We start from the raw sequence: 72,089 nt of genomic DNA on the forward strand, positions 1-72,089 counted from the left end.
CTGCTCACGTATGCATTGGATGTCCAAGAAAACGTTGTTTTATTACAACGAGAAAGCCTGAGAGTTTGAAATTATCTTGTGGCAGAAGTCAGTTTCCCATTTAGCCAACTACACTTTGAATCAGACTTTTCCTGGGACAAGAGAAAGGGATGGCATTTTTCAGATTCAGCTGTTTCTGGAATATCCCTTTTAGGGCAATCCATTCTTTTTCTTGAACAGTTCTGTGTCTATGGAAGTTAGTTGCTCGTGGCCAGATTGTAAAACAGGATGGTGAAGCACCTAACATACCTACAGTGAAAGCTAGTTCAGTGAAGAGTATTTCCAATCTTTTTGGCCACTGCAGAACACGATGAATTTCATGAAAAATGAGGATAGGAAATAGGCAATTTCTCCAGGAAGCATTCAGTAGCTCGTAGACTGGGCTGGCTTGCTGCTGTACCATCAGAATTTGTCATTTATAAATTATAAATTCCCAAACTCTTCACTCATTAAATTGACCATAATCTTTATTTGACTTACAAAGATGGAATGTATTATCCAAACTTCTCAAGTATATCATTTTTATCAACTCTTTCAGGTGATTTGATTTTTACCAGATAAACAACAATAGGCCATTTTTGTCTCTAAAGGCATACTGACTCTTTTCTCCTCAGCATGACGCTGACTTTTTCAGGATAGAAGTTAATTACATTTTTGATAAACAGAATTAGTGAGATCACACTCAGACAAGCACAGAATTACCATTCTGAATATGTGGTTTACAAATGGAGATGCAACAGCCTTTGTTGTCAGGAAAGTCCTTGCTTTGCTGGCTCAGCTCACAAATGAAATCTCACATCACCAAGTAGTGTTTGGAGTGATCTCTTCTAGCATCTGCTGGGACTTTGTCAGCTACGGTGCATGCTTGTATTTCTTCTAACTTTCCACAGGAAAATGCTCAGTTTGAACAGGAGCTGTTTAGAAATGCCAGTCGCACAAGTGGAGGTAGGAAGGTAGGTGCCAATATGTCTCGCTCCAATTTCTAGGAGGGAGAGGAGGTTCTTTTGTAATCTATATACCCGGCGTGAGATGAAGAAGCAACGGTTCCAATGTTGGTCCGACCAGTTTATTACAAATCTTAATCAGGGCAATGGGGAAGGGGAGGACGGACACTATTATGATTAGGGCAATGGGGAAGGGAAGGAGGGCGATAGAAAAGATAGAAGAGAAGAAGCAAGGAGTCTTTATAGGCAGCAAGAGGGACATAGTCACCACCATGGATCCAGCGAGGTTCGTAGTTCCGTCTTTGATCCTCAGTAGAGGTGGGTCGTCGGGCAGAGTTGTTCTGTTGACCACGAGGGCGACGCACGACCATGGCGATGATGGCCCCTTTTCAATGCTTTCAAAGTGGTTGAGTCAGCTGTCTTTGCAGTGACAGCTCAAATCCAAAGTGGTTGAGCCAGCTCTCCTTGGAGTGGCAGCTTCTGGCTCTGGGATCTCAGCAGGAAACTCCTTTGCTCTTATCTTCCTGGCCTTGCCAGCAGATAAGGGAGAGCAGGGAGGCGCCAACTTGTACCTTGCCTTCGCAGGATACAATGGCATTGTCCCCCAGTCTTCCCTAGCAAACAGGAGTTATTTGGTAACCGGCCAGATCTTTTGCCAGTAAACAGTCCTGAGCACTGTCTTCCGAAGGCAAACAGCTCCAAAGATGTAAAATTGTCCACACAGCGATGTTGATTGCCACACAACATCCATCACTTGCCTCCTCAACAAAACACCTAAGGAAGCAAGCTTGGAGCCAAAAAAACAAAGAAGGATTCTCACACAATATCAATTCCATTATTTTTGCAACTTGAATGGCGTGTCACTCGTAAGTCTCTCATATTCAGAGACTGTACATGAGTTTGAATAGCTGAGTCAAGGAACACTGTTTTCACAGTTCATGCCATCAGTTGAAGAAAGCGGTGCTTCTTTTATCAGCTCTTCAAGATCGTTTTTTAATGTGTGCTGCCAACAAGAAGGGAACACTCTTCAATTTTTCTTCCAACAGCTGTCTCTTATAGCTCTCCAGAACTTGTATGGTGGAATACATTTTGTAGGTTATGCAGTCAATAGGCAAGTGAGCATCTCCACCCCTTTTAATTCTCCTTGGTCACCTAGCAGAGAACAATCTTTACAAACCAGTCTTCTGTGCTTTATTGTCAGCAGTTGTGCTGTTATTAAAAATGTACGTACGCTGTTTTTCAGATCAGTAATTTGGAAGTCTGTGCAGTGTGAAGTATTACTTATAGTGCACGACATCCTCATTTTCTAACCCTGTACACAGCCAAGTTACATTCTGTGTGTGTGGACAATAGGAAGAGAAAGAATGTTAGGTCTTAATGATCAAAATAATGCAGATTTTATTTTCCCAGTCGATAGAATTACACAAGAAATAGCCTCACCCACTGCTTCTGGTGATTCCAGTGGCTTGATCTATGAATACTGCTATGTACGTTCAGAAGCGTAGATGTGTATGGAGGACTGAAAGCATTATGTATGTGAGGGCCTAGACCTATTTCCAAGGTGGTGCTTGACAGATCCACAAGATAACAAGAAAGCTGTAGCGTGTAGCTCTTGTCTGGGGAATATATGGTAGTGGATGTATGTGGATGGTAAGTCTTAAGGCCAAAGTCATTATCTGACTGCTGCATGTCTCTGATCAACATTGGTACTGACAAAATTGGTACTTGTGCTCCTTGCACTTGTAGAGCAGAGATGTCTGATAATGAGTGAGTGGGAAAACAGAGCAAGCAGAGGGAGAGAGGTGTCTCTAATAAAGGATGAAACTTGCTGGAGGCGGTTTTGGAAACCAGCAATATATCTAATAGATTTCTGGAGGGGGTTAGGGACATCAGTGTTGGTGCCTCCTGTGGTTGATCAGGTTGGTCAGTTCCAATGCTCTCCTCCTCCGGCTCAGTTTGGAGCCTGTCTCGTTCCATTATGACGGTATCTAGCTCAGATTGGAGGGTGTGTTGTTGAGATTGAAGATTGTCGAGTTTGGACTGCAGGGAGTCTTTCTCAATTCGGAGGGCATCTCTCTCAGATCGGAGGTTTGTTCTCTGGAGCAGGAGACTCTCTCGCTCATTTTGAACTGTTTCCCTGAGACTCTCCCTTTCAATTTCACAAGCTCTCTCACTTTGGCCCCAACTGCTCAGTTGTGTTCCATCTCATGCCCACACACCTGCCCAAGATCAAGGTACACAAAACCTTGATCCCAACACCATCCCAGTAATCAGCCAACCTGATTTACCACCTCTATTCTCCTCCTTCCTCCTGGGACCCAGCCTCCAGTCAGAAGGACAGAGGAGAACACTCCTGGTGCTCCCAATCCCTTTCGTGTCTTTCCATGGGATGCAAAGTCTCTTTCTGACATTCTGCCATTTCCTCGTGGCAGCCTCCCATGACCCTGCTTGAATGGCAATAAGCAGATGGTGGTGTTCTTGTTTGATCAGATGCGGTGGAGTCTCTCTAATGTCTCTGACACGTGCCCCTAGTGGACAGCAGAGCTCTCTGGAGAGGTTGTCGGGCAGGAGGTGGGGGCCTCAGTGCCTCCCGGCATGGAGTCCCCAGTCACTAAGACAATGCCAGGCAATGGTGCCCAGCAGCTGCTCCCTGGCAGGGGCTCTCCATCACCTGCTGAGGTGATTCCCTGCGTCAGCATGGAACCGGAACCCCAGAGCCGATTGCATCACACAAACGTGCTGTGTTTGGGGGCCCGCAGGGTTGCCGGGCACGCTGTCTGGTTCCCAGCCCGGGGCGTGTCATTCATTCTCTGTGAGGTGACACTGCAGTGTGGTGTCACAGTGGCTGCCTCATACACCCTTGTGGGTGGTGGGAGCGGTGGCTCAGTCCGCTTGTGGGACCCGCAGGAAGTGGAACCAGAGAGAGCTTTGCGTCTACCTGGAGGCATCCTGCTATCATGGAGAGGCTGAGAGCCCTTCGAGGTGAGTCCCTCCACCTCTCTGGACCCCGTGACGCTGCCCGAGCGCACGTGTGCCTCCAGTGTCTGTTTAGGACATTGTGCCAGCAGCACTGTCCTTGCTCTGCCGAGTGCAGCTGCCCACCATGGTTTCCCCAGCACCCCAGCAAGGGGAAAGCTCCCTCCCCTGCCCCCGCCAACCACTCATACCCCTGCGCTGTGGGGCTGGAGGAGCGTTCCTCCCACAGCTGGCCGGCTGCTCGGCCCTGGCTCCAAGCAGCACCAGCGGCAGCTGCTCTGCTCTTTCCTTCCAGGTCTCTTTGCTTGTGTGGGCTGCGTGCCCAGGCGTACGCGTCGCAGGGAGAGAAGCAGGGTGTCAAGCCCTGTCCCTACCTGCGCCGCGACCTTACTGCTTCAGCGCCTGCAAGATCGGGAGGTGAGTTGGGGACATGCAACCACCAACCCTTGCCCTCCTGGCCCAGGGCCACGGCCCCGTGGGTGCCAGGCCCGGCAGCACATCCACCGAGCGATGGGGGGCAGCGGGCAAAGCGAGCGTGACTGATCCTTGTCCGCAGGGTGACCGAGCGCAGGCGTACTGTGAGCTGGAGAGCGCCCTGTGCCAAGACAGCAGCCGCCCGCCGTGCGGAGTGGTGAACCGGCTGCTGGCAGAGGTGTCCCGGGACCTGACGGCAGCCCAGGTGAGGGCTCACTCCCAAAGGCAAAGGGAACCGCCTGCCCACGCTGGTGTCCTGCTGGCGGATGGTGGTGGCTTAGCTCTTCCAAGGGCCTCAGGCAGTCTCCTGGGCCGCGCGTCACCAGTGACTCTCTTCCAGGGCGTGACCAGCAATGTGAGGACAGCTGCCAGCAATGTCCTGGTGGCTCTGGCAAGGACGCACTTCACCTTGGTGATGGCTGAGCTCCAGAGCCACCTGAAGGCCACGGGGGACATGTGCAAGGAGTTGGTGCTCATCACCCTGAGCAAACTCTTCAGCACCTATGGTAGAGTACCCTCAACCTCCTGACATCTGTAACTACCGGGAAAGGGGTCTCTGCCCTCCGCGTGTGACCTGCATTGAGCTGGGGGATGCAGGGCTGCAGCCCCTCCTCCCTCGCTGCCGGGACTCTGACTGTGGCCCTCTCCTTCCTCTCTGCAGCTCCACAGTGCATCCCCTTTGTGTGGCTGATGCTGGCAGGCCTGCGCAGTGTGGTGGGCCAGGTGAAGAGTGGCCAGATCCTGCGCATCGCTTGTGCTGGTGAGTGCCGGCCCCAGAGCAGGGGGCCTCAGGACAGCCCTTGCACCTCACCCTGCTGCAGACTCTCACAGGCTCCCTTTTCTCTCACTCCCTTTTTCAGAAAAATATTATTATGATTGTCTAAGTATTTTGTTATGTTTTTTCAGTTGTGAAACAGTGGCTGGATGGAGCGAAGATTCACTTGTCCGCAGGAATGCAATGCCCCTGGCCTGCCATGGAGAAAGAGCAGATCTATGAGAACCTTCGCGAGCTGCTCTTCTCCGTGATGTGGAACTGGCAAGACTGCCAGGAGGAAAAGGTGAGCACTGCTGCATTCCCAGCCCAGGATGGCAGCAGGGGCACCCGTGTCGGCAGCTCTGTCTGTGCCCAGTGGGCTGAGAGCTGAGGGGTGATTGAGGGGTGATGAGAGGGAGTGGGCTGGCTCTGCAAAGGCCCGGAAGTGGCTCTGTGCCAGGGAGCAGCTGCATGTCACAGCACTGTGGCAAAAAGAGCTGGGGATGAGGGTATGGGGAAAAGCTGCCTGCTCTCCAGAGCGAGCCCATCTCCTGCTGGGAGTGGGGGTGTGGGGAAGGGGAAGGGGAAGGGAAAGCCCTCTGTGTAGGAAGGGCAGACCTTCAGTCTTTGATACCGGGCCTCTGCCATCCTCTCCAGGACAAGCAGGCCGTCCTTGGGGCTGTGGCTGCCATGTTGGATGTTCTCCTGCAAGAGGAGCAGCACCAAGAGCACGTCTGGGAGCAGCTCCTCTGGCTCGTTCACCCGTGTCAGGAGATCCAAGACACCTGCAGGGTGGCCAAGGTGAGTTGTTGTGCAGGGCTCAGGGTGGACGTGGGGCCCGTGCAAGTGCCACGAGGGGTCAGGGGGAGGCAGGGAGGAGGTGGGGAGCCCTTGGAGAAAGAAGGGATGGGTGTTCAAGGGAGGTCTGAGGCTTCCTGAGCTCTTCAGTCAAAGAAGGAATGGCCTGGACAAGAGCCAGGAGGGAGCCAAGAGTCACAGGGGCTCATCTCCTGGGGATGGGAGGCTTCATCACCACCACCTGGGTGGTGGGGCTCTGAGTGCCTGAGGAGCTCTGTGCTAACAACTGGGGGGACCACAGCCAGTTGCATCTGATGGGGGAGAAGCGGGCTGCTGGGTGGGAAATGCCTGCAAATGATGCCCAAACACGGCTCGATTGAGAGCAGAGAGACTCTCTGTTGTGCTGCTGGGTGGTGGTGGGGGATAAACAAGAATGCCTGTGCAGGAGCTTCTCCCTGCAGAGAAACAATTGGGAAACAGTTTCTGCACTCACAAGTGGCTAGATGTGGCTTCATCCCTTTCTTCCTCTCCTGCTCTCTTGCAGAGCCTCACTATCTTCCTGGAGGCCTTAGGGGGCACTGCATCTGTCATTCCAAGGGACAAGTTTCTGGATGTGACGAGCGCTGTGTTCTACCAGGTAAGGGGAGCCTATCCTTGCGCCTACAGCAGTTTCCCTCTTGGCTGAGTCTCCGGAGGACTGCAAAGCCCCGATCCCCTGAATAAGGAGGCTCAGCCTTAGCTCCTGCATGCTCAAGGCTGCTCTAGAGCCGTGCATGTACTCCCGGGGATGCTGTGGGGTGGGCTGCATTTTTTCTGCCTGTCCTCTTCCCGAGAGTGCCCAGGGAGACGAGAGCGGGCAGCGCGGTGTCTTTTCCATCCTCAGTGCTGATGTGATTGTATCAAATGGACCTTGTTCCCACAGCTCTATGATGACAGCAAGCAGCACAGCGAGGCTGATCGTGCACAGCTGACCCACTGCATCATGCTGCAGGGTAAGGAGAGGAGCCTTGGCGATGCTTGGTCAGGATGCTTGGATGCCCTGACCAAAACCTCTCTCACAAACCTCAGGAATGGGTGTGTGTTGCCTGCTAATACAGTGTGGGATTTCCTCCCTGCAGCCCGGATCTGCCCAGAGGAAACCATCCTGTTTCTGCAGTCGCAGCTGGGCGATGACTGGGAGCCTGGATGCGTGGCAGCCCTGGGTCTGCTGGGTGCTCTGGCTCGCTCTGATGGTCAGTACCACGGGTTGGTCGGTACCACGCCTTGGGACTGCCAGGGCTCCCTTCTGCCATCTGCGCTGTGGCTCCGCTCATGCTTCTGCGCATCTCTTGCAGAGCCCATGATGACAGAGAAGCTGCCCCAGGTCGTCGAGGCTGTGCAGCGTCTGTGCAGCGACCCCAGCATCCGGGTGAGCTGGTTTGGGAAAAGAAAGTGCTGTTGGGGTGGCGATGCTGCTGCCAGCACAGGCAGGGCTGGGGTGACTGGAGAGGTGCTGGAGCATTGACCACACGGTCATGCTGGCTCCTGTGGGGAGAGCAGGCAGAGTGGAGCGGGCAGGTCCCTGTGCTGTGCATGGAAAGTGCACAGCCTGGTGCTAAGGCCTGGCCCTCATGTCAGAAGCCAAAGCTTCTCCTCTGCTCTTGTTGTCTCTGCTTGTGCCCAAAGGGCTGCCCTGATGAGCAGGTGGCTTCCCTTTGCCTTCGGACCAGAAAAATCACACCCACAATTGTTCTCTGGCAGGTGAGGACGGCTGTTCTGCATTTCATTACTGATCTGTTCAGTGCTAATGCCTGGAGCTGCTCAGCCTGGGATGTGGTGGGGCACATCTTCAGGGAGTTCAGCCGCACCGCGGCAAGAAGGGTAAGGACAGTGGGCAGCATCTTCTTTTGGAAGACCCGTGCTGCTCGGAGGGTGGCACAGAAGCACCGCTGGGGCCACACCTGAGCCTCCCGAGAGGCTCCTGCGAACTGAGCGTAACCAGTGTCTCATTACAACTGTTGTGCAGGCATCCGGACACCTTTCTGCCCAGGAAGCCCAGGAAGAAGGAGCTCTCCAGGAGCTGTGCATGGACGTCCTGGGATCACTGGACGTCTCTGTGAGAGGGATGTCCAAAGTAGGTCACGCTCTGCCCTGCTGCTTCTCCCTGCCCTTGCCCCACGTGTTCCTCGTCCCATTCCAAGACCCCAGGTCTCTCCTCCAATGTGCTCTGAAGCACACAGGACTCGGGGAAATTCGCAGAGTCCTCTTCCTCTGTGAGCAGAGGCAGGAATGCTGACCTGCTCAACTGCCTCGTTCCCTACAGCTCCTGTGGCCGCGGCTGCTGCTGTTTGTGGTGCCAGCGCAGTACACGGGTATGCTGATCCCAGTCTCCCGCTGTGTCTGTGCCCTGGCTGAGAGAGAGGAGCTGACAGGACGGCCGATAGAACACCTGGATCCCCATTTTGTCAGCTCCATGTTTCAAGGTAGGAGCAAAAACTCCCCCAGTGAGCTCTGCTGACCTGTGGTAGCACCCAGAAGGGACAGCGGAGGTGTGCATGGCTGGGCACGCAGTGTCTTGGAGTCTTACTCAGCACTTTTTTCTCTTTGCAGGCCCACTGCTGACGCCCCACATACTGCTGGCACGACTGCTGGTGAGTACATGCTCCAGAGGCCGGTGCCACGAGCACCCAGGGGGGAGCAGCATGGCCATGGGCAAAGCTGTTGGCTGCTCCTTGCCGGCCAGGGCAGAGCCAAGTTGCTTCCTTTTTGGGGGGAAGCAGCTGCTCTTGCTGCAGAAGTGACCCTGCTTCTCCTTGCTCTCGCTCAGGTGGTGGCAGGCAGCCCTGTTGCAGGCAGCCAACTCCAAGCCGCTGCCTTACTGCTGATGAAAAACCTCCACAGCAGGTTCCACAGAGCTGTGGGGGCCATGTGGGCTGCTGAGATCCCCCTGCTGCTGCAGTGCCTTGAAGGTAAAGTAGTGGTGGGGAGGAAGAGGCGGAGGCTGGGAAGGGGGCTGAGTGAAAATGCAGCTCTGCAGTGGCAGAGGGGAAGCACTGTGCCCCGCAGCCCAGTGCTGCGCTGTCTCCATTCCTGGGAGTCAGCTCTGAGGCCCAGGGACCTATGCCCCTGGGGATCTGCCCATTCCAGGACAGGGATGGACCCTTCACATCCCCTCCGACAGCAGCCTTGGAGCAGTTAGTTCCGTGTTCCTGCGGGGACAGTGTTTGTGGGGAGGGACAGGTCGCTGTGGAGGAGGTGCGGGTCCCAGCTTGGCTGTGTCAAGTGCCCAGGCCAAGCCAGGCTTGCAGCAGCTCTTCTTCTGTGCCTTGATCCCAAGTAAGGGTCTTTTTCTTCCTATTGCTGTGCAGGGAGAAACGAGAGCTTCCCGGGCACTGCCGAGTTTGAGCGCCGTCTGCTAAAGGTACAGCATTGCCGGGAGGCGCGGTGCAGAGAAGTGCTTGCCTGGCCCAAGTAGCCCCGCTCCCACATGAGCCACTGTGGGACAGGAGCAGCCTCTCAAGCGCTGCTGCGGAGCGGCCGCACGCCTTTGTGGCGCTGCCTCTTCCGCTCTGTCCCAAGCCCCGGGGGGTCTTAGGAGAAGAGGGCAGCTGGCTTTAATGGAGGGAACGCTGGGGGAGCTGGGAGAGGCACTGTTCTTCCAGGCACCTCTCCCCAGAGGGCTGCAGCAACTTGGGAGTGAGGGAAGAGGCAAAGGGCAAGGGAACATTGTCTTCTCCTGCTCTCCAACAGTTCCTGAGGGCGTCAGTGGACACCGTAGATGATGAGGCGTGGGCCGAGGCCCTGAGCAGTGAGCTGAGCCGGCGACTGAGCAGCTCTGCCAGCAGCTCTGCAGAAAAGGTGAGTTTCCCCTGGCTCTACCCAGCGGTGCAGCTGCAGGTGTCCAGCTGGGGCTGGGGCTGCAGCTGGTGCTCTGCCCACGCGGGATGCTGATGCTGCTTCCCTCCCAGTCTGTGCCCCCCAGAGGGCCTTTCCCTGCAATCTGCCCGGGGACGGCTAAAGCTCGGCCCCGCAGCTGCTCTCAGAGACTCCCAGGGAGCGTGGGTCCTCCCCACCTGGCCCTCCCCCAGCAGGTTAAGCTGCTGCCACATCTCAGCTTCTTCCTTCCCTTCCCATGCAGTCGTTCCTGTACAAGGCTCTGGGCACAGTGCTGGCATCCTGCAAGGGAGTCCTCCACGTCCAGGAGAAGCTGCTGCAGCACCTGGCGGAGGCAAATGCGGAGGAACCGTGTGAGGCCCAGGTGAGCTCTCCTCTCCTCCAGCTCCTGCGAGCATCCCTGCTCTGGCCCTGGGGCAGAGGGTTTCTCCTGGCCCTGCTGCGGGCCTTTTCAACCTCTTCACTGCTGCCATTTTGCTCAGAAGAGGACCTGTAGATTCAGGCCTGTGCCAACGGCCCCTTGTTCTTTTGTGCAGGGAATCATCGCTCTTCTCAGCCACGCTGCTGAGAGTAACTTCCACACAGTCCTGGCCACGCTCACCACGTTTGCGTCCAGGCTGTGCAAAGGCCGCAATGCCAGGATTTCCAGGAGCAAGAAGGTAAAGCGTTACGGGTTTCCATCTTGGCATTCTTCGGCCTTATTTTCCCTGCAGCTCCTGCCTTGGGAGCCCAGGTGCATCGCGGGGCCCTGGGGGCCGTTAGCGAGTGTCTCAAGGCATTTCTTCCCACACAGATGGAGCTGGACAGCACGAGAGCTCATGCCACACGCAGTGCTCTCATGCTCGCCCACGGCAGCGTGGCACTGCGTGCCTCCAAGGAACAGCTGCTCGCCCACCTGGAGGGAGACATCGTGGGCAACATCCTGATGCTCTACAGCTGCAGCTGCCGGGTGAGAGCTCAAAGCATGCCAGGGTGTCTGAGCGCCCAGCTGCAGCCCCTCCACGTGGAGGGATGCTGAGATGGGCCTTCCCTTTGCCAAGGTCCCTCGGGGAAGGGGGTGTGTCCACATGAAGATCCAAGCCGTTCCCTTAGTGTTGTCTCCACGTGTCCCCGTGGCAGCCCTTGTCCCTTCCCGCAGTTCAAAGAATGTTCTTCTCTCTTGCTCCTCAGGACTTGCAGAACAACCTCGCGCTGGTGCAGAGCATCACCGACAGCAGCTCTGCCTTCCAAGCTGTGGGTGATTCTGCAAGCTTTAACCGCTCCTTGAAGAGCAAGCTGCTGGAGATCCTGATGGTGAGTGCCTAGAGACAGGGCTGTCTGCAGAGGAGTTCTGGGCTGCGCCACAAGGCTCGCTTCCCTGGGGGCATACAGGTGTCCAGCAGCCACACGTCTCCAGCTGGTGGGGACCTTGGGTGCTGGCAGGCAGCGGCTGGGCAGCGGGCTAGGTGCACCAGCTGTCAAGCTGCTGCATCCTGCAGTGCTTCCATGGGAGAGTGATGGGGCTGGTGTGTGGCAGTTGTGCCTGTCTCGGGGCCGGGTGGAACAGCTCTTGTGTGCCCCTTGCCCACTTTGACACTGTCTCTCTGGGACTTGCAGGACCTGATGAAGAAGTACTACTCGGGCATGCCTGTCTCCCCAGTGCCTCTGAAGGTGGTTCTGGCCCTGGAGCAGTTGAGGTAAGGACTGAGGTTGCAAGTCAGGATAGTGGTCCCCATTTTGGGTAGCTCCTGAGGGCCTGGAGGGGGCAGGGAGGGAGGAGCCACATCTACAGGAGAGACGGCTGGGCTGTTGTGCCCAGCGAAGTTGAGGTTTGGGGCAGGGAGAAAGGCGCTGGTGCTTCTGTCCCCTGGCAGGGAAGAGAAGGGAGAGCTGGGGTCTCCCACCCTCCAGAGCGGGAGGTGGTTCATTGCTGCTGGGGAGGAGGTGGGCGCTGCTGGAACTGAAGACAGTGCTCAGCAGCATGAGCTGGGGATATTGGCTTTGTAGCTGTTGATTAGGAGAAATTCAGAGGTTGCCTGAACCAGCCTGGAGAGCACTGGTAGAGGCCCTTTCTGATTTCTCTTCCTTTTTTCCTCCTCTCAGCAAGCTGAAGCCCTCTTTTGAAAGCAAGGACATGCGTGAGATGCTGGTCCTGTGCTGCAAGAACGTCGTGACACATCCTTCAGCAGAGATGATGCTGAAGATCAGGAAGTCACAGCACGCAGCACAGTACCTGCAGGTAACCTGCCGTAACTTTCCCGGCCCCCTCTCGGTCGGAGCCCTACCTCAGCACACACACCCTCTGCTCTGGCAGCAGCCGTGATGCTACACGTCACTCCCCTCTTCTGCTTTCAGCTTCAGCAAACAGCACTGAAAGCTCTGGGCCGGCTCATGGTGGTCCTGCTGGAGACAGAGCCCAGCGGTGGCTTCTTTCAGAACATAGTCCACGTGAGTATGTGCTGCGGGAGCAGCAGTGCCGGTGCTCAGTGAGGCGGGAGGCCTTGAGGGAAAGTGCTGGGAAAGGAGGGACAGGGAGAGGGGTGGCAGGAAGGGAAGGAAAAGACGTCCTCAGTGAGACAGATGCTCTACCCCAGGTCCTGCAGAAATCTATGACATCAACCAATGTGTGGGAGCGCAAGAGGGCCCTGCAGACCTGCTCCCAGCTGCTGGCTGCTTGTGAAGAGCTTCAAGTGAGTAAAGAGCCCCACCGCATGCCCCCTGCTCCCTCCCCGGTGCCCCTGAGCTGGAAGGTGAGCTCCGCCCAGCTGTGCGTGCTGTGTCACGGCGTGGGGAAGGCACAGATGGGAGAAGCTGGGGAGAGCTGGGGCCGTCTACAGCTTTGTTCCTGCCTCTCACCCCTGCAGAGAGGAGATGCCTGTGAGCACTTTGGCTCCTTGGTGGGATTGCTGGCGCCTCTGACGTGTGACCCCATGCCCGCATCCCGCCAGCTGGCCGTCACCTGTCTGACCTCCCTTCTGCGAATCCAAGGTGAGTAGAGCAGGCGTGCTCCAGCCCTCTGCCCTCCTCCCTAGCACTCCCAGAGCCCCACGGGCTGGGCCCTCTTGACAGGAGGGAGAGGCACCGTGCACAGTTCTCCTCTTGTCCCCATCCTGTCCTCTGTCTCTCCACCGTGGAAAGCGGTCCTATTTCCAGAAGCATGACTTCCCTTTTCTCCCTGTGCTCTTTCCAGCCAAAGCAGTCCACACAGTCATTGAGACAGGTGACATCAAGGGCCTGTGCGAGGGGCTGCATGCCTGCAGCATCGCCTCTCAGCTCCAGATCACGTCCAAAATGGCAAGAGTAAGTGGAACCAAAAAGGGGTGGTGGGATCTCTGTCCGTGGAATTCTGCATGGCCCTATGCTGCCCCCAGCCTCTCACACCATTTCCAAGATGAGCTGTCACCCTGAGACCGCTTTTCTCAGCAAGTAGCAGGAGGCTCTGAGCTATGTCTGGCCCTCAGGCAGCCAGTGCAAGGAGCTGATGCCATGACGTGTGTTTGTGTGTGTTTGTGTGTGTTTGTGTGCATGTGTGACTGTGGCTGCTGGGAGGTAGGCTTTGCATGTAAGCAAACACCATGGGTGCAGAAGCTGAGAGAAGGCTCAACCGCCTTCCGTATCAACAGCAGGGTACAGACAGCAGGAGCGCTGTGATTGCCGCCTGAATGAGCGGCAAGCCGCTGAGCTAAGAATGCCCTCAAGACTGCTTTGTGTTTGGAAGAGCTGCAGCAGAGCAGTGATGGGATCTCTCCCGCTTCTCGTTTCTCGGCAGATTGTGTGCAGAAACTTCCCCATCGAACGCACCGTTGACTTCATGGCGGCCATCAAGGAGACCATCCGGAAAGCCAGCGGAGTGCGCGTGCGTGCGTGTGGGAAGTGGATGACCACCTTCCTGCAGATGCACGGGAAGGACATCAGTTGGAACGTAAGAGACTTTCTCCCACGTGTCTTGGACTTTTTCTGGCTGTTGCACGTGGTTAGGCCCTGCAGGATGCAGGCCAGGTCCAGGATACAGCAAGTCATTCTTTCTCCCCTTCTTCTTTCAGGTGCCACCGATCCTCTACATCCTGCGCAGCATCACATCGTTTGCGCAGCAGAGCACGTTCCTGCCCTTCCTGTGCCAGGCGGTGGTCATCCTCACCCGCTGTCACACAGAGGCCGTGATGAGCAACTTCTCCCGGCCGCTTGGGCCAACAGACAGGTACTGGCACTCCCGCCTTTGCTGTGCCTGAGGTCACAGCTGTAGCTGGCCTCTGCCAGAGGAATCCAGGGAGGAGGCAGCTTTGAGTCTGTTTGAGGTCACAAGTCACAACCGGAGACTCTCCTTTTTCTAGTGAGACGTGGAAAAGAATAAGAGAGTTTTGCCTTCAACGCTGGAGCCGGTAGAAGAACAAAGAGAAAGACAAAGAGGAAGAGGAAGAGAGGAGGAGGAGGAGGAGGAGGAGGAAGAGGAGGAGGAGGAGGAGGAGGAGGAGGAGTAGGAGGAGGAGGAGGAGGAGGAGGAGGAGGAGGAGAGCAGAGGCGAGGCGAGGCAGGGCGAGGCGAAGCGAAGCGAAGCGAAGCAAAGCAAAGAAAGAAGCGAAGTGAAGAGAGAAACGAGCGAAGCAAAGTGAGAAGAGAAGCGAAGCAAAGAGAGAAGTGAAGCGAAGCAAAGAAAGAAGCGAAGTGAAGAGAGAAGTGAAGCGAAGCGAAGAGGGAAGGGAAGGGAATGGGAAGGCAGGGGATGGGAGGGAAGGGAAGTGCTAAAAAAAATTGTATCATTTATGAAAATTCAATAAATGCCAAAATAAATGCCAGAAAGTTTTAGGCCATTACTCTCTGTGCTCTTGTTACACACCATCAAAAATAGCCTGGTCTCTCCCATTTGCCTCCCACCTTCCATTAGATAGCTATAAATATTTACCAGATCCCCTCTCAGTGTCCTTTTCCCCAGGCTGAAGGGAGTGCGGTTACTCAGCCTTTCCTCACATGGGAGGCTCCCAGTCATCCTTGTGGCCGTCCTCTGCTGGACTCCTTCTAGGAGGTCCCTGTCTTTTAACTTAACTTAATTGAGGTGCCCAGAACCGGGCACAGCCGTGTAAATGTGGCCTCACCAGTGCAGAGTAGAGGGGGAGGATCACCTCCGTCGATGTGCTGGCCAAGCTCTTTTGATGCCAACATGCAGTTGGGCGATTCCACAAGGGCCGTTTTAACTTTCTGTCAGTTTCCAAGAACATTGTTACAGAGACTGGTATTTTCAGGGACTGCTATATGCTTGCATCCTGTGCAAGAAGGTGGTATTAGTGCCTAATCCACCTAAGTGTGATTTTGCCTTTCTTGAGTATGTTGTTACTACTACTTTTAAGTTGTTTAGGACAATATTAGTGCTTGAGGAGATAATGGCTTTTTGGTTGTTAATGTTGTTTAGGAGTTTATTGTTCCCGTGCATTTTATGGCATGTATTTCTCAAAGCTTTTAATCATTATTTTACCACTTTTCCCTGCTAGCCTGCTTACGGCAGGTCAAGGAAGGCACGTGCTTGACGAGCAAGCTGCTCACGTATGCATTGGATGTCCAAGAAAACGTTGTTTTATTACAATGAGAAAGCCTGAGAGTTTGAAATTATCTTGTGGCAGAAGTCAGTTTCCCATTTAGCCAACTACACTTTGAATCAGACTTTTCCTGGGACAAGAGAAAGGGATGGCATTTTTCAGATTCAGCTGTTTCTGGAATATCCCTTTTAGGGCAATCCATTCTTTTTCTTGAACAGTTCTGTGTCTATGGAAGTTAGTTGCTCGTGGCCAGATTGTAAAACAGGATGGTGAAGCACCTAAAATACCTGCAATGAAAGCTAGTTCAGTGAAGAGTATTACCAATCTTTTTGACCACTGCAGAACACGATGAATTTCATGAAAAATGAGGATAGGAAATAGGCAATTTCTCCAGGAAGCATTCAGTAGCTCGTAGACTGGGCTGGCTTGCTGCTGTACCATCAGAATTTGTCATTTATAAATTATAAATTCCCAAACTCTTCACTCATTAAATTGACCACAATCTTTATTTGACTTACAAAGATGGAATGTATTATCCAAACTTCTCAAGTATATCATTTTTATCAACTCTTTCAGGTGATTTGATTTTTACCAGATAAACAACAATAGGCCATTTTTGTCTCCAAAGGCATACTGACTCTTTTCTCCTCAGCATGACGCTGACTTTTTCAGGATAGAAGTTAATTACATTTTTGATAAACAGAATTAGTGAAATCACACTCAGACAAGCACAGACTTACCATTCTGAATATGTGGTTTACAAATGGAGATGCAACGGCCTTTGTTGTCAGGAAAGTCCTTGCTTTGCTGGCTCAGCTCACAAATGAAATCTCACATCACCAAGTAGTGTTTGGAGTGATCTCTTCTAGCATCTGCTGGGACTTTGTCAGCTACGGTGCATGCTTGTATTTCTTCTAACTTTCCACAGGAAAATGCTCAGTTTGAACAGGAGCTGTTTAGAAATGCCAGTCGCACAAGTGGAGGTAGGAAGGTAGGTGCCAATATGTCTCGCTCCAATTTCTAGGAGGGAGAGGAGGTTCTTTTGTAATCTATATACCCGGCGTGAGATGAAGAAGCAACGGTTCCAATGTTGGTCCGACCAGTTTATTACAAATCTTAATCAGGGCAATGGGGAAGGGGAGGACGGACACTATTATGATTAGGGTAATGGCGAAGGGAAGGAAGGCGATAGAAAAGATAGAAGAGAAGAAGCAAGGAGTCTTTATAGGCAGCAAGAGGGACATAGTCACCACCATGGATCCAGCGAGGTTTGTAGTTCAGTCTTTGATCTTCAGTAGCGGTGGGTCGTCGGGCAGAGTTGTTCTGTTGACCACGACGGCGACGCACGACCATGGCGATGATGGCCCCTTTTCAATGCTTTCAAAGTGGTTGAGTCAGCTGTCTTTGCAGTGACAGCTCAAATCCAAAGTGGTTGAGCCAGCTCTCCTTGGAGTGGCAGCTTCTGGCTCTGGGATCTCAGCAGGAAACTCCTTTGCTCTTATCTTCCTGGCCTTGCCAGCAGAAAGAGGGAGCCGGGAGGCGCCAACTTGTACCTTGCCTTCGCAGGATACAATGGCATTGTCCCCCAGTCTTCCCTAGCAAACAGGAGTTATTTGGTAACCGGCCAGATCTTTTGCCAGTAAACAGTCCTGAGCACTGTCTTCCGAAGGCAAACAGCTCCAAAGATGTAAAATTGTCCACACAGCGATGTTGATTGCCACACAACATCCATCACTTGCCTCCTCAACAAAACACCTAAGGAAGCAAGCTTTGAGCCAAAATAACAAAGAAGGATTCTCACAGATGCCTTTTTCTGAGGAAAAGTTAAATCAGTTCACTCTATAAAGTCAGTTGGAGGGTACACACAAATTAAAGTTGTGTGTACGGGTTGCATGTGAAATTAAATATGAAATCAATCTGCCACTGGAATGGAAAAACAGACATGGTAGGAGCTCAGTGAGTAAAATACTGGAATTCTAACTGATACAACATACGGATGCTTCAGCTTTCCAAATAACCTGTATTTGACCTCTAGGGACGCTCTTTCTAATATCAACTTTATTTACATAATAAGAGTTTTCTAGGAAATTTATGAAAGTTATTCTTTGTACTGATTTGAAAGCTTGTATTTAGAAATCAATTTGCTCTTGTTACTGTTGTTTTTAAGTTGAGAATAAGAGAACTACCAGCTCTGACCCACCAATTCCAGTGAGGAAGCTCTAAATATCTTTGTCAATGAACTCTACTTCTGCTGCCAAAATGCTGATCTTCTTGCCAAAGGCCACTAAAATCTCACATTCTCTGAGAACTACAAGACTGAAGAATCTGTTTCTTTTCCAGAAAGGGTAACAAAGATATCTTTATATGCACGTTTCAAACAACAGAAGCTGTGGGAAGAAGAAGGGGAGTTAAAGCTGGACAAAAGCTTCTAACAGTTCAACTGAGCATTAGTTAGAGAAGAAGGAAACTGAAGTCCTTGCAAATGGGTTAAAAGCAGCGTCTGTCAGTGTCCAGGTTATGCAAATGCATGGATAATTACAGTTTGACATTTCTGATGACAGTTCTTTTTTGTACCTTACAACAAAGATAGTGGAAACAAACAAATAAAAGAAAAGATAGATTTGAAGTATTTTAAAACTTAAACAATGATTTTTGGAATGTGGTCTTTAGATGTCTACTTAGAGACTTGTTGGTGATATATGATTCTTCCTTGTTTCCAGCTGCAAAAATGCACCACTTGGCATAAAAAGTACAGGAAATGCCTCTCTAATATAACATTTTTGTGGGAAGGAAATAGGTGCATGAATGTGACTTCACATCAGTGTCTGTGTTAAGGTGCTGTTTGAAATGGAGAGTTGGGCAACCTGATGAGGTTTAACAAGAGCAAGTGTAGAGTCTTGCATCTAGGGAGGAATAATCACATGCATCAGTGCAGGTTAGTGGATGACCTGTTGGAGAGGAGCTCTGCAGAGAAGGATCTGGGTGTCCTGGTGGCCAACAAATTTGCTGTGAGCCAGCAGCATGCCCATGAGACAAAGAAAACCAATGCTATCCTGGGATGCATTAAAAAGAGTGTGGCCTGTAGTTTGAGGAAGGTGATCCTGCCCCTCTACTCTGCCCTAGTGAGGACACATTTAGAATACTGTTCCCAGTACTTGGATCCCCAGTTCAAAAATTCATGGATTTCCTAGAAGTAGTACAGAAGAAGGCCACAAAGTGGGCCTGAAGCATCTCCCTTATGAGGAAAGGTTGAATAACTGAATCATAGAATAGCAAGGTTGGAAACGTCCTGCAAGATCATCTAGTCCAACCGTCCTCCCATTACCATTGCTACCACAAGCACTAAACCATATCTTGTAGCTCCTCATCGAGATACCTTTTGAATACTGTCAGGGACGGCAACTCCACCACCTCCCCGGACAGCCATTCCAGTGCCTGACCACTCTCTGAGAGAAAAAGTTCTTCCTTATGTCTAACCTAAACCTCCTCTGGTACAACTTGCAGCCGTTTCCTTGGATCCTGTTTGTTGCTGGGAGGCCAAACCTCTCCTCATCACAACCTCCCTTCAGGAAATTGTGGACTGCAATAAGGTCTCCTCTGAGCCTCCTTTTCTCCAGACTAAACAATTCCATCTCCCTCAGCCGCTCCTCATAAGACTTGTGCTCCAGACCCCTCACCATTTCCTTGCCCTTCTCTGGACACGTTCCAGGGCCTCAATGTCTTTTTTGTAGTGAGGGGCTCAAAACTGAACACAGTATACAAGGTGTGGCCTCACCAGTGCTGAGTACCTCCCTGCTCCTGCTGGCCACACTATTTCTAATGCAGGTCGGGATGGCGTTGGCCCTCTGAGCCACCTGGGCACACTGTTGGCTCATGTTCAGCCAAGCATCAACCAACACCCCCAGGTCCCTTTCCTCTACACAGTCATTCAGCCACTCATCCCCAACCCTATAACGCTGCATGGGGTTGTTGCAGCCAAAGTGCAGGACCTGACACTTGGCATTGTTGAACCTCATCCCATTCACCTCAGCCCAGTGATTCAGCTTATCTAGATTGCTCTGAAGGGCCTCCCTACCCTCAGGCAGATCGACACTACCAACTTGATGTCATCTGTAAACTTACTGAGGACACACTCAATCCCTTCATCTAGGTTATCAATAAAGATATTAAACAAGATGGGCCCCAGTACCAACCCCTGGTGTTCACCATTTGTAACGGGTCACCAGCTGGACTTAACTCCATTAACTACTACCCATTGGGCAAGGACCTCCAGCCAGTTCCTTACCCAAAGAAGTGTATACCTGTCCAGGCCATGGCCAGCCAGTTTCTCCAGAAGAATATTGTGAGAGACCATGTCAAAGGCTTTGTTGAAGTCTAGGTAGACTACATCAACAGCCTTTCCCTTGTCTACTAGTCTTGTCACTCAGTCATAGAAAGAGATGAGGTTGATCCAGCATGACCTGCCTGGAGTCTGGAGTCTGTTCAGCCAGGAGAACAGAAGAATGAGAGGAGATCTGTTAAATGTTTATAAATATCTAAAGGGAGGTGAGAGGCAAATGGATGAGACCAGGCTTTTCTCGGTGGTGTGTAATGATAGGACAAGGAATAATAGCCTAAAACTTGAACACAGGAAGTTCTGTATTAACATGCAAAATAACTTCTTTATGATGTGTGATGGAGCTCTGGAACAGGTTACCCAGAGAGGCTGTGTAGTTTCTTTCTGTGAAGATTTCAAGACTTGTCTGGGCACCTACCTGTGCAATCTGTTGAATGGCACCTGGTTTAGCAGGGGAGTGGGTTTGATGGTCTCTTGAGATCCCTTCCAAATCCTGCAATTCTGTGATTCTGTGACTCTCTGTTTTATGATTCTGGATGATTCTAAACTTCCAGTTAAAAACTGCTTGAAGAAGAACAAGTGCAGACCATCAACCTAAAAAGGACTATATTTACTAAACACTAAGAGATTTGGAACCATAGAAAATACTGCAGTTTGGGGCAATCTTAAAAACGTGTAGATTTCTGAACTAAGGGATAACTTTGGGATAAAGTAGAAGGGAAAATTCTTACATACATACTACAAGAGAGACTTTCCAAAAAGGGACTAAAGAATGGATACTTGATGGAAAATATGAACAAAGCTGTGATTTCCATGTCATACTACTCAGATGTGTAAGTAAAAAGAAACAAAAACCAGCTAAGCATTGCTACTTGCTTACATTCAGCCATGCATATTTCAAGATCTCATATGTTAGTAAGCTTCAAATAGATTTAACATGATAACTTCATGCTAAAAATGATTAAGCGAATGAAGTGTTTGCTCTCCTTTTGCATCATGACAAAATTGTCTAACTCTTCTTTTTTTCTAAAAAATATTTGTGGTGGCTACAACTGAGGCCAGACAGAAATAAATAAAATCTTCAGAAATGTCATGAGAGACAAAATACGAAGGTGAAAAATGTCCTAATTTGATTATTTTACTGAGAAATACTATTTCAAAGGCTTTCTTGGTAGAAAGAAACACTTGAAATGAAATTGCCGAGAAAGGGGATTAGGAAATTTTAAATGTTTTGAAGTGTTTTCAGATGTAATACTGAGGCCTATCCTGAAGTATCATTTCAAGGAAAAACTATCTGTATAATATTCGCTAGGTGGGTGGGCCATGTGTTCTGGTTTTTTTTGTTTGTTTGTTTTATTCTTCTGTCTTTAAATCACATGAAACAAGCATAGCTGCAATCTTTCTGACATGGATTAATTCAGATCTCTATCCTTCTATCATCATCTCCATGCCAGACAGAGGGACAAGAGTTTTAAAATTTTATCTATGAGGTCTACTAAGACTTTACACATACAGAGAAGACCTAATACATGCCTTTAGATAGCCAGTAATCCAGTTTAAAACTAACTAAATGCATGCCCATATTTGACATAATAGGCTGTTGATCAGGAAGCTGGTCCAACTATCTCAGAATCAAAGAGCTGTTAGAAAGGCAAGAGTCATTCAACACATTGTTTCGTCTTGGTGTGGAAAAATTGGATGTACTGACTCAGAACTCACACACAATGATGTATATTTTTGAGCTTGTTTTCTACAGTCACTGAGTTAACTGAAAAGGTATTATGAGCATCTTGTCGAAATGTTTAGCTCAGAAGAAATAATGTATTCTGAAGTTGACCAGAATAGAACTTTTATAACTGATTATACCATTTCAGTAATGAGCATAAATAAATTTGTCAGAAAAATAATGATTTTTCTCCCCTCTTCAGTAATTTGAAGAAAAAATGTCAATAAACATCTTGAATGAAATTTTTGAAAGTATGCAAAGGTTTTTTTTTCAGAGGAGCAGGTGGCTTACTTTCAAAATCATATATTTTCACTTTTTTTCAGTGTGAAAACAGTGAAATAAACACCTTTAGCCATGTAAGTAAGCACAACACAGTTTGTTTCAAATTCATGTATGTTACACATTTCAACACTTTCTCCCAAATATATGCCAGTTTTTAAGGGATACAGACATCCTACAAAAGAAAATCTGAATTTTTCTAGTACTAAAGAGACCTGACATTTATAATTTGTATATCCTAAGCAATTTCATTGGCACACATTCTTGTTCTGAAATATTTGGCAATATAGAAAAGGCATCATTGTTTAACATTTCTTGCCCATCATTACATCTTTCAGCATTTTTTGTGTAGACCATATAATGTTTTGATTAGCTATCTAATATTTCTTGATATTTGGTTTTTTTTTTTCATGTTTATTTTCTTTTTGCTTTTGAACGTATAGGCTTTGTCTTTTTCATTTTGATATTTCCCCTGCATCAAGCAGAATCTTTGCAGATTATGTTATATATGGAACTGGTAAAGCATTCATGCACTGGGAACACTCAATTCCTAACCCACTAATTTAAGGATGGAATTATTTCTGAAAATGTTATGTGCCTGTGTGCTAAAGACCCTCTTATTCTCTGAGGGCAAAGGCAGTAGCATTTTGATACAAATGGTTTGTGCTTGGATGTATTCCCTACACTTAGTGAGTTGCCCTTATCAAAATGCTTCTAAAAATACATATTTCTTACTAAATTTGCATGCGGATTTTGACACCCAGTTTTCAAATGCAGTTAAGGAGAGAAACATAAAAACGTTTTATATTCTTACATCTTATTCAGGGATGGTTACTACTATATTTTTTCAAGACTGTTAGAAATGTAAATATCTCTGGAATTGCTCACTGGGAAAGAGTCTAGCATCCAGGTAGTAGCATCTGCCTTTTATTTTTCCTCTCCTCCTCCACAAGTGACACAGAAGGAGATGGTTTTACAAAGAAATAATGCTGCCTACCCCTAGAGAGCAAATACCTTAGGAGATAGTGGCAGAGTAGGCACTGTCTCCAAAACATCAAGAAGAAGGAGAAGGAAAGGAGATAGAAACTGTGGGAAGTGTTCCTACAGAAATAGATTTTGTTTGCTACTGTCATGGCTTGTAGAAAGCTTTTCATCACTTTCAGCCTACTCCAGCATGATTCAGAAGAGATGTTACAATTCAGTTAGGAAAAAAGCTGTAAGTGGTCTTTGGGCAATATTTCATCTTATTTGCACTACATTATGACTTGCAAAATTAAATTCTCAAAAAGGAATGTCAAACTTGCTTTTTTTTAAAGGTTTATGTAATACAAGGAGAGGGATAGGGATACAGTAATATTAAAATAGTAGAACAGTACAGACTTCTCTTGTCTGAAAGTGCTTGATATCTGGGCATTATCCTTTAGATCTTGGCTTTCCACATTTAAAGTGAGGATTTAATGCCTGTGAAAGGTTTGCACCTTTCAGGACTAACAAGCCAAGAAACAGAAAAACAATCTCAAATAGTGATGCGCATCACATGCTTCATAAAAATATCACAGCATAATGTAAAATTAAATTAGATTTCTTGTTTTTCCCACAGATCAAATACACCACAAGGAAGAGTAATGTGGGGGATTTTTTTCTCCACTACCCTGTAAAAGTGCTTCAACATCAACTCACAAGGCTTTCTCAAAGGCTGTGGCTAATCCTATTCCATCTCCAAACCTCTTTAATCAAGCCTGTAGAAAATTATGTGGTCATAGCTGGGACAAGTTATGCTGCTATTTTCTGTGATGTAAACACCTAATGGGAATTGGTCTGTACCAGTTTTTCCTTCCAAAGCCAAAGAACCATCTATGTGATAACACATCACATGAATGATTTAAATGTTCTTACATTTGAACCAGCAGTCTAAAAGTTGGGAAAGGCACCACAGTGGATGACCACCAGTGGATTAATCTGAAGAATCACAGTCATACTGGCTCTGAGGAATATATATAGAGGTTCAGATGTAATTGTAAGAGAAGTATAAAACAAGAAAACAAGTTAGTTGTAGTCGTTCTATTATTTCCCTACAAGAACAATTAAAGATTAAGAACAACATTGCAGTTTGCACTGAAAAACAGAAAAGCCACAGGTGGTTAGGAAATTCTGGTAGGTCTGATACAATGGAACAAGCAGATTCCAGAGGCTATCACTGAGAGGAGGGAAATCAGCTACTACCTAGTAAATGCCCAGATTAAAAGACCTACAGTCCAATTAAAACATTTACACTCCTACATTTGTTTATAGATTTTAAATATACTTTTTGTGCCCTTAAAACCACCGTAATTCCCCAATAGGATGTTAGAGAAGGTAGAAATCTTAAAATGAATGCTGTGGTCTAATCGTAACGAGGATCATAGCTTTGCACATTAATTTCCTTGCCAATTCTCCTCTAGCATCTCACTCACTTTTTCTTGGAACAAGATTTTATATCCTCAAATTCCTTGGACCCCAATCAGTCAGACCACAGACTGGAGTATAGTGTGGAGACAGCATTGCTCTCCATCTTCTACAAGCTCCCTAGGGCAAAACAAGACCAAAATGTTTTGATGATACTACTTGGCTTTGTGATGAGCTTTCATCTCAAGTGATTGGTTTTGACACATTTGTGGATTCTCCGTTGACTGAACAGGAGCTACCAGTGGGTGACTCTCCTCAATGCTCTCAGTCAAGTCCTAGCACACCTCACTAGGGACGTTCAACTTCCATGTCTGAAGCCAGCTTAGCCCCCAGTTCTCCTCACCTTCAGTTCCAGTTACACTGCATCCTTGGGGAGAGACTTTGAGGAGATGCCATGTATTAGACATCAATACACTGCTGATGGTCATTTCCACCACCTACTCCAGATATGTCAGACTGTATTTACCATTATGGCTGTCTAGATTAGTCACTGAGGTTGGCCTGTGAAGCCTCTCACCCAGTTTAAAGAAAATAGAAATGATATTCTTTAACAGACAGAAGTCTTTTACATGCCTATTTGGTTGATTATTTTCAGTTAGACAGCAGATATCACTTCAGCTATTAGCCAAATAATGTATTGCTCTCATCAATGATGTTAGAAATGAAATTCTGACCCAGAAATGAAAATTTTTGCTCATGCACTTAGTGGGACCAAAATTTTGCATATCACTGAGTAAAAGCACTTCTCATTAGATGTAAAATTTGTAGCATTTTTAATTTATAAAAGTTTGGATGTTAATTGCCTTTTTACTTGTTAAGTTAAACTGCCTCAGTGCAATCATGGCCTTAGAGTCTTCAATAATGAGCAGCACTATTACATGCTGAATTGTTTAAGTTAATGAAATACGGCATACAATGTGGAGAAAATAAAGAGGAAGACTATAATTTTCTATAAAGTAATATAAGAGATTAGATTGAAAAGTTCAGCATTCATTTTCTTTGGAATCCCTGTTAATTTCTTTTGACATTTTCACTAAAAAATGATGGGGATGGGACAAAAATATTATTTGAATCACAGTGAATACTTATTATTTTGTAGCAGAAATAGGAAAAGAAAGACAAGCACTTTACAAATGTACAGAAAACCCTTTTTCTTTTAATAAAACATTGGAAATGTTTTGATTATCTTTACATATTTTTAATGTGATTCAGGGATATAGAACAATTATCAGGAACAAATATAACTGACAGCTTCAAAAGATACTTAGGTCTCTACTTAGGAAAGCAAAATGTGCATGGAATGAGTATGTAAAAATAACTGATCCAAGAGACAACTGCATTGACAGTGCAGATAAGGACAAGATTTTGTCAATAAAACAACAACTATTCTCATGTATTTATTAAATCAGTATATGTGCATTTAATTATTAGTCCATTTGATCTAATTGACACAGAAAATAAACTTATGATTAAAAGCTATGGAATTACATTATTTCATTCATTGTAAGACGCAGAATGGTCTGTTTAATCTTGCTATTACCCAATGAACTAGATTTTTGTGCAATCCATCCAAGATGCAAATGGATTTTTCACATGAGCTCAAAATTATTTTAGTGTTGCAAGCAGGCAATTCCCAGTGAAGGGAGTGGTCTGGAAAGCAATATGGAAACAAGACTTTCCCTTCTGGGGAGCCAGTGGTCACATTCGCCTAGTAAAAAGAAACCTGTAGTTGTGGTGGAAAAGACATCTAATAAGAGAAAGCTGCTTAAGCACGAAAGTACAAGAAGTGTTGCTCTGTATGTATTTTGATCTGTGGAAATCTCAGGACAAGAACTCTCTTTATACTTCATGAAAAAATTCTTCATTTACAAGTCAGCCACATCAGCTATGCTTTTGTATATCAGCACAAAGTTTCCACTCCTACAAACAGTTCTCTGAGCTTAGGTAAGTAAATGTGAAGGTTGTTAGCAAGACAAAGTATCCAGCTGGAGATCTTTACTTTCATATGACAATCTGATAAGGACATACAGAATCTATGTCTTAAGTTGTTTAAGAAGAAGCTAAAAATACTCGCTTTCAGGTCCTTGCTTTCCTGTTTCAAACAAATCAAACAAATTTTCACCTAAAGATATCATACTTTTTTTTCTTCCCCCTTACATTTTGAAAACCTGATTCTCATTTCTTTTCTTAGGTTGTTGGAATTAATTTTAACCATATTTTAGAATATTTTTCTGTACCAGGGGTAAAACATGCTACTGCTTTTAACAAATGATTAAATGAATATTAAAAACAAGCTTCCAGGACATGTCTTGAGCAATCCCAATAAATGCGGAATATGTTGCTGGAAAGCTAAAGGTTCAACTTTTTGGAGGGCAGGAACTCATAAATGAAGATCATCAGTGTTGAGGAATTCAGTTCATTTGTGAATTAATGTTAACAATCACAAGATATACCAATATGCCACCAAGATGGTGTAATTTATCAGGTTTTGTAATTGTACTGTTCTTCTACTATCAGAAAATGCAGTTTGCCTATTAGAGTTAACATTATTTATCATAAGTTGTTGAACTATAAACCAGATAGCATAAAAGAGAACTATAACACATTTTTCAGAACTGAGTTATATTCCTCCATCTAGTCCCGTGTATTGAAACATATTTTAGCAGGTCAGGAGTTTGTATGCATACATTTAGTCAATTTTAGAACTTTTTTCTCCATCTATTACTGCAATTAAAAAGTGCTATTAAAATAAACATTATTTATTAAAGCAATGCATTGGTTGACTTCGTACAATAAAGAGGTGAAGGCACTGGGTAACTGACCATACATCTATTTTATTATAGACGAATATCAGCATGGGAACTTCACCCTCAATTTGCAACACAGGAGAAACTCACCCCACTGTATTTCTTTCAGACCTTCACAGATTATGTACCAGATCTTGAGGCAAGTGCCAGATCTGGAGATATAACTTAAACACATTAGAAAGTTGTTTTAAGATGGCCCAGAAATCTAACTGACATACTAAGTGACACATTATGAACATACTTGCAAAAGGGAGAAAGAAAAGCAAATTTTCTTTGATATTCTGAACCATTCAGATTAGTAGATTTTAGTACTGGCAATCACACATGGGTGGAATTTGATTTTATAAAATATTGGCCTATCCATTATAATGTTTATTTTCTACTATTGACTGTCTTTGTTTTCCTCATGAAACTGTCGTTTTCTTGCATATGTCTTTGCAGTTTAAGAACACTGACTGTTTACTTGACCCTTACAGTTGGTGTGAGATGTTGCTAACTCCAGCTGTGAAATGCTGAAATGAGTGGCATGCATGTGTGGATTGCTCGTGGGATCCTTTATAGTGCTTGCATATTATTACAGCTTGTAGTCACATGGGTCTGCTGACAAACTGTGGACAAGGTGCTTGCTGAGGCACAAGCCTAATACCAGGCAAGGACTTAAAAATTCACTCTTAAATACTGCTATTAGTTTCATTAGAAAAGTCAGCTATCCAAAGTTTCTATAGTTTTTCTGTATCACTCTGAGAGTAGGCAATCAGGTTATTGTTACCAAAACATTATGCTAGGTACTGGATGGGTGAGAAACTCACTTTCTTACTCACACAGACTGGTTTTTCAGAGGATATTCTTTCTGTAGCATGGAGATCTTTGCATGCACAGCAAATCTGGCTTTGAAAATATGTTGTATATATGGTTTACTTAACCTGTTATCTTTACGGCACTTAAAATGTAATGTATTGTATTTTGAACAGGAGACTTGGGTACCATCAATTATGTCTGTCAGCTCTTCCAGAAAGTGGCTGGAAGCAGTCATTGCACTTATGAGCTCAACCTCTAAGGCTTTAGGGCAGCAAATTTAAAAGCTGCCAAAAAACTTGAGTATGTTTAGTAGAGCTTTGATGTTACAACACCAAAAGCTTCTGAAATTATTTTTAACAAATTCTGGTGAAGTTTTTTCTATTTGTTAAAAGTAGAAAATACTTGTTGAAGTTTATTTGACATGAACATACTGTTCATGTCAGTCACTGGACAGTACTTGAAGATTAGACCTAGGCACAGTAGGTGATTATAGCTGAGTCCCAATTTTCCCCACCAGTTGAGCCCTTGTACTTCAAATCTGTACTCTTTACAATATAAATTGAAGATTATAGATGCGGTTGAGAAGTTTGGGACGTCTGGCTCCTGGTGTGGCAGAGGACACTAAATTTGGTCAATCTTCTACCATTCTGTCTGCTTTGAGGTAGCTCTTGGAAAGACACTTGAGTTTCAAAGAGGTTTGTGGAGGCACTCCAGGGGAGAGAAACCCCTGTGCTTTTGCAGTGGGTATGCCAATATCTGCTGTGCTGGCTGCAGAAGCTGTGCAGTGTGCAGACCTGGCTTTAGCTCTTACTCACATGGGGACTGAAAGCAAACACAACAGGTGTCCCCAACTCTTAGATTTCACACAACCACTGCAGCTCACATGTACACTGTAGATAGATTATCTACCACAGCATCCTTTCAGCCATGTCCAAAGACATGCATGAGCTTTTGCTAAACATTTAAAGACCATCAGATGTGTGTTGAGAAAGGATTTGAACCACTGGAACGTATCTCCTTGATCTGTTAAGCTCTGTGGTATGCCAGCAGAGAAAGACTTGTCTAATCATATACTCTTTTTTTTGTTGGTTTTTTAATTGACTGTAGGGAGGAGAAAATTTCTTCAATACCATTGGGACTTAATTAGCAGGGCCAAAATTACTACCTCAGTCTTTCCACTGGAAGCTTCTGAGTGGTTCCACACTCTCCCATTGCACATAACTCTATGCTGCAAACAACCTTGCCAGCAATTCATGCTTTAATTTTGGAAGTATTCTGTACTTTCTATGGGATGCAGATATTCAAAAGTGAACAAAAGCTCAGTGAGAAGATGATAAGTTAGAGCATCTAGAAACCTAATGTTTACATTGATTCTTGGGGAATTGTACTTATATGGTACTCAGTGAAAGGATTTAAAAGGATTACCTTTTTTTAGTTATTATATCAGCTTCCTTCTTGGAAGAGTTCAATGACTGACAGTATCATAATACCCTCTCTGAATGCTGTGCAGTGAAAAGGAACACTTGCTGTTTTCATAACTGATTATCTTTTCATCATAATAACTGTGTTGGATTGCCACGTAAAGAGAAGACATCTGCTAGATGCACTGTGTGTGCCTTAGTTTCTCTGAGAATACTTAAATTTGAGAGAACAGTGAAACCTTTGCAACCATCTTTAATCTCAGGTTAATTGTACCTCCCTCAAAAGATATGCAAATCTTCCTTATTTCCTTGCATTTTTCTATTCTCTTCACAGTCCAGCTGGAGTAGTTGGAGCAGCCTCAGGGCTGCTTTGAATCATCTAAGTGAGTTTCTTTGCTGAAAGTGCTCCTCAGGATTTTCCTCTAAAGCTCCATTCCAGGTAGATCGAACATTTTGGTCAGGCTTGCTATCTCCTTTGCTCCCTCTGGAATGTTTGAGAGACTGTAGGCAGGGGTTTTGCAGTGTGTAATGAAAGTTCATCAAAAAACTGTATGATGTTGCTATAGTTTCCAGACTATTGAAAAGCTGAAGAGGCTTTATGTTTTATATTTGTAGATTTATAATTAAATGTTAACGAAGTTAAAAGAAGGGAAATGCCATTGCAAGTGTGCCCCAGTGAAGCTGAGAATGCTGACATCACAGCATATGTTTTCTCTCAAAGATTGTTGATTATTGCAGGCAGAGTTTATTGTGGTCTGTAATTTTGGCTTTCTGCTTCTGACTACGCCAAATGTCATTTTTTCTTTTGTTCCAACAGCGATCAAGAATGGTATGCTATCAAGGCACAGTGCTACGACCTTTGGGTTTAAAGTGAATATTCTAGCTACTTGGAGCCAACATATATATTAAATTCTAAGGTTGGAGGAAGGGTGAACAGCAAGCAATAAACTGTATGTGAAGCACATTTCTGAAAGAGATTCATATCAAGTCTTACCTTCAGGATTCTTAAATACTTCAGTTTATTAATTAATATTTCACCGTAATCCAGAATATACTCTATTGACTTAATTGCTGTAGAGATGGACTAGATATCTCATAATATTAATTCCATGCCAATATTTTTTCTTTTGTCCACCTGAAATCATTATATCTGGGAAGTACTACTCGAGATAATGTGTAACCTCCTATTCTGGATTTTCTGATAGAATTAAAGTGGAATGAAGTTCTTCTAATTTTAAATGTATCAGAAAACTATATGAATTGAACAATATTAAACTGAATTGAAACAGAAATAAGAGCAGTTCTCCACATTGAATCAGTATATTTATACCACAGTCCACAATTGCAGTTTTAAAGTTAGACTTGAAAATAATAATAATATCCTCAAGATATTATTGGGGAACAAGATGGGCAGATGCAGTCAGCATCTCTGTAACTCTTGCTATCTTTGTTACAACAGCATAGTTTTTTGTTTAATGAGGAGGAAAGGAGGGAATAGATTGAACTGTATTTCAGTCAGATTAATTTCCCATTAGATCCATCTCTGCACTAATACAAACATTTGCCCCAGAATAATCTGAGGGCTAATGCAGGGAAAAAAATATGTCTGTAGAAAGGGGAGATTGCTTAAGCAGGAGTCCAAGGACCATGAAAAATCAGGTCAGTGAAGGCTTTATAAATTCCCTCACTAATATTCCTAATTTCAATGAGAAAAGAAGAGGCATTACAATTTTTAAAAAAACCCCAGGACTTCAAACCAAAGCTTTCTGATGAGCATGACCACTACATGTATCTCTGTTGATTGCAGTGAGTGCTATTACACACAGACTCCATTGAAGAATAAAGCTGAAGTCCTCTCTGCTATAAAAACATAGCAAAAATGCTTCTGGTTCTTGCTAGGTTGAATAGAAATTTACACACACCTTCCAAAAGGGAAATTTTAGCACCTGAACTTTAAATTGCCACTATAGTTGCATATTAAAATGCATATATTTTTAGAGAGTAATTTGGAAGCAATTTGCAGAGTTCACTAGACTCTGCTGCTAAGTCGCATTAAATGGTGAAACTAAAGCAGGTAATTCCAGACCATAAGTTTGTTTGTGTCAGTGATGATAGCAAAGTGCCCTGAGGAGCTTTTATTGTTTGCTTTTTCCAAGTGCAGGTCATTGATTGGAACACTACACCATACTAAAGGACTTAGGCCTACAATAACAGATAAGCAAGAAGATAGCTTAGTCAAGGTCACACAGATTCTTGAATGTCTAATAGCAGAAGTTTAGTCAGCTAAGTAATCCTTCAGGTTTAAAAATGTTTTGAAGCATTTCAGTGTAGATCATGAGACCTTTTGTAGTCTTTCATTGTTCCAGCTGTTGGGACTAGTCAGCAAAGGAAAGTTTCAGTGATGGAGGTTTTGTGAAACAGGATTATTGACTATGACTATTTATGTGGGTCTCTGTGCAGATTCACTGCTTATAAGAACATCAGATTTTGAGAATCAAGATTTAGCCTGTATTGTTATCTGATTTTAGTTTAAGCTCCACATCTATGGATCTGAAACTTAAATTCCTGGAAATTAAAATACATCTGTCTGTAGTATAATCTCAGAATGGTATATAGAAATGTTTTCATTAATTCCTGATCTGCCTGTTTTGACAGCAGCTTAGTTGTCTGATAATGCAATGAGACAAATTAAATCCTGCTTCAGGCAGTACACAGACCACATTACTAAAGAGAGAAATTAAAAACTCTTGAACATCTGTTATTACTGTGAATTTAAGCTGTAGAACAACTTTGTTATTTTACTTCACATATTTAACTTTATTATTTTGGAAAAAGATAATGCCTTGTGGTTAGAATATTCTTTTTGGGAAAAAAAAAAAAAAGTTATTTATTTGCCTATTTGCCAGTTATTTGCCATTGAGTCAGAAGTAACTGTATACAAATAATCTAGTCTCTATGTACCTCACCTACCTCATCATCAAATAGGGAATATTACTACTGTTCACTTCATGAGATGCTGGGAATATTAATTAGTTTCTAATTTACCCCATCTGGAAATGATACGAAGTACTTCCTGCCCTGAAAAGGGCTTTGAGACTCATGAATAAAGAGCACTGTATATGGAGTCAAGCATTACTAAATTTATGATGGTAGAGAGGCTAGTAAAATCTTCAAATGTGACAGGAATTGTGTGATGTTATTTCACTGTCCTGGCTTGTGTCTCTTCTAACTATAAGATATTTAGGCACAAACATACTTTAAATAACACAAATAATAACAACACCAAAAAAATGAATTAGATTTACTGATCATTTTCAACCTTTATTGTCACCATGTTTGTTGAAGACACATGGGAACATCACCTCTGCAGTATAGGATGTGGTTTACTTTTCTGAATAAATGGTTTTATTACAAAGACTAATTGTACAACATAAAGAATTTTAACATACCTCTCAAGACTTCTGTTGTACAGTTTGTCCAACAAAAAAAGGGTTGTTTATCTGCAGTCCTGGTAACATAAAGGACTGAAGATGAGTCACAGGCACTGAGATATACTGAAGAAAATTTCTTCTTAGCACGGATTTGCAGAGATGCTCTGCGTTGCTGTCAGAGCTGGTACTGCTGGAGTTACACAATGTTCTGCCAAGGTGAGTTGATATACCATTTAAATTTGGTACTCATTATTATGTGTCTGCACTATATGTGGCACCATGTGGCATTGCACAATTTGCACAAGTACCAGGGAAGGACAGATAAGGTAATACATTTTCACTTGAATAAAATGGAAGAATAATTTTTGAACTGAAATCGCATGCAATCTTTCAGTGGCTAACTTAAGCCACCAACCTTCACCCTCCCCTAAACTCATAAGACATGAAAATACATTGCTTTATTGACACTTCCTCTGAGTGTAAACCCAAGCTAGAAAATATCATCATAAAACAGACAATTCTCACAGAGTTGGAGTGCAGTATTTCAGTACATTTAAATGAAGGCAAACTATAACTCTGTTCAGTATAGAAACTATCCAGCCCTCTTTTGTAGCAGAGAATTACTGTAGATGGAATCCACCCATGGGTATTAATTAGAAAATATTTTGCAGGGAAAAAAAAATGAGATGTAAAGGGAAACAAAACAAGACATAAATATGAGAGAAAAAGAAAACACAAATTATGCCATGATATAAAAAGGATAGTATGAAATTGTAACATGAAGACAGGGTAAGTTCTCCATTTTGATGAATAGTATGAATCTTATGTGCATATTCTAATTGGATTCTTTAATGCATTCATTTGAATTGCGTTTATATGATAAATCTTGCTGTATAAATTATATGTTACACATGGTACAGCAATACTAACAAAGCAATATAAATGCCAAGAAGTGGAAATTTGTTCTGAAAAGTGAAGATGATACCTTGTAGTATGACTTAATCAGAATTATACCAAAAAGATTTGAATAAGCTGTTCAGTAAAAAGACAATTATGATGTATACCTTTCAAAATACCATTTAAAAGAAGTGAAAGCAATAAATAATATTACAGAATAGAAGATAGGAATGTTTTATAGGCAAGGCTAATTTCTACTTCATGTAGTTTTTATTTAGTCATGAACAGTTCGAATGAAACCAGTAGGAACACTACAGGAGATGTTTGTCCTTGAAAAAGACAACAGATTACTTCCAAGAGAAATGATCATTCATAAAGATTGAAGACAAGTTCTGAGATATCACTCTAGATTCCCATCCAGTTTTTCTTAAAAAAAAAAAAAAAAAAAAAAAAAAAAATTATTCTCAAAGTATTAATACAATTCCTACACATCTGGAGATTATTATATGGGATTTCATAATGAGTGGAGTCATCATGGGGAGAACACAAGACCACAAAAGTTGGTGGAACAGATCATCCTCAGTGAAGAATGGACAAAACATTATGATGAGCCACTAGAGTTTGTAACTTGTACTGTAGTTTTCAAAAGGAACAGAATAGCTACAATGAATCCTTGTTTTGAATAAATTATCATACCTCCTACATCTTTTTTTTTTTTTCTCCTTTTTTTTTCCCCTCTCAAGTATAAACATGAATCAAACTTAACAAATAACAAGTAATGATATGTCATATCCTTCTTCTTCATTCATCATCCAAGCCAACTGAAAGCAGAGCTAAAAACTTTCTAAACACCTTCCATCTTTACCTCTCCATTGAATGAAATGAAAAGCTCCCTGGACAATTATAAGGTACAGCAGATTAAGCATTTAAATTGTATCTATAAATACAACTACTATGTGAACTATATAATAGTTAGTTTTCCCTATGCCTTCCCAATTTTCTGTGCATTCTGAGAAATTATTTTCTGACATAAAATCAAAGTGATGATCCCATTTCACTTACTATTTTTCTATTTGTGAACATTTGAAGGAGTCAGATAATTATTTGTTCATTCACAAGAGTGATAGTTCATCTGGAATAAAACAGGAGGAAAAAGAACAACTATTTCAGGAAGATTTAAATGCTATTTTAGCCTCATTCTTGAGGTTATGTAGCACAAGAGGTCTATGTAGCACAAGAGAGGCTGCAGCTATGTGAGTGAGCCAACCCAGGTGCACGCAGATGCTACAGTTTTAGCAAAAACAGATTTTGGCTAAGGTATATATATACCTCTGAGCTATTTGCTAAGTATGAATAAGCAGAGATCTACATTATACTGATATAAGAAAGAGCATTTATGAAAAAGAATGTTTTCTAGAATCTGGGACAGTTTCTGACCCAGTTTTACACTGTCACAATATAAAGTTACACTGCTTGCAAACGTGTAGCTTTAGTAACTTAAAGATGGCTTTTTTACCTCCTGTAAATTAGAAAAAGTGAATGTATACCTTAGAAAAACAATGTTTATGCAGTTAAATAAGTTTTGTTTCTAGTGAAAATACTCATCTTTCTAACTTTGGTTCTTTAGAAATTATGCAGTACATTTCCCTTGTGATTAGCTTCTACTCTTAAGCTTATGTTACACTGTATGTTATACTGAAACTTTAAGATTTCACTGCTGGTGTTTATGTGCAGGAATGTTTTAGGCTGATCTCCAGCTACAATTGGAGCTTTAGAAACATTTAAATGAACAATAAGCATTATCCTTTTCCTCTTACCTGTAGTATTTCAATAAGATGCACTATAAAACCATATTCAAAATGTTGATGTACACTACTATCTATTCCTGAACAGGCTGTCTCTGTTTTCTGAGCAAATATTACAGAAACTTTTTTGTTCATCCAATAAGGAGATGAGGATGAATAAGGAAGTGTCAGATAAACCAATATTGTGGACTAAATTTCAAACACCAGAGTCAGTTATTTCCTTTTAGAGAATCTCATGGTACAAACGTGTAAGAGAAAACATAAAAAATCAGTGATGACAAAAAAAAATTCACCACATGCAAAAAAAAATATTGTGCAGCAGCAAGTTACAGAAAGGAATAGCTGTCTGTTGAAGAGGATGAGAGATACGTCCTGGCAATAATACTTCCAAGAAACAACTACATATAAAATCTTGTATAATTACAATAAAGCACAAATTTATCATTCACAGCTATCCGTCACCCAAAATGTTTTTTAGCTATACCACTGACTTAAAATTACAATAAACCATTTCTCGAATTGCTTGAAATATATCCATTATTATGTACACAGAAAGAAAAAAAAAAAAAAAAAAGCCAACAAAATAGCCTCCCCCTCAAAAAAAGAAAAAAAAAAAAAAAAAAAAAAAAAAAAAAAAAAAAGAAAAAAGAAAAAAAGCATTTCCAGAACATTAAATAAGTTATCCCAATTGATGTTCAAAGAATATTAATGTCTCATGGAAAACTCTTGCCAGATTACTGCAGAATACTTCCTTAACCAGAAACCACGCTAAATACACACCATCTAGCATTGCTTCAAGTTCCTCAAAGCATTTCCAGATTGAACCCAGTTAACTGCAGTTCACCTCTTGGAAAAGAGTTACTGTTTTGCCACAGAATGTCTTTGCCATGAATCACAGGTGGATGCTTGCAATAGCTGTTTGTTTTGAAAGCAGGGAACTTTTCTCTGCTCAGATCTATGTGAAATAGTTCAAAAAGTCTCTAATGTGGAGTGTACGTAGGTTAATTTGTACTGTAGGCCAGAATCCCGAATTTCCAGGGCTTTGCAGCTGTAGGAAACTACATTCTTCAAAGTTGGCCAAAGAAATCAGTTTAGAAAGAACAGTGTTACTTATTTAATGTTCTCCCTTCTTTTCCACTATGTATGCTTTAAAGACATTAGCAAAAATCCGTAGGATGTGGTTCTGAATGCTTTTAGGTACCTTCTGTAAATGCCTACTGAACACCTTCAAATAAAATATTGAGGAGAAACTCTTTTAATCCTGAAGGCATTGGAACTTTTTACTCAGGACACAGCTAATTTTGTATTACTTGAAATTTTAAGATTAAGATATGTACCTGCAAAAATTGCTAAAACTCATCCATTACTTAGGGGCTGAGCATAATGTGGGGCTCGTGAAATAGTGAGAGTATCACCCATTTTTCATCAGAGATTACATTATTTGGCCTTCTTGGTCTTAATATTTCTACAGTTTCAATACAATTGTCTTTAAAGAGCTTGTCTTTTAGATCATTGCTTGGTCTAGTATTAGATAAAGAGGTTGGAGGCCCTGCACGCAGCAGGAGGATTGGAGCTTGATGATCCTTCAGGTCCCTTCCAACCCAAGCCATTCTGTGAAAATAACTCATATCAAGACTCAAAATTCAGCTAGTAGCTTTTACAGCTTCCAGCAGAATATACTTTCTGACAAAAACCTTATAGACAAAAGAAAATTTGAATATATTCTCTGGTCCAATTTACAATTTTAAAAGCTTATTGTTTGGAACCCTAAGTCTTCCACAGTTAAAATACTGGAGAGTATTTGGAGTGCTTACAGTCCTTGTTTGTATCCATCGATAAAGAAATCAGAGATTTTGTTTATGTGTTGCTTTTTTTTTTTTTTTTTTTTTTTTTTTTTTTAAGGCTTCGGTGGAGGGAAAGTGTCTAGAACCCTGTAACTGTTCTAATCTTTCATATGATTTCTGTGCATTTAAATCCCTTACTTATGCACTCCCATCTATATACAGCCAAAATCATTTACGTTTTTCTTTTCATGGTTTTCATTAATCTACTGGGAAGAAATTAAGGAGGAGTGGATCTTCTGAGTCACACTAGAACTAGATTCTTCTACTCAAAGCAGAGTAGCAATGTGTGTTGCCCATTTCCTAATAACATTTTCCTTGCATAGAGTCTGTCTCTATTTCTCAGTACACTTCATTTTGTTCTCCTTCTTGCCAGAAATAAAAACAAATACACCTGGTATGGAAAAACTTGTGTATAAATACAGGAAAAAGGGATACCCCTTGGCAGTTCATGTAGAAGGTCAACCTGAGGCTAAACAAATAGGATACTTTTCCACTCCAAACAGGAATTCCTAAGCGTGTTAAGTCTTAGGTAAATTAAGAAATAAATTCTGTAATAGTCCCTGAGCACCTTAATCTCAGAAACTCTCATTTCTCCCCATCAGTTCATCCAGCTCATGCTCTATAAATGAAAACATTTTCTCAGAGGCTCCTGTCAGTGTTTGCATTCATGAAAAATTTGTCTGTCTCTTTAAGTACCAAAAGAGCTGAAACAAAGTTTTTTTTTTTTAAGAAAGAAATGTTCCCTTACCTTTGGTTATGGAAGAGTGTAAGCGTCTTAACATCTTGGGAAAAAGAAGAATAGTTTACAAAGTCTTATTTTAGAAAACTTGACTCTAAGCTACAGTTAGAGGCTGGATTCTGGCTTATGATGTCTGAATGATCAGTACTTGTGGCTACTCACAGGGCAGGATAAACCCTGTTTTAGGTTGACTGGAATGGAGTTAACTTTATACTAGCATTTACATTGCTGTGTTTTGAATCTGTGACTTAAATAGCATTGACAACACATGAATATTTTGGAGGCTGCTGAAGGCTTTCTTCTTTCCACTTTGTCTACCATGTGATGAGTATGCTGGGGCTGGGCTAGCGGTTGGGAAGGAATCACAGGAAGGACAACTGACCTGAGGTGGCAAAAATGATGTTCTATGCTATACAACATAGTACTCAGAAATAAAAATCAAGGAAAGGAGGAGGAAGCAGGGATATTCGTGGTTAGGTTGTTTGTCCTCCCCAGTACCTGTTATGAGTGCTGAGGCCCTGCTTTCCAGAAAGTAGATAGTGAGGAGTGGCTCACTGCTGGCCAGGATCAACCTACCATGGTCCCCACTTTAATTCATCTCAAGCAACAAGCTCTCCTGACAAAACTGTCTTCTCAAAGACCAGCACTAACCAAAGTCTCACCTTTTGACAGTTCTCTCAATTCAACCTATTAAGCAGTTGTTGCACTGCGTCCAACCTAACTTATTTAGACTCTTCAAATCAGCTGCAAAATTACAGCTGTGCTAATAAGTCTTGTGTGTCCATCAAGGCAGTTACCTGTTAAAAGCCAAACTGTCTTGTGTGCTTTTATATTCATTTAGATGGAGTGCACGGGAAAGCATCTCTAGCCCTGATAAGAGTCTATTTTCACTGCAAATTTAATAATATTCTTAAAAATGTTTTGCGCAAATTCTGTTCACTGTCTTCAGCCAAATGTTGATTTTGCAAACCACATTTACAGTCATCTTGAAATGCAAGGTTGGTTTTGAGTAATACAAAATTGTAATTGACTAAAACCATTTTAAGTTAGTATTAAGATTTTATTGAATTACAAACACGAAAAGTCCTAGATATAAATGGAAATAATTCAGAGTCCTTGGACTCAGCATTTTTCATTGTTTGTGATGTGTTTTTAATATTTATTTATAGAAAATACTGAATGAAATATTTATATATTTTTTCCATTGGATATTCAAAATCTGTGTGAGTATACAGAAGAAGATAAAAGCATATATTAATGGGATATTCAGAAATGAAAGTGGCAAAAACAGTTTTGAAGAAAATTGGCTAATGACTTCTGTTAAAAAATGTTTCTCTTTGCTTTCCACTTTTAATCACGTTGCATATACACACATAGTGTACTCTGCACTCCGCACTCCGTACTCCACACAAACTCCGTAGTTTGATGCATTTTAAACTTTGAAGACCTGAGAGCCTGGAAAATGGAAAATCTAGTGAAGTACTGACATGATCTTAATGATCTTAGATTAGTTCATCATGTTCCTGGCTTTTCTCCTTCTTTACTGTGTAGATGATATGCAGACTTCAAATTTTGACAAGTAGCATATAATAACTTGCATCTGTCCACTTTCAGTAATCTAGAAAGTTTTTCCCTTTTGGCTGACAACCTTGGTGATGTAAACCACTCAAAACATTTATTTTTAATCGCAACAGAAAGAATATGCTAAGTATGGTATGTATTTAAAATTTCTGAAGTCAACACTTTTATCATGATGCATGTGGCACTGTATACAAAGCTGCAAGTTTCAGACTGGATTCAGCTGAATTAATCTTTTTGACCAAACTTGTACCATCTTTTCATTTATTATTAACTCTATAAGCAGATCCAATTCTTAAAATGAGAAACACAGTGAAAAGAATGTCATTTCATACTAGGAGAAATAAAAAGTACTGCAATCAAATGTCTAATTGTTATGGAAGGCTTAGTAGAAAATATGGAAAGAAGTTCACAGACTGCAGGAAACTGATACAGTGTGATCTTTCACAGTGATTAGAATAAATGGGGCTCATTCATCACTTCATTTCCCCTCTAATTATAGGGATTACATATGCATAATTGGAATTAATTAGATGTATATCAGATCCATTAACCTTATTAATCTATACAAATATGTTTTCCTGACTTAGTCACAGTTTTGACATTGTTATCTATCTTGCTGATCTTATAGAAAAAAATTGTGTGATAGAAAAGTAAAAACTTCAGAGGAATCACATACCAAATCGTTTTTCCTTGTTCAGTTATCCTGATTGCCCTCTTAGGTTTTTGGAACATGTTTGTTTTGTTTTTCTGCTTTGCCTCCTAAATCAACAGAATGGAAACAGACACTGTTTTCATTTTGTGACATCTTGTGCTTTTCATGTTTCAGAAACCAGCAAACAAGTTACGTCTGAAAGAGTGCTGACACACAGTAATTTCTCAATAGAGACACTTTTGATGTGGGGAGAATTTGCTTTTTAAGGCAATGGGAGAAAGACAGCACAAATACCACTTGTGCTCAGTGGGATTTCTGGTGGTTGACTACCTACTGGACGCTGCTGACACCATCAAAGTCACTGAGACCTACTAGTCACTTCCCCAAAGAAATACAGGCAATTCGTACCTACTTTTCACAATAGTCTTCTGAGGTGGGGTTTAACTTAAGAAAAGTTGCCTAAGGAAATAATGGTCAGCTTGGGGGAAATGCCAGGCTTCTTACACACATCAAACAACCTTAGTGAATCTAGAGGGACCTTTTTTTTTTTCTGTGGGAACATGCTTTTCTCTATGCTGACTTTATTAGAGAACCAAGGCCAAAGCACATAAACTCTTATGCACCACAAGGTGCAGCTCTGGTGCAACCTAGCCTTTGTTGGTGGGACAGTTTTTAATATGAGAGAGATCTTAAGGGTAAGTATTTGTCAAAACACTCCTGTTTTTCATGAACTCTGTCTTTCAAAACTCCTGTGGCTTCAACCTCTACAAGCAGGCACCACTCTACTACTCTCAGTAAATCTGTAGCCACAGATGAAGCACAAAAATAGTGTTTTGAAAATGCAGATGTAAAATTAGAAAGATCTTAGACTGTTTAAGAAAACAAACTCTTTACAGACAGTAATCAAACAGAAATCATTTTTTTTTAATAACAGAACACCTTGACTATTGTACACGATTCCAGATCTGGTCTCCCTAAAGCACATTAATTTGACTTTTTCTTTCTGATGGGACAGTGTTGCCTCTTTCCTCTGTTGATTGAATAAACATGAAAATGAGTGTAAATTAAAATCTGCTGCAGCCAGAATCATGCTATCATTATCTGATGCAACACCTAAACAGTTGGAACTACAGTCTCACATGTTTTGTAGATGCAATTTTGAGTATCTTGTTCTGCTATCACTGTTTATGAAAGAAATTGAATTAAACCTGGTCAGGAATAGTGCTTTAAAGCTTTATACTTACAGTGTATTTTGAGAGAGAGAATAAAACTAGAATGTTTCTAAATAATATTGTTAAAGTAAACAGAACTAGAAGGAAAACGAGTGACATATTTCTCCATTTAACAGAAGTATTTTGGTGACAAGTGTGAAAGTGCTTTTTGATACTTCTCATATAGTCGAGACAGACTTCAATTAGATTTTTTCTTTTTACAAAAGTAGGCAATATGGGCCTCAGCACTGGATTCTATGTTTTATTTCTTATATACCTGTCCATGATTCTGCCACCTTTATGTTTTCTTATTTTTTATTTGTCAATGGTTTACAGGCTGGTTTGTCCCAGTTCTGTGACTAGCTGGGTGGGAGGACCCATTGACTGATGCCCTGGGAAGGGGAAAAGGGGAAAAAGGGCAAAAGGATTGAGAAATGGGCCTTAAAACAAAACAGTGGCAACAGTTTGAAGAGAAACAAACTAATTTACTAAATAAGATATTGGAATGCAAGATAACACGCTATAATACATATTATACAATATAATACAATATAATTAATATTGAAGATAATAAATGAAACGAGAGAGAGTGTCCTTCAAACTAGCATGGCCTTGCCTTGAGTCTGCAGACATTGCTACTTCAAATGTAAAAGGATACTTCAGCTACAGAAAAGCAACACAAAACAGAGACTATTACTCCCATCTTTCACTCTTCTACATGAGGTGAGTAGCATATGGCTTTCTGCCTTCAAAGCCATCAAAATGTCCATTATGTATCTTAAAGAGGCCAAGGGTCAAAGGCAAGTCAAATCCAAAGTGGTTTAATGCTTGTGAAACTCTGAAACTTATTAAAGGTTCGTAAGGCTTGCTTTAATTTGTGATTTTTATTTCCTTTAATTAAAACTGGTATTTCCCAGCCAGAGTAATTCAATTTATTTATTTGTTTGTTTGTTTATTTGTTTATTTATTTATTTATTTATTTCCGCTAAAAGGAAAGGGTCCTTTGTGTTAGTGCAATCTAAAACACTCACAACTGAATTGGAACAGAAATCTAGACACTGAAAATGCTTTCAAACATAAAAAAGCAAGTAACTCCTTCCTAATCAGAGAATCACAGTATTGTAAGGGTTGGAAGGGACCTCTAGAAATCATCGAGTCCAACCCACCTGCCATAGAAGCTCTGCCTTAGTAGTTCTACTTAAAGGCTGATTATGAGTAGGCTACTCTTGTAACATAACCATGAAGCAGAGCTATGAAGTAATTAACTTCCTCCAGTAGGTAGTTTCACCATAAATGGGTTCTGATGTTCAATTAGAGGAAATCATCATAGACTCTTACACACCGGTATTAAGTTCATGTCTGCTGAAAGTCTGTTCTGAAAGCACTGGGTTTATTTCTGGAATTTTTTCTTCAGGGAGGAGCTGAATAAATAAACATTTCAGAGGTATAAAAAAGAAAAAAAAGAAAAAAAAGAGAGAATTAAGAAACTGACTCATAAAGTTAAACAGTTAATGGCATGTTTAAGTAACGCAGAACTGAACTGGAGCAATGTGATAAATTAAGGAAAAAGGAAGATCCAGGTAGAATATTCTTGCTGAGAAATTTAGCTGTTTGTGGTATTCTGTCCTCTGGTTCACTCTTTGAGCTGAAAGAGCAATTACTCATATTCCATTTGCATTTACATACATCATTCCATGGAATCCACACTTCACTCCACTGACTTCATTGTTCTCCTTTCAAAGGAAAAACAGAAGTGGGATACAATTCCTGATTAAATTTGTCAAAAATATAGATGTATATATGGGAATGTTTTTGTTTGGTTTAACTGATAACTAACAGAAAACTAAGGAAAGATTATTTAGAAATGAGAAGAGTGTTGTTGAGCAACTCATAATAACAAGAGGAGAATTGTATTTGTAGTTTATAGCCTATTATTTTTTTAAATAATGGAGTCAACTAGGATCTTTTGGCCTTAATTCTTTTGCATAATAAACGTAAGCAACAAACTTCAAGGCTAGATCTGGAGGTAAAAAATTTATTCTAAGGATCACAACTAAACCGACTTAGACAGCTCAGAAAAATACACCTGGAATGATAGATTTCTCACTGTAATAATTCAGCTTAAGATATAGTAGGAGGTGAAAATTCAGACAGTCACATACAGAAAAAAATGGGAAAGCTTTTGACAGTCTTTCATAGTTTTATGGCTGTACGGACACAACAAAATTCAGATGATCTTGAAACAGTGAAGCAAGTAGGAGCAGATAGAAATCTTTCATATTGAAGATTTGCCTTGGACTCTCAACACTTCTTGCAGACTGCAGTGTACTCTTACTTTTAACTATTACTTTTTATTTCCTCATGAGTTTCAGTGCAGGAATTATCCATGGAGGCATACAGACTGCAGCTGGGTCAATGTTTGGAAACTTTTGCTTGTTCCACCGGTGTCTGTGGGAATTATCACACTTGCCACTTTCTAAACAAAGGGGTCGTCATAGAACAGAATGGTAATATTTCTACTGCTGGAGTAAAGCCATCTTTCACCATTTTTCTGTCTATTGCCAAACCATAAGGCTGTTCCTGTTTATTTAAAGAATTTATTTAGAAATTTGAATCTGGATGAGAAAGAAGTCAACATTAGGTAAGGAAACAGCTTTTGAGTTACTTAGCTTGCACTGGTCTTACCCTTATTTATTTACCATTGCTAAATTAACTTTGGGCTGGAAGAAGGGGAGAGTTATAATCAGTTACTTTTAACTCAAAAAATACAGTCAAAGTTTTTAATATTCTAGGTTCCTCTTAATTGCATCCACACACTGACAACTACACTTAAATTCAAATATGCTGTTTTTAAGGTAAAATTTTTTTCCATGGCACTGAGAATTTAAACACTTGCTATTAGATTTTGAGGGTTTTTTTTTTTTTTTTTAATATTATTTTGAAATTAGACAAAATGCCTCAGTGCATCGTTCCTGTTGCACAATGTCTTAAAATGTATGAGGATATCTTTGAGTGTTTAGATGTATTTTTTTCTACAACACAAATGATTGACTTGTGGGTTTTGTCTAGGCACTCTCAGAAAAGGATACTTGCAAAAATATCTGTAAAAGTTTGGTGGCCAGCTAGTAGTTGGTACCTCTCTTCTAGGGGTAGATGAGCTGTTGGAGGAATGGTTTCAATTCAATGGTTTCAATTCCTTTCTATTCCTATACACTCTTCCACGTCACCAGGAGCAGAACTCCCAATGGTGTGTATTGGTCTCATGAAGTAAAATGTAATCCATTTCCTTTTTGCTGGAATTACTATTGCCTTCAGTGGAGATGAGGGCAATTAGGTCTTGTCCAATACTGAGTCTTGTGCATGGCCCTTCTATTTGCTGTTTCTCAATTGTGAAGAATCAACCTCACCGTGAAAAGTTGTTCTTTATGGTAGGAACATTTTATTGCTTCTGAAAACTTGACTTAAACTTGACAAAATGCTCAGCTGGTGTCTAAATAGTTGTTTTTTGCAACAATCATGGCCACAGACACAGATACGCAGTGTGTGCCTTCAATATTTTGCTTTGACATGCCATTCCATGGAGGTATTAGGTGATTGAACTTGCTTCACACAGTGTAATTAGTTATCTTGCTCATATATTTTGTTTCATATTACTGCTAAGAAAGCTAACAGTGCAAAAACTGTTTGTTTTTTTTTAAGAAAAAACAATTTGAAATCCCAAGTCTCTCATCTTCTACTCTGTACAAGAGTAATGTGGTAACTGCACAACTAGATCCTACTGGGATCTTACATTGGCTGGATGCCCAATCACTTCTCTCTTGTTCAAATATGTGTGGGTTTAAACTTCTTTAAAAAGGGGAAACAAAAACAAAAACAAACAAACGAAAAAAAAAGGAAATTGGATTTGAAATCTCAGGGCCAGATGTTCTTCATGGTTGCTCTTGGCTCACCATATTTTCCTCTGGTAACTACACATAACTAACTGGAAGACTCTTTGAATGTTAAAATAGCTGATTGCAAATTTATTTGAAAATGCAGTTCAAATCTACAGATGCAAAAAGCAAACTTTGTTCATATTGAGAATATACTGAACACTGTGTTATCCATCTGTCCATGTGTAATTTAATCTGGCACTGATTCCAGTGATGTCATGCCTGGAACGTCCAGCCCTGTGGAGAGATACTTACAGGGCTGGAGTTGCTGTGTGAGGCAGAGTGATTAGCAGATGTGGTAGTTCTCTCTTGGAACTGAACTCATATAGAGTTACATATTTGAGTAAAGAAAGTTTCTGCTCTTTAAACCATGTATTTTGGAACATGCATATGTTCAAAAATCAGGTAGGCCATGAATTCTATAGCCAGTTCTATAGCGAAAATATTGAAAATATGAGGAAAAGTCCGTTGTGTTATTTCAGTGCAGTTCAGTTCAGGCAGCTGGATTTGCACGTAAGGAGTATTATGAGTCTTCTCCTAACTCCCACCCCAGCTAAGAAAAACAACAGTTCTTTTATTATCAGGTTGTTACATGGCATAGCCATCACTCAGGTGGCAATAAGTGGTGTTGATGACTAACTGCTGGTTTGCTAGAATTTCCCTCCTAAATTATGGTCTTGCTACAATGGATTTTGGCAATAACCAGTGCATTACTGTTTGTAAAGGAGTTTGCATGAGTTTAATTGCTGTGGATGCAGATCCACAGCAGACCTATTTCTGGTATCTTTATTAGTGCTGTTCAATATTTTGTGCTGTGAACTAACCTATTAAAGGCAAAAACATCAAAACAGAGTCAGTCATTACAGATTACAATGTTATAATCTTGTGTTTTGTGATAAAAATGCAGCCAGATGATGTGGTCACTCAATTTTTTCTGGACAATTCAGTTTATGCAAGGACTGTATGGGGAAAAAGTATCTAATTTAGAACATGTGAAACAGTTCAACTTTTTGAAACTAAAAACTATGCACAGTGCAAGCATCTGCTACTACCTGGTAGCTCATTTGACAATCTCTTTAGTCAGTGCTCTTCCCAACATGACTCAGAAATTACTAATTATGGGTACATGTTTCCATGACCCCGCATGCATTCCCACCAGGAAGATAAATACAGCTGCAGACACAGGCCAGCTATCTGTGAATTTTTTTTTTAATTATTATTTTTATATTTTTTGGAGATGGGGTTCTGCTATAATTTATAGCTGCTATTTTCTGATAGAACATTTGTGAAAAGAGCAGCAGACTCTCCAACTAGGCAGCTAAGGACCATTAGGATATCAGAATTCAGCAGTCAGCCAGAGTCCACTTTGAGGACTCAATCATTTAGTATCAGCTGTGTTAAACAAATACAGCACAAGAGAAAGTGTAGTCTTCTCTTTCTCCTCCTGTGACTTTACTGGGGCATAATTGCTCCTCATGCCTTATTTTTATAAACAATAACCACCACATGTACCCTTTGCATGACCAACACCTGAAAAGTATCTAGCCTTTAAACAAGGAAGATACAAAATCAATTTGCTTAGAGAATGCAAAATAATAGGTTCTTCTGCCATATTAATTTGATGTTATTGTCATCAATGAATAAATTCCACTACTCGCAAGTTACTTTTATCCAGGCTTCTGAATAGAACTGTTTGCTAGGACAGTTTCTGCTGTGTCCCAACCTAACAGTGTAAAGAAGATCAAATAGAAATTTCATAGACGTTTTGTTTGTTTATTTGTTTTCTGTCAAGAGCCTTCATTATTTTGAGGAAGAAATTAAATCCTACACTTTTTCTTCATATGCACTTTCAAGTCAGATGCCATTTTGTCCATCTGTCACATGGCAGCAAAGTGTAATGGAATACTGGTAGGAAGGTTCAACCTCTACTGTCATACCACCACATCCACCAACATCCATTGTGTGGGCCAAAATAACAAAATAGGAGGCGTTACTTTTGGAGCACCCTTTGCAAAGGGGATTAATAAATTGCCTCATAATTCAACTTTCGCCCAATAGCAGATGAAAAATAATTAGGGAGCTACACAAAAAACATTGAAAAACTTAAATAATTACATAATAAAATAGAAATATCTTTCTTCTTTTCTTTGCCTGATCATTACTTAATCTCTGCGTTATCTGCCCATTTATCCATAATTACATGAAAGCTATAAGCATGTCTACTCTGCATGCAAATATCTAGTTGTCATGCATGCAGACTCGCAAACCCAAGTTAGCATTAGTTTCACCTCTAGGTTCTGTTGAAAGCATAAACAAGGTAACAGACTCTTAAGTATTTAGCTAGGGTTGCAGTTAAGTATAAACTGCGAAGCCTGTATTGAAACTGTAGATGTTGTCTTGTTGAAAAATTAGCTCAAGGACATACCTGAGATGCCCATTACCACAGAAGGACATAAATGGGAATTGTTCTTGTGATTATGTTTAAAAGTCAGTTGAGATCTTACAGAAATCTTATTGCCTACCTCTTCATCTTGTTCAGAAAAAAAGAACCATCAACTGACATCCCTTCTAATCTCAGCTGTGTGAGTCTGTGATTTTAGACTCCCTTGAGATGGTGATGCCAGATGAATGATGCATAATTTGGAAGCCAATAAAGAGTGCAGTGCGTTAGAAATCAAATGAATTATTTTCAGCATTGCATTTTCAAAGGTTTCTGCAGTGATTTTATTGCAAATATTCTGTCTTTCACAAAACATTCTCAGAATAAGAATTTAGAAAAAGATTACATATATTTTTATATGCTGCAAATAGAACAAACTGTAGGCACTACAGAGTCTGTTTACCCTTTCTTCCAGCACTACTTGAGTTGAGAAATGAGTGTGAAGAACGTAGAAAATATGTCCATTTTGAAATGTCATGTAACAGAGACCCTTCTTGTATTTTCTTGAAAAATGAAACATTTCAAATCCTTGAGCATCACCAGCATAAATTGATACCTCATTCCTTGCTGACAAATACTAATTTCTAACTAACAAGATTTTACCACAACCAATCAGGCATACTTGAAGCCATTACAGATAATCAAAATTCTGTTCCAGCATGCATTTGTAGTACTTGTAATTATGTGATAGTCAATGATCAGAGAGTAACAGCAACAACAAAATCAGAAGTTTTTCATATATTTTTATTATAGTGTTTACTTTCCATACTTTCTAAAGAGAAAAACCTTACTGATAAAGATGTAAAAAAGAACATTTCATAAAATTCATGGTTTCAAATTTCAATTTCAACCTTCTGACTGACAATGTACCAACAAAGCATTCATTTCTGAGAAAACGCCCTGAATTCTAATCAACATTGAAAGGCGATTCACTTATTGTTGTCATTGTTTTAATTTGTTTTTCTTCAAGGCTTTGAACAGAAACTTGAAATAATTCTTTAATTCCTGCAGAATTTGTCCATCAAATTCAGCATTTTTAAAAACTGTAGCAATATATGACTGTCAAAATTAATCACAAAATTTAGTGTGAATCTTTGTAAAATCATAGTCTCTTTGTGTCATTGCACAGATTCTGCTGACAGAAGAGGAGCAATTTAGAGATGTGTAAAAATTAAACACTTGAATACTAAAACTAAATTAAATGGAAATATTACTCATAAGATTCAAGTTACAAAAAATCAAATGAATTCCAAGGTTTTTTTATTCAAATCATTAATGTTAAATATCATACAACATATAACATGCTATTACACAGTGTTTTAGAAACCATCAATTTTGAATACATTTTATAAAACTTTTATCACTGGGTAGAAGAATTCCTTTCAGGACAACAGTGAGAGGCTTTGAAAACTCAAGCTGTTTTCAAAAGAGAGAATTCTGCTGCAAGAGATAAAATTTTTAAGGACTGTTTTCTGTTGCAACAAAACTCTGTGCTTAGTTGAATGATATTTTTCAAATGTGGTGGCTGGCACAACCATCTAGGTTTAATATCCTCTGCACAGCTTTTGACAAATAAGTGATACTTCTAAGCGTGACAGGACAGAGTAACAAAAGAGGAGAATTTTCTTGTCACCATGAGTGTGAAGACAAGTTTTGACTTCCTAACTAGTAGTCAGTTTGTTTACTAATCTTTAAGATTTAGGTGAAGATGAATGAATTTAAAGTTGTCATACCTCCATATTTATGCCATCTGAAGGCAAAAACTTCTTACAGAATCATAAATTGTCTTGGTTGAAAAGGACATTAAAGATCATCTACTTCCTACCCTGATGCTGTGGGCAGGGAAATCTTGCTCTGTACCAGATTGCTTAAGTCCCATGCAACTTGGTCTTGAAAATGGGATTTCAGCATCTTCTCTGGGCAACCTGTTCCAGTGTCTGTTCACCCCTGTAGCAAAGAATGACTTTCTCATATCAATTAAAACTTTCCCTCCTTGACTTTAAAACGATTACCACTTGTCCTGACAGGTTCAAATAAATTGAGATAACTGTAAAGATGTGGCCATAGGAAATGAAAGGAGTTCCTGGCTGCCATAAGGTTTCATTCAGATCATTATAAAATGAAAAAATAATATTTATATGGGACAAGTGCAAGGAATTACATTTTGCTTTGGCAGTTCAAATCAGTGAAGAAGGCCAGCTGTAAAATCAATGGAACATTTCTGTGTTTGTTTTCTTTCTTATTTTCTTTTTTTTTTTTTTTAACATAGATTGTTGAAAAAATATAGATGAATATACAGATTGCTGCTTTTAGCAGGAAAAAGGAAAAAAGAGAAAGCTATTTCTAGTAGCTGCTTAAATTTGAGAAGTATTCTGGAATGCTAATATAGATAAGGGCAGTGACAGAAATGCACTTGATATTTACAGTTTTTCTCTTTTGTGTGAGAACTTTTAACTGTGTGACATTTGAATCCATTACTGGGAAGTAGATTCAGATGTTGTAAAAATGCACCAAATTATCCAAAGCATAAAACTAATTGTCTTTAGCTTGGAAAACTGTTATTTTTGTTACTCAAAATAAATCAAATTCAATGTTAGACCAGCAATAAGTAAAATAACAGTCAGAAATAGTCTGTTCCATTTGTTAGACTTTATGCCTCGTTTTGCATGAGAAGTTTAAACCAAAAATTCTTCCCATGAAAACAGCTTTCCACAGCAGTAGAAAAATACATTGGAATGAATCTATAGTGACATACTTTATTATAACATAGTTCCATTCAGTACAAGAGAGGAAAACTGGTGTCACTTGCACAGTTTCTTCTGAGCATGATTTTTCAGTGGGTTTAAGAATATCTGCAGTATCTCACCTTGCAGATAGTACGTTTTCAAGCGAATAGCTCATGCAGCAGAAAGGTCTTCTGACTGTGAAAATCCAGAAAGAAAATAAGGCTGTCAGCTTTCATGATCCAGAGATGAAGATCTGAATGAAATAAAAAGAATTATTACCCCAGACAATGTTAGGTTTGGGTTCTTTTTAAACATCCAACCCATGGCTAAAAATCTGATGTCTTTTGCAGTCACCATACTTTTTCTCCAGGTTGGAATTCTGCAGGCCCAGACCAGGACTAAGTGCCTCACATTTCCATACCAATTAAAGTTAGACCCCAAAATTAGTGGGGGATAATTTGCAAAGAAAAGGATTCAGGCTTTTGTTCTAACCTTAAGGTCCATTTAAATTTATGCCACCATCAGTGGCATAGGTCAGCCAAAAGCCTCTCTGTTGGAACCTTGACAAAGTGTTTGAGCTATAATTGCAGGTACTAAACATATCCCTCAACAAATCTCTCTTCTATTAAAAGAAGAGTATGTGTAGAAAATACTTTTCTTCCAAAATTCCTCAAGGAAAGCAACGGCAATAAAAAACAAGCCATATGACAGTATTAATTAGTATTAATGTCCCTGATACTTTAATTCAATTGGAAGTACATAGAAGAACACCTGTGACATGTTTATGATGACTATGAGGAATTGTTTATAACATATATATATATACACACACACACATATATATATATGTATGAATATGCATGTATGTGTGTATATATATATGTATATAAACACTGCATATAATGAGAACCAGTTGTCAGTAAAATTCTCATCTGATGCTGATTTTTATCTATTAGGAAGTGTATTTTTTCTCTGTCTAGAGATGAAAGGGAGTTGGTCAACCTCACGGGATGGGAAAACTTACCATTCTCCCTGGTCTCAAGAAAGGAATTATATGAAAATAAAGTTACAGCTCCATGTCCATGAAGACAGTGGAATGAACATAGAATTTGTGGATTTAGTGTTATGTTTGAGCAATTTACAACTCTACAATTACCTGAAGGGAGCTTGCGGCGAGGTGGGGTTTGGTGTCTTCTTCCATGTAACTAGAAATAGAGCTAGAGAGAATAGCCTCCAGTTGTGTCAGAGGAGATTCATGCTGGACATTAGGAAAAGCTTATTTGAAAGAGTGCTTAGATGCTGGCACAGTCTGCCCAGGGAGGTGATGGAGTCATCAACCCTGTAAGTGTTCAAGAAATATTTGGTTGTTGTACTAAGGGTTTAGTGGGAAATATTGCTGATAGGTGGACAGGATGATCCTGGAGATTTTTTCCAATCTTGGTGATTATATGAATCTATGATTCTATGTTTGGTAAAACATAGAAGAAATTAAACGATATAAGACTTGTGTAAATACCGAATGTCCAAAGCTACATATATCTGGTGTTGACTTGTTCAAGGTGATAAAAAACGGTTTTCAGAATTTCTGAAACTGAACAGGATTGTATAAATTTGGATTCCTCAGGAAACTAATATTTCTATGAAGATCAAATACCTACTTCAGCCTTTCAACATTAAACCACTGACAGGTTCAATCAGCCTTTGTCAACGATTCTGCTCTTAAAAGAGACGTCTGCTTATTGGCGGTTGTCTGTCTGAAGGACGGCCTTTTACTGCTCTGTAGTACCACAAGAATTGAGACACATATGTAGAATAAAGTTACAGTGAGCCATATATTAAACTCTTACTACCTAGGGAATATATTTGAAATTACTCATAACTTTCCAATCATAGTTATGTATTTTAAATAGTTTGCATTGCTTTTAATCCAACTTTCATATATATTACTTGGAATAGAAAAGACATTTTAATTTTGTGAAAAGAAGAACTGTAGGACAAAACTCCAAGTATCATTTATTCCCTATTTATAAAGGAAACCAATAGAGAACAATCCAAATTCAATGGTTAAATAATGGAAAATAAAAGAATTGGAGGCACAGATTATGTGTTACTTAAAATAAATTCCAAATCATTCCAGTTTAAAAAAAAAAAAAAAAAAGATCTCTGCTTATAGAAACATTTGTGACAATAGTTGTATTTTCCAGAGAGTTACTTTAGTAATAAGAAAAATAATTTTATTCCAACATTTATCACATCAAATACTACATAGTTCATTTCTTTTTCATAACAAATATTGATTCTGTTCTACTCTTTAGCACTGCAAATTATTTCCACAGACATTTATTATACATAAACGATGCAGACCAAATACAAATCAGGTTTACAAAAAAAAAACAGAAAAAAACAACATGGATGTGGGGAGATAATGCCCTTTTTACCTGTTTTGAATTTGAACTATATACTGAATTTGAAAACTATGCAAGTTTTTAAGATGTGGTAGATTGTGTTGGATTTCCATAAGACAGCCATGAACAGCATACCTGTAAATGTTGCAAAAAGTAAACAGTTATAAAATCTGCAAGGATTGGCCTTTCTAAGACAAGTTCCATTAAAAAAAAAAAGTGGAAACTTTGGGGATCACTGGACAGGAGAGGTCTACTTCTTACAATTTTATAATAAATACAAAATTTCTAAGAAAATGCCTTGATTAAAGCTTTTCTTTCAAAGGTGTAGCACTTTTGAAAGTACCATGTATCTTGAAATAATAAAAAAAATAGTACATGCACTAGGCCTAAATTTATTGCGTTGTTAAATGAATTGCTTCCATATAACTTTCCTGTCTGAAGATGTAAATATAAGAAATAAAAGACTGAAGCTGAAAATACTGCAGAAGAATTCAGCTGTAAAGCAAGAATCTCAAAAACGTTCTTACCACTTGTGAGATATTAGCAGCAAGTTGTAAATAGATCTGATAAAGTTAGTATGTATTGGTAGGGTAATGCAGCTGTTGCAACATAACTCTTGGCTTATACACCAGGCTTATTCATAATCTATTTTTATGATTTTCAGAATCCAACAAAATTAAAAAGACTACTGTCTAATTGTTACCATACTGTTGATTCAGAAGTTATTTGCAGTGCACTCATGGAGCAATTTCTTCTTCTCTTCTTCTCCTCTACAGACCTCGTTCCCTCAACCCTTTCCCAAACTGATGAGTGCTTCTAGTTATAAATTTTGATCTCAAAAATTACACTGGAGTACATCTTCAAACTCTTTGTTAAGAGAGATTTCAGATCAATGGAGTGACATGTAAAATCTATGACGTTCCTTTCTGGTGTTTTCTTCCATGATGCAGAAGCTGAGTATAGTTTCCTCATTATCTAAATATTTACTTTTAAGAAGCATTTACTGTTATGCTTCTCTCTCTCTCTCTCTCTTTTTTTTTTTTTTTTTTTAATACCACTATTTTTTAAACTTCCAATATTTACTTTTTTTTTTCTCTATCATAGTGCATATACAGGAAAGCAAAGATGAATTCTACGTATATTCAATGTATGGTGATGTGACTTATAGTGATACAAATGTATTTACAGCTAAAAATGACACATGGGACCAGAATTTTTGTAATTGATCCACCACAATATCTTCAAAATAAAATAATGTTGACACTAGAATAATTGAATAATTGCATAAATAATTCTAAGCAAACTAAGTTTTTAATATTTGTAGCATATTTTCAATGCAATTTTAAAATTCCCACTTGTGACCTGAAGTAAATAAGTGTGTCTAAATAACTCATAATTTCCGTTTTCTTGTACCTTTAGCTATTTTATATTAGAATAATTTTACTTTCAAACAAAGAAGAAGGCTTAGCTGCCCTCTTCATCATCCTTTTACACATGTAGCAGGCATTTACTCTTCAAACTCACATAAAAAACCATAATCCATGTACACAGAAGGTATTCTTCATCTCACACTTGAACTATAGTCATCTAGATGTCAAAGCGTCCTTCTCCTCGCTATTAGGAAAATCAATCCACATAGTGGGTGCTTCATATGAGGTAAAATATTTGCTCTAAAATCTGATACAATCTGAACAATCTTACAGACACTAAGTTTAGTTTTATCAGAAACGATTTTAATCTTGTATAGTCATATCACCATTGCATGTATGTGCATGCACACACAATTTAGAATACTCAAATCTAAGTCAAAGGAAAGGGCTGGCTTCTAAGTTGAGATGCTGCTGCTGAGATATTTATTTCATAAGTTTATAAGTTTCATGAGTCAAAAACCCAAGAACCATATATTTTCTGAGTCATTCATATCTCACAGGAAACCACCTGAGTCTATACTGACCTGACCTGAACATCTACAAACTTGAGTAAATAGCTACCTGTAGTGGTGTACAACACATAAAATGACAAGCACTGATCCACTGCATGGAAGCACTGCAGGGAAATTACAAGCAAATACTGTAGTAGTTTCACTATTTCCAAATGCTTTTTCTGTGCTATTCTTGTCTTCCTAAAATACTTCATTTCCTTTCCAGAGTCATCTCTAAAATTATTTTTTTATCTTCTTACTCCCCTTTTTTGGGTAATTTGTGTATTTCAGTGTCTGTATCCTATTTAGTTACTTGTATAGTGCATTGTTTTGCAGTTACATTAACACTCACAGTCTAAAAATACAAAATCTGTTCACCATCTTTCTTGAGTCTTTGCCCAAAGCTATTTCTCTTCAAAAAGTTTGCAAACTTACCACAAGAAAAGAAGCAAAGGTTTCTTTGTCCCACTTTTAATCTCAGTGTGGATAAACAACAACAACAACAAAAATCTATTGTGAGGAAAGATCCATCTTAGAAATAGAGATTCAATTTAGCCTTAGCAAATATTAGATAATTTAATAATGTGGTTGTGAAAAATAAAGTGATGATTAATTAGAATTAGACATACTGCATAGTTTTGTCCTAGTGGAAAGTCTCAAAGACATGAGATATGAAATAATTCTCTAAAAGAGATTTCCTTCTCTCTCTTCCTAATATTTTTTTGATTGTTAAATATTTTAGGTATTAAATTGTCATTTTTACATTATTATTTCCAACAAATTAGGCTCAAATTTTAAGTGAGATATAGCACTTTACTGAAAGGAAGGCTTTCAACACAATTCTATATAACAACTAACACAAATGCTAAGTCAAAAGTTTAAAATACATTCTACAAACATTGATTGAAATCAAATATCTTCAGTTACATATTGCATTTAATTATTTCAAATGTTGAAAAGTGAGTCTATCTTTAGAAATTACTAACTTTTCAAAAAACTTTTACATTTGCACACAGAAGTAGACAAATCAAAATACTGCTTATTTCTTCTAATGGTTGTGAAGAATTTTTTTACTCATCTAATGACACACTCCCTACTAATTGTTGACAAAAGGAACTCAGTACAATCCACAGCATTTCAAAAAACCTGAACAAAATAGCACAAAATTAGTCTGAGGAAATCACAACCTGCCATCACAGATAGTGAAGAAAAACAGAGGCTACATATGCCAAACAAACTATTTATTGTGCAGAGATCAGCATTAAGACATATTTTTCATTACTCTTATGAAGAAATGTCAGTATATACATAAAAGTCTAACCCAACTTTTTTTAATATTCTGCAATAAAGTGCACAATCATAGAAGCAAAGAATCATTTGAGTTGGAAGGGACATTTAAATATTGACTGGTCCAACTCCCTTTGCAATGAACATGTACAGCTAGATCAGGTTGCCCATCAGAGCCCCATCCAGCCTAACTGTGAATGTCTCCAGCTATCAGTCATTGAAGTCATAACCTTGTTCAATCAATCACATAGCTATATTCACACTTGGGGCAAAGATAGATGTTGGATTTCATTAAAATTAGTAAGACAAGAACTAAGATAAACCTAAGTAGATGTTCCAGTTTTGATAGGCTTTAATCCATTTACAAGACTAAAAGAAAACTAAATAAATGAAATAATTCTTACTTATCAAATAACAGAGCTCTTGTCTAGAAATACTGTGATGATAACTCCCTTATATGAAACATTTTTATTGGCAATAATTTAGAAATATCTCTGTAAAATGTGCAATGTGGAAATGTCTGTATTAGAGGATTTTAGACAAGAGTTATATGTTGCCTTTTTGGCAGTAATTTATACTTATCTGTTATCTTAATACTTTGCAAGTATTATCAAAGACAGTTCAAATATCCTGTATTTCATCAATCCTGAATACGCTGCCTAATGTGGAAAAAGTAAGGGAAAACTAAAAACAGTATGTTATAGTTAACTCTGAGATTATTTGGATTATATTTCAGTGAATTAAATCCTTAACAAGAAATTTGGTATCACTGGCATCAAACACAGACGAGACTTCCAAACAGCATTCGAAACCTAAAATCTCCCAAAAGAGTCATTTCAGAAAAATTTAGCCTGAAATATTTTACTTAGATCTGGAAAATCAAAACTATATTTCTATGTTGTCTCCTGATTACATCAAGACAAAACACACTGAAAATTATGGTAAGAGATTGAGGTTATCAATTCTGTTTGCATGGAAAAATTTCAGAAAATTTAGAAATTCAATCTCTTTATACAACTAACACGTAAAGATGAAGAAAGATTAATCAAAAATCACAGGGCATGTAGCAAGAATAGTTTCATTGGAATGGACCTTCAAAGATCATCCATTCCAAATGTCATACCTAAATGAGGTCTAAAATATATCATTGAAGGCACTGTCCAAACATCTCTTGAACACTGACAGATGTGACACATCAGCTATTTCAGGAGGAAGTCTCTTTCAGTGTTTGACTACCTTCTGAGATAAGATTTTTTTTCCTTGCGAGCATCATCTTTTTTGACCTGTTGGCTGTGCTGTGTTTAATAAACTCCAAGATGTGTTTTGCCTTCTTGGCTGCCTGGGCACAGCTGGCTCATGTTGAGCCTGCTGTCAACTCCCAGATCTCTTACTGCTTAACTGCTCTCCAGTCACTCTTTTCCTTGTGCCTGTGCCTGGCATTACTTGAATAGAGTTGCTGAACTTACCATTTTCCTTTGTTGAACTTCATACAGATTTGCTCAATGGTTCAATTTATTTAGATCTCTCTGCAAGGCTTCTCATCTGCCAGGAAAATATTCTCCATAACTTTTACTGGAGCTGAAGTAAGACTAACAGGTATGAATTTTCTTGGGACTTATGCCCTTTTTGCAGATAGCACTGGCTAGCTTCTACTCTGTAGGGACCCCTCCAGACCACATGACCACGCAAAGTACATAAATGAATGTATCTTTAGAAAGATTTGTCCAACAAAAGTGAAAACCTTGCTGTTTATGAAGGGAACAAGAATTCCCAGAAGAAAGGACAACTTCCTTCCCAGATTTCTTCAGTGTTTTATTTCTAAGTGTTATAGTCACAGAAATCAGAGAGTAATGGAAAAGCTTATTCCTTTCTCTCCCACTCCCACCTCCCAGCTTCCAAGCCTCAACCATTATTCTAAACTCACTATATTGCTTCCACAGTGGCATTTTCAGTTTCCTGGTGCAAATGCTTTTCTGTACATACAAATGTATATGGAAATATCCTGAAAGAGAAGTACAAAAATGAAAGAAGACTAAATGAAAATATTTTCTTTCATTCTGATGTTAATGTATAGTTAGTGACATTCTGGTTATAGATGCTGGTTATAGACACTTTTTTAAGGAAAATCTGTGACTATCTCATTGTTGTCTGAGCACAAACCTGTTCTATGCGCTATCTTTTCTTAAATCTTCTTTCAGACTCCAAAAAAAGTCAAAATTGCATTGGAAGGAACCGTACTGTATAAGCTGCACATCATTAAATAATTTCAAGATGGCATGTGATGCAATGAAATGAAATTCGTCCCAAGCTGTCCCCGCTGTGAGGTTACCTAACATGAGTATTCATGGGGACAGGAACTCATTAAGAGTGTGGAGCATGACATAACATTTTAATTTTATGCTTGTTTCAGGATGCTACTGGCTAGAAAAAAAAAACAGAAACGTTGCATTCAATTTTGTTGTGTTTGTAACCTCCATCTACTGCAAAACAAACATAAATGCATACACACATTCATACACACAGTCACATGTCTGAAGAGAATATCAGGAATATTTTCATGCAAGGGTGTTTCATTTAAGGTTCCTATCCATACAGCCTAGAGTAGAAGCAAAAAGTAGTCTTTCCCTTTAACTGAGCAATCTCATAGACTGTTAAAAGTTACCGTCCCCTGGGTAACCTTAAGGGAACAATTTTTAAGGACATATGAAAATTACATAACACAGTAAAGATAAAGATCTATTTTTAAAAGAGGAAGAAAACCATGAATTGATGTAACATTTCTGAAAAAATGTGGTTTGAATTTAACCTAACTTCCCTCTGCATAATGAAAAAAAGCCAGCATTTGGCTTTCAGGAGTAAGTAAAGTAGGGTTCCTATTTGGCAGGAAAATAGAGTTTGCATGATATCTAGGAAACATATTCTGTCTAATCAATAACAAAAAGTTAGCATGCTGACTAAGTTACTAGCAAGTTTCTTTCCATTTTAGACACTTAAATGTAAAACTCAAATATATGCAGGTTCAGAGGAAAATGCCTCACTGTAACATTTCATTTAGATTATTGCTCCATTTTCTAAAATGGATGGCTAGCACTTCTGTTAAACTAACTTGTCAGAACCAATGACATGGGAGGAAGCTTATAAACCTTGAGAGAAAATATATCTAGATTTACTAGAGATCAATATAAAGTCACAATGTACTTCCCTGAAGTGCATTTCATGCCATAACCTATTTGTGTCTAAAAAATGGCTGAAAGTTTTCACTGTTTCAAGATTAAATCAAAGAACTAGGGCCCTGAAGGGAATTTGGAGCAAGTTACAGACTTCTATTTCCTTTATGAGCTTCCTCCAAGAGCTACATACAAGTGCGCAATAACTCAGCTCTCATGAAATCTGATTACTTTGTTTTCTGCAAAAGAAAGTGCTTAAGCTGGGAACATAGAATAAATTTTAAAGATAAAAAATTGACCAGGCTAGAACTTGGATGAATTCTGCTGCTGCAAATGTGTTACTGACATGAGAAACCTAGTTAAAGAAAATCAAGCTGCAGTAGATAATGACATTTCTGTTAGCAATTAAGAATATTTCAGTAAAAAAATGTTAGTATGGCATGGAATGAATCTGTACGCATTTGTCCACTGGAGGTCTGTGCACATACTGAATCATTGTGTTATATTTCAGTGGCATGGCAGCACTGCTCATGTACAAACATTTCTCATTGTGCATTGATCACTTCTGGGATTTATAATGACTATGTATTAAACATTTTGCTGTAGTCTGAAACACATATGTTTTCCTTATGTCAGAAAGTTCTTCACCAATCTTGAAAATATGCAATTTATTATTGTTACTACCACTTGAATTATCAAGGTGTCCAGAATCCTAGTTATGGATGTGGGCCCCATTGTGCTAGATGCTGATAAAATGCAGTTGAAAAGTATATCCAAAATTCCTTAAAATTGTAAAACAAGATGATAAGCAACAGCTCAACACATTCAACTGGTTGTACAGGCAAGGGAGTCTGCCTGTCATATCTGAGTTAATGTCATCCAATAGCCTGTATATTGTTAGGTTTAATTGTTGACATCAAAAGCAAATGCAGGTTGCTGTCATTGTTTTTTTTTTATTTTTAAAGAATTCTATGGTTAAGATTTTTGGAATTTTCTTTTTTTTATTATTCATTTATTTATTTTTAATGCAGAGGGACTTAGACAGGCTTGAGCAGTGGGCCCAGATGAATATCATGAGGGCCAACAAATCCAAATGCAAGATCTTGGTTATGGATCAAGGCAACCCTCACTATGTATACGAGTGGGAGAATTAAATAGGGATGAATGGGGGATGATTGAGTGCAGCCCTGCCAAAAAAGCCCTGGGGGTACATGCTGGATCTGATTCAGAAATTTGTCTTCACATCCCAGAAGGACAATTATATCTGGTCTGCATCAATAGATACGTGGCCAGCAGGATGAGAGAGTGATCCTGCCCCTCTACTCTGCACTGGTGAGACCTCACCTGGAGTACTGTGTCCAGATATGGAGTCCTCAGTACAGGAGAGACATAGACCTGTTGGAGCGTATCCAGAGGAGAACCAAAGAAATGATCCAAGGGTTGGAACACTTCTCCTATGAGGACAGGCTGAGAGAGCTGGAGCCATTCAGCCTGGAGAAGAGAATGCTTTGAAGTGACCTGAGAGCGGCCTTTCAATATCTAACAGAGAACCACAAGAAGGAAGGTGACAGAATCTCTAGCAGGGTCCGTGGTGATAGAACAAGAGGAAGTGGCTTCAAGCTTAAAGAGAGGTGATTTAAGTTGGATATAAGGAAAAAGTATTTTCAGTGAGGGTGATGAGGCACTGGAACACGTTGCCCAGTGATGTGGTTGATGTCCCATCCCCGGAGACTTTCAATGCAAGGACAGATCAGGCTCTGGGCAACCTGATTTAGCTATGCATGTTCCTGTTCATTGCCGGGGATTTGGACTAGGTGACCTTTGTATTTCCCTTCCAATTGTAAGGATTCTATGATTCTAATTTTTTTTAACTGCATCAGTCTTCAATGTTAGCAATCCTTTTAGTTCCAGTATGTAGTACTACCTGAAATAAGAATAATTTCTGGCATGCCAACTTCTCTTTCCAAGTAAAATAGTAGTTAAAAAGTTTTACAACAAATTAGACAGGAAAGTAGGTACATGCTCAGATACTTATGATTATTGTCGGATATTGCATGGCAGTGAAACCTAGGATTTAGCATTTGAATTGCGTTAGTAATTCGTAAGGCTTTAGGGCTGAACATAATCATCCTGCCATTTTAGGAAGGCCATGGGAATTAGGATAAACTAGTTTCTACTTCTAAGTAAAAACTTAGCTTCAAAACTTCAAAATAGAAAGGGATGATGGCAAAAAATGTTTATGGTTTTATTTTTAATTAGAGTTAGTAGGTGAGCAAAATGAAATGGTTGTCTCTTCACTTATCAGTAGCATTAAAATCCAAAATTGCCATGGAATACCTAGCTTTGTATCTAGAGAGTCTTGACTTGATGTTATTTCAGCCCTGTCTCCCCCTGAAATTCTCAACACTTATGGACTTCAGGTCTAAGTAAAGAAATTTGGAGGTAACATAACATCTGTTTCCACATGGCCGTAAGTTCTCAGGGATAATAAACATGAATATGTTTGTACTATGCATGTGTGTGCATGTATGTAAATTTGTGTGTTTGTTATTCTCATACTCTAGACATTTAAGTCTCTGTCTTCCATGATATGAGTGCCAACTGAACAATCAAAAGTCTGTCGTCTGTGCAGTAGATACCTTTGAGAACAAACCACTTTTCTTATTATTTTACTTCTTAGGAAACAGATATTCTTTCTATTTTATTTATCTTTTATTTAATATATTTAAGACATATATGGGTACAATTTAAGATACTTAAGCCTCACCATCTAGGATTACTACCAAGCAGAATTACAGTTAAACAGTTTACATTATTCTTTGAAGAATATTTGTGAGCAAGATAGAATGCCTGATTAGGTATTTTCACATTTAATTAAAAAGGAAATACTCCAAAAAGAAGTAAAGAAAGGCGAGTCACTAGTATTGGCAGATTCAGGAAACAGCTTCCTCAATTGCTTGCATTTTCAGATTAACCCTACAAGTTATTATAGCACGAGGATGTCAAACCTTCAGCATCACTGGCAGTTGTGGTAAGAAATAGGCAAAGAAAAACAAACACTAAGTTAACCTGTAAATAAAGTTCAGATCATAATTACAACACATCATTGTATAAAATTATATTTTAAATCATTGTCACGTGTTTGGTATTAGAATGCTCTTGAGGAAATAATTGCCACTGTCTAAAAGCATCGTGTTCATGTAACTTCAGAACAGAACTTGAACCTGATTTAAATGAATGTGTCTAAACTTCCTTTTTTTTTCCTTCATCAGTCTGTACATGTTTCAGTATCTTTTATCCAACAGAACATTTGACACTATATTACTTTAGCAGCATGAATATGTACTTCATAAGAAGAGATGTCTTTAGTAATTTCACAAGAATCTAGAATACTCTGAGATGATTAAACAGTGAATGGTTGATATTTTATTGGCTAGACATGGTTTTTCTGGAAGCTCTCCATATCTTAAGAAGTTTGAATGCTCGGTGCTTTATAGATCCCATACTCAAAGGAACTTCTCTTAGAGTCAAAATGTCAGAGTATTCAAGGATTTAAATGATCCTGTTGATAGATGATCACATTTAAATAAAATATGATTTTTTTTCCTCCTTTTCACATTCTAGGAATAAGAAAATTGCAATATTCCCATGTCTGGTCCCTCAAGCCATTATTTGCGCTTTTGCAGCTTACTGTAAGTTGTTGGAATAAAAGTTTAATAGTTTCTAAAACCCCACCCTTGACATTCCCTATTCATTCATGTGTATTCACCTCATATAAGCAGTACATTATGAGGCTGTTAAAGATTCCTTTGTCAATTGTTTCCCCAATTTAAAAAACAAAAAAAAACCAAAAAAAATCTCTCCAGTCAGGAAGGTGGAACCACAAAAGAAGAATGTTGAGATAAATAAAAAATTTGACTTCAAAAATATCAAACTCACTGATAAAAAAATATTCTTTAGATATCCTCATAGGTTTTACAAAGACAGAATCAGAAAACATTCTGTTTAGTTGTATTCTTTCCAAAGAGTTACAGATGTTTCAGATGTGAGCTATTGTTCATACCAGGTTGGGTGTTTGTTTCTGTTGCATTTCTGAAAGTATGTGCATTTGTCGAAGCAAGCTGAGTGATAACATTGGCAAGGCTAAAATGGCAGGATTCCTCTGGGTTCTAAGTCCTTAAAAGACTGTACCTTATGAGCTATAAAAACAGATGTGATAATCTGTAGGATCTGGGACAACCAGATTGAGTAGCAAAGCATCATGGCAATGAATAGTGTGTATGATTATGCCAAGCATGTTAAAACAACACTTAAAAAAATAGCTGGCTTTTAAAATGAAATGCAATACATCTGCCTCAACATTAGTATGAACACATGTTGTACAAGGACAACAGAAATACTAAATAAACTATGAGGCAGTTTCATTATTTAAAATGAATAGAATTCAGAAAAACCACAGTTGAGTACATTTCCCAAATGAAATCTCTCACTTGCCAGAGTGAGCTCCTTACTTTTTTTTTTTTTTTTTTTTTTTTCTGTTCTTAATTCTTTTCCTTAACTTTACCTTCCAGAGAGCTTACAGGTAAATTGTGTGAACAAGTAGAGGCAAGCGCAGGGACTGTTTAGGAAGCCTGCTCCACAGAGCATCTGGCAGTCCTTCTGCTGAGCTCTGTGATGTGGTTTGTCTTTCCTCTCCTAAGTACCAGATTCCTTTTTCTGCAATATGCCAAAATAAACAGCTGGGTTTTAAAAAGAATACTTCTGTCTACAGTGTTTCACCAGTTCTGAGCTGCTGAGGAGGTGAGCGTCATCAAAGGGACACAGGACGGAGAAACCATGAAACTATTGTAAAAAATGATGTTTTCCCTATGCTGTTGTAATTGAATGAATATTATATGTTCATGCTGTAAATCATGTAAGAGATACATTACAAATTGCAAGCAAGCAATCAGAAATGGGCAAACCTTGAGAGAGGAAAAGTGGTCTAAAATGCATCTGCAGAAGAACTGCGAACTGGGAGTAAAACCACAGAAATGTTAAAGGATAGGTACATAAATCCATTACAGCTGATCTAAAGTGGCAAAATAGAACAAATGAGGCAAAAAATAAGTGCCCATACTTTTATTGATATTGGAAGCTCTGCCTCAAACTTGGCTCTAACTGGAAAACATAAATAAATATGAATTTAATAATAATAAAAACCCACAAATATTGTAATATAAGCCCTCCGAAAAAGGTTTCATGTAGAGAACAAAGTTCAGGTGTATCAGAACTTAACCATCTTCAGGTTTTCACACTAATGTAGGTAGGTCAACTCATATTCAAATTTATATTTGTACTTGTGTTTTTGTTTTTCCATCTTCAGTATAGTAAAAATTGACAACCATGAGCATTCAATATCTCATCAAGATTCAAAATAAAATCCTGGCTTAAAACAATCTTTTTTTTTTATTTTTTATTTTTTTAAATTAGAACTTAAAAGAATGTATATTTTTTTACTTGTTGGTTATTTCTGAGATGATAAAATACTGTCTAGATATTGTTTTAGATATTTTTGTGTCACTACACAGAACAAAAGAATATTTTTTTCCATTTTTTTTCCGTAAAATGGAAACTAATATCTTCATGAAATAGCTCAGCTTCTGGAGATAAGCATAAGGATTAGTCTAATTCCATTGACACTTATGCAAGACTTAGAGTAAATCCCCCACCATACTGAATGTTAGGTTTCCTTTTCACATGATAAGCCTTTTTGATTCCGTAAGTACAATGTTATGCATAGGTATATCTGGTTACTCATCGCCACTAGTTGTTAAGGCACATTTCACCTTGGGCAAAGCTAGATGTGCCTTCTGTCACATCTGAATTTCCTGTATTTTCTAGATTTGTTTCTAGAACTTAGATATCTCAGTAACATTTTCTCCCAGGTGAGACATGAAGGCACAACTCATTTATTATCAACAGCACATTATTCTTTTGCTCCCTGAAGTGCCAGGTCTTTGATCTTATTAAAATTGTTCCTGTAAAACTGTAGATAAAGTAGTAATGGTATATTACTTAGCACTATGGGAATGGTAACAAGGCAAAAAAACATTTCTTCTCCTGATACTAAATATTTGAAGTAATACATTAGCTCATTTTACTCATAACATTAAAAACATAACTTGTTAGCACTGCACAGTTTGTATCCTTTCCAAACAGAGTAATTCTACAAATTCTTTCTAATTTTGAATAAATTATATTTCTCAAAGATGAGCCGAGTAAAGTTGAAATGTAACAGTGAAAAAGTATCTGGACTGCTGGAGCACAAGGGGTTGCAGACTAATATTCTACCTGGGAATTCTGCATTCAGATTTTCTCTTTCCTCCTACTCTCTCTATTATAAGAAAACAACAATAAACTGGAGCAAGTTCGACAAAGGGCATTGAGATAGTGAATGTTTGCGCAAGAGAGGCAGCTGAGCTTGTTAGCTTGTAGAAGAGAGAGCTGCCAAAGAACCTACTGGCCATCCTGCCAGCAGTTACAGAGACTTAATTAGGGAGATAGAGCTTTTCCCAGTGATGTGTTGTGGGATAATGGCAGATGCTGGCCATATATTGAAACTGAAAATTCTAACTGGTTATAAGGAAAAAAATACTCTCAGCAGAAGATTTTTCCTTTGCTGAGAACTTGTGCAGATTCAATTTAGGGAGTGTTTTCAAGACTTTATTGACAATGTCATGAGATACCCAGTCTAAACTCAATGTTGATTCTGCTTTGGTCGAGATTTGGACTACAGACCTCCTGAGTTTCCTTCCAACACGAGTGATTCTCTAATTCTGCACATAGGTACTTAAATATCTCAATCCAGATCCACCAAATAGCAGAATGTTGGTACCTCAGTTTTATTTATTATGGTTCTCTGAAGATTTGAAATTTGCTTTAAGGAGCAGTATTAAACATGAACATGCGTGTGTCTTGGTAACCTTCTACTATATAGTATTATATTTGTAGTTGAGTCTCCAAGTCAGTCATGTAGAATAGTTGTTGCTTTTTTTTCTTGAAAATATATTGCCAAAGGTGAGAGAGAAATTAAATCACTGTGATTTATACTGACAGAATTATATAAAAGTTACCTCAGTCTTCTCTTTGTCTGTCGTTACCAGCCTACCTGTGCTTCTCACCAGGGACAATAAGCCCTTCTGCACTTTCCTTTTCTTCTTAATGTACCTGTAGAAGCTTTTTTTTATTCTTCTTTGCACCCTTTTCCAAGTTCAATTCCAGCTGGGCCTTTCTGGGCCTTTCTGACCACGTCCCCACACAGCCTAGCATCATCTCTGGAAGTATTCCTCCCAGGTTACCTGTTCCTGCTTTCACTGCCTGTGCACTTTCTTCTTGCTTTTCAATTTGACCAGCAGGTCCTGGTTCAGCCCTACCAGTCTCTTGCCTTCCTTTTCTGACTTTTTACATCTGGAGATGGAGAGTTCTTCTGCCCTACAGAAAGCTTCCTTAAAGATCTACCAGTTCTGCTTTTCTCCCTTGTCCTTGAGGTCAGATTTCCACTTTTTTTTTTTTTTTTTTTTTTTTACTAACTCCCCAAAGAGCTGGAAATTGTCTTTCCTAAAAATAAGCTTCCTGGTTTTACTCTTTGCCTTTCTGATATCCTTTAGGAGTGTGAACTCTACTGTTGCAGCCTTCAATCCTGTCACTTATCAATTCACTTGGGTTGAGGAGCAACAGGTCCAGCACTGCATCCCCTTGTGGAGATATCTATTACCTGGCTCAGGAAGTTATTCTCTATACATTCCAGGATCCTCCTGGATTGCCTACAGTTTACCATTACATTTTTCCAACAGATATCAAGGTGCTTGAAGTCCTCCAGCAGGACAAGAGCCTCTGAACATCACAGCTCCTGTAGCTGGGGAAGAAGGCTTCCTCAACAGGTTCTGCTTGATCAGGTGGTCCCTTCTGCTTTTTGTTTTTGTATATTTAAGAAAGTTGAAGTAAACAAATGCTGACAACTATATGAAGAATTCTGCTATGAGCAAAGAAGCATGTAATTTGGTTGCATGGTTTTAGGTTGTGCATACTGTTATTTTAATATGTTGCACATACAATCAGAGAAGAAAAGTTAGTTGGCATGTGCCAAAGGTTAGAAAAATGTCGTTTTCGGGCAGTACAGGAAAGCAAAATACAAATGAGCTTTATCACTTGGAATTTTCTTTATCATCACATGCATTATGATAAGCATATTATTGCTTCTTAGAAGGAATAAACTTTGTAATTATCTTTATGGCATACTGCACTGAGAGTAAGCCCATAAATTCTTGATTTCCTCTTCAAGCTCCTTTAATGTTTCATTTGATTTGATATAATGTATTATTTAACCAGTCATATTGATACTACCTTGGTTTTTGCCTGTTTTTCTCCTTGTTATAGAAATTTCCATAAATCTTTTCTTTACTTTTAATCTTACTTTCTTCCCCTGTATCTGTTTGTTCTCTTTCTCTCTTCTTGTTCTTCTATCCTCTCTGCTTTGCAATGGCCCTAAGATCTTTCAGTTTAAATAATTTAACCTTTCTGTCCTTCAGCTGGAGACTATAAACATCTGTATGCTTTTCCATTTGCAGAGAATTCCCTTTACTACTTAAAATACATAAGGTTGTTACAGTTTTCCAGGAGATACTCCCAGCAGAACTTTTGTCTTTTTATCTGTATATCTGAGACACAGGCTTGTCCTGTTTCTTGTGAACTCTTTCTTTTGATGAGCTACAAGACATATTCTGAACAAAATAGGGATCTGTTATCTGCATTTTCTACCCAGCAGCTGTGCAAACAACCATTTGTCTTTTGTAATTTGACAGTAGTGTTGGTATGGTAAAGGATTTAAATGTATGGAGTGCCTTTCAAAGGTTCCTGAAAATTTGTGTAATGGAGATATCTTTGTAGTCCTGAGGTAAAGGCTAGATCAAAGATGAAGTAATAATTTAAAATAACTAACCTGTGTGTAGGAAGAGTTTCCCACCTCACTAACACAAATTCATCCAAGCATCCCTATGATGGGTTGTGCTGCTGCATGTTGATTTCTTGTCAAAATTTCTAATTCAGCCATAGCTAGCTACTTCAGATACAGAAAAGATTTGTGCTACTACCAGGAGATACAAAAATGCTTTGAGTTTACCTTTCTAGCCTCTCTACATTCAACAATCACATTTATATGGCTCATGTGTGTGGCCTATTTTTTGGCTGCTTCTGTATTATAAAACAATTAAAAATAAATTTCTCTCCTCTCCTCTCCTCTCATTTTGCTCTCTTGCTTTCTCTCTTTGTTGTCTCTGGCTATCTCTCTTTGCTCTCTTGCTTTCTTTTTTGCTCAGTCTTTGACAACATTTAAAAAAGACATTTATCATTTCCTATAGAGATGTCCCCATGATCAATTTCACCAGCAAATGAAGGAGCTTATTAGTGTAAATATTTTTCAAATCTTTCTTTACCTGTAACTTTTTTTCAGAGATACATAGTTCAACTTATTTCAACTGTCAGTTCATCATATCACCTGTCACATAATAACAATTCTATATCCTTGTTATTGTGAATGTTTAATCATTGCATCTGCATCAGACTTTTGGGATGCATTTGTATTTAGTTAATATGATACTTGTAATTATGCTCTTTATTTGTGGGATAGAATAACAGCATACATCAGTACAGTAAGGCACTGAGCTGCTTGAAAGGATCTCTATAGAGAAGGACCTGGGTGTCCTGTTGGGCAACAGACTGGCCATGAGCCAGCACTGTGCCCTTATGACTCAAAAGGCCAATGGTATCCTGGAGTGCATTAAAAAGAGCATAGCCAGCAGGCCAATGGAGATGTTTCTCTCCTTTTACTCTGCCCTGGTGAGGCCACATCTGGAATTCTGTGTCCAGTTCTGGGTTCCCCTGTTCAAGAAAGACAGGAACCTTCTAGAGAGTCCAATGAAGGGCCACAAAGATGATGAGGAACCTGGAGCATATATGACAAAAGGCTGAAAGACATGGGACTTTCAGTCTGGAGAACAGAAAGCTGAAAGGGAATGTCATCAATGTTTATAGGTATGCAAGGTGCAGGAGTCAGGTGGATAGAGGTAGGCTCTTTTTTGATGTTCCCCAGCAACAAAATGAGTGTCAATGGGCACAAATTGGAAAACAAGAAGTTCCATAGGAGTATGAGTAAATATTTATTTGCTTTGATGGCTACAGAACACCAGAACAAGCTGTCCAGAGGGGTTGTGGAGTGTTTTTCTCTGCTGGTATTCAAAACCCACCTGGACACTCTAGGGAATGAGTTTTAGCAGTGAGGTTGGACTACATATTCTGCAGAAATCCTTTCCAAACAATATTGATTCTGTGTAATCTTAATATGATTATTTTATTAAACCCTGTGTAAACCTTGCTAGTGGCGCTGAGGGGTGGCCTCTTGCATGGCTGGTGTGGGTCCTGGTCATTGACAGTCCTTCTCCTAGGGGGCAGGCAAGACCTCTCAGTTGAGTGGCCAGGAGAAGAGGTGCTGAGAGGGGGTCTCATAACTGTAAATAACAAAGTGAGGAAGTCAAGCAATTGGGGCAGAGTCTTTTCAGGAGAAAGCAACAATAGAACAAGGGGCAACACGCAGAAATAAAAGCACAGACATTTTCATAGTAAGAAGAACTTCATTGTCAGAGTGACATTGCACTGGAATGGGCTACCCTGAGAGGTGCTAGAATCTCTTTCTCTGGAGATATTTATTCAAAACCTGTCTGGATGCTTTACTGTGTGACTTGCCACAGGGAACTCCTTTAGCAGAACATTGAACTAAATGATCTCCAGAACTCTCCTCCATGCTCTACAATTCTGTGACTCCATGATCCTGAGAAACTTGAAAAATTCCACTGCAGTTATGATTTCCAGCAATCTTGGCTTTGTCAGTTCTTGATCCTAACCTCTCTGCTATTTTGCAAATGTTTTTCATGGAAATAATAAAAAACTTTTCCTTTTCAGTCACTATATTACAAGCATTTTATTGTGTTTTTTTCACAGTTGATCTTGGCATCCATTCCTAAAAATCCTATTTTATATCTGAGATATATTTCAGAGGATTCAAAGAATGAAGGAAATACAAAATTAGGCAGTATGGAAATCTTCCTTGTTTCACTAGCCTGATGAGCATTAATTTCATTTAAAACCAAACTAAAATAGGTCCCTGAAGAATGAGCTAATAAACCTGTAAAAGTATCACCTTCCAGCTGACTTAATTTATTGTCAGTAAGTAAGTGATGCAACACAGGCCAAGTCCTTAACAGCTAGTGCAATAATCTGAACATCCATTACAAAGGCATTTAACTGATACTTACCACTGCTTAAACATGGGTGATATCTGTTATTTCTTGTGTTTTTATGAGATTACATAACATCAATTTCATGTGATATGTTTAATGCTTGAACAAAGCATAACTCACAGAATGCAGTGTAAAATCTGGTACACAGATGTTAGATCTTGCATTTCATAACTGACTCGCATTTATGCATGTATGAAGGGAGATGATAGTTTCAAAGCAAGACAGTCCACTGATCCTAATCATACATCAGGAGTTTCCTATAAATTGCAGAGTAATAATTCCACTGTAGTACTCTTTAAGGACAAGCTGTGAGAAGTAACTGCATGATAATAACCTTTCTCTGACTAGCTACAGTTGAAGAGAATGACATTGCTTTTTTAAGTTCAGCTAATACTTTACAAAAGAAGATTCCACAGTCATGTCCTTTTACCAATTTTACCAAAATATTTGGAAGTAAGTTTCCATAAGAGATTTCTGAATGCTTTGGCAAATGTAAACAAAACAATTCTAATTTTTCTCAGACATTTGTTTTCACCCCTATTAATCCACTCCCTTTTCTGAAAACACAATCTCTTCAGTGACTTGGAATAGAACTGTGAAATAAAGAAAGAAGGATAAAGAAGGAGACAAGGATATATATTCTTTCCCCTAAAAACTTCTACATCAGGGCAAATTTACTTCCAAACTTCTAAACATTTAAACTTTTAAAAAAGTTAGCTCATGCTCAGGAAAAAAAAATTAAATGACTAGATTTGGCATCCCTTGGCATTTTGCACTGTTGGTCTATGTTGAGTGAACTACAGCTGAGTTCCAGGTAGCTCAATTTTTTCCAGTTTACTTGTCACTTGTTTCAACAGGATGGAACAAAAAGAATTTTAGAAAGACAAGAATTTTTAGAGGACTGGAGCTATTTTTGGGAAAAAAACATGATGTAGAAAGTCCAGAAGTAAGAAATGGTATTAGGGAGGAAAAGAACAGGCTAACCAAAAAGAGATAAAAGAGAAAACAGAGTTTGTAATGGTGACAGAATTATAGTGGTACACAGGCAAGAGGTAATCAGTATTTCAGGAAAAAGTGGGAGCCAAGAAGGATAAAATTGAGAACAAATGTGGGAGGAGAGCACAAAAGAGTTATCTACCAAAGAATAAAAGAGAGAAGGAGAAAGGAAAATATCTAAGAGTTGTAACTTGATTTAGGACTGTGATTGGTTACATTGAGAATTTTTGTAATATGAGAATATGGGAAAAAGTTTGGTTTTTTTTTTGTTATACATCTTGGAGTTTCTACAGGTAAATGTTTCAATATCCTGCTACTGCCCTGCAAGTTTCACTTCTGGTTCACAAGGGGAAAGAGAATTCCAAGACTTCAGGTAACACCACAGACTGAAAGGGAAGATCTTCATGGAACAGTTGATGTGGTAAAAATTGGGAAGCTGTAAATCACAGAGCTCCAGTGCATCAGAATGGGCAGATTCTCATCACACATTTGTCTTCTGACATCCAGTATTATCTGGCAAGTTCAACTTGATAACTGGAGAAGTG

The 72,089-nt window shown here is 40.0% G+C and overlaps 1 pseudogene; it reads left to right on the forward strand.

The window, feature by feature from the left end:
- The first annotated feature begins 3,578 nt into the window (after window positions 1-3,578).
- LOC128072935 (maestro heat-like repeat-containing protein family member 2B) lies at window positions 3,579-14,320 on the forward strand (annotated as a pseudogene).
- The last annotated feature ends 57,769 nt before the right edge of the window (window positions 14,321-72,089 follow it).

Source organism: Tympanuchus pallidicinctus, unplaced genomic scaffold (genome assembly GCF_026119805.1).
Source record: "Tympanuchus pallidicinctus isolate F22 unplaced genomic scaffold, pur_lepc_1.0 scaffold74, whole genome shotgun sequence".
Lineage (NCBI taxonomy): Eukaryota > Metazoa > Chordata > Aves > Galliformes > Phasianidae > Tympanuchus > Tympanuchus pallidicinctus.